Raw genomic sequence first — 72,089 nt, 5'->3', positions numbered from 1 at the left:
CACCTAGAATTTTTGAAACACATCAAGTAAAGTTTCTAAGTGAAAAAGTTCACAATACAAACCTTGAGGATTTATCCTCAGATTTTGAGGAAATTGTGTCGGATGAGAATATAAGTGTAGCATTGCCTTTAGAACAAGAAGTAACTGATCAAGTCACTGGTCGAGTAACTGACCAAGTAACTGATCACGTACCTATAACTAGTCAAGCAACTGACCATGTCATTGACCAAGTAACTGTCCCTGATCAAGTAACTGGTCATGTAATTGGTCATGTCACTAACCATGTAACTGACCAAGTAACTGTACCTGGTCATGTAACTGACCATGTAACTGGTCAAGTACCTGTCACTGGTCAAGTCACTGACCAAGTAACTGTCGCTGGTCAAGTAACTGACCCAGTAACTGATCAAGTCCCTGTCAACCCTCAGCCTAGAAGATCACAGAGAGCAAGAAAACCAACTTATGGGGGGGAAGATAGTGACTACATTGTTTATCTGCAAGAAGCAGAAATTGAAATGGACTGTGCAGAGGACAATGATCCGACTACTTTTAACCAGGCCATTGAAAGTAATGAATCTCATCAATGGCAGCTAGCAATGGAAGCAGAAATTAATTCCATGAGTCAAAATGCGGTTTGGGAATTAGTTGAACTTGACCCAAATCAGAAACCTATAGGTTGTAATTGGGTTTTCAAAACCAAAAGATATGCAAATGGCAATGTAGAGAGACATAAAGCAAGATTAGTTGCCAAGGGTTTTACACAGAAGGAGGGCATTGACTTTACTGAGAATTTTTCTCCAGTTTCTACAAAAGACTCGTTTAGAATAATCATGGCTTTAGTTGCTCACTTTGATATGGAGCTACACCAAATGGATGTTAAGACAGCCTTTTTGAATGGTGAACTAGATGAAGTGATTTATATGAAGCAGCCAGAAGGTTTTGTGCAAGCTGGAAGTGAAAACTTAGTATGCAGGTTAAGAAAATCAATTTATGGCCTTAAACAAGCTTCTAGACAGTGGTACAAGAAATTTGATTCTGTGATTTCTACTTTTGGATTTACAGAGAATCTTGTTGATGAGTGTGTTTACTTGAAGACAGTTGGGAACAATTTTATTTTCCTAGTACTCTATGTCGATAATATACTTTTGGCTAGCAGTAACATTAAACTGCTTAAAGACACCAAGAGTTTTCTGTCAAAGAATTTTGACATGAAAGACTTAGGAGAAGCATCCTATGTACTAGGCATTGAGATTAAAAGAGATAGAGCACAGAGACTACTTGGTTTGTCTCAACAGAATTATATTACCAAAGTTTTGAAGAGATTTGGTATGGAGAAGTGTGCAGCTGGAGAAGTCCCCATGTCCAAAGGAGATAAACTAACCAAGAAGCAAAGTTCCAAAAGTGATGTTGAGAAAGAAAATATAGAGTCAAAGCCTTATGCTAGACTTGTAGGAAGTCTCATGTATGCACAAGTCTGCACTAGGCCAGACTTGTCTTTTGCAGTTGGGATTTTATCAAGATTTCAATCTAATCCAGGCCATGAACATTGGGTAGCTGGGAAGAAAGTGTTGAGGTACCTGCAGAAAACAAAGAACTACTACATGCTAGTTTATAGGCAAGTGGAGGATCTGAAACTTGTTGGATTCTCAGACTCGGATTTTGCAGGGAATTATCCAGACTCCAAGAAGTCGACTTGTGGATATGTGTTCATGCTTGCAGGAGGTGCTATTGCTTGGAAAACCATGAAGCAAACTCTTGTTTCAACTTCTACTATGCAAGCTGAATTTATTGCAGTATATGAAACTGTGTGTGAAGGACTTTGGGTTAGGAATTTTCTCATGCAGACCAAAGTATTGAGTCACATTGTGGCTGGCACACTTGTGATTTATTATGACAATGAGGCTGCAGTTTTCTTTAGCAAGAACAGTAAAAGATCAAATAATTCTAAACGCATTGATTTAAAGTATTACAGTGTTAGAGAAAGGGTTAAGCATGGTGAAATAGCTGTTTTGAGTATTGACACAAATTCACAGCTAGCAGACCCCTTCACCAAGGCATTGTCAGTAGCAGCATTCCAGAAGCATACAGCCAGCATTGGAGTTTTAACTAATCTAGATGCTTAGGTTCAGTAGAGAGTTAATCCAGTTGGAGCAATTTAAAATTCTAAGGTTTTTTGAGTTCTTGTATTTTCAGTTGTGATCTTTTGACTTTATTTATCACAACTTTTGTAATGGCAGTTTATTATTATCAATAAGGATTAAATACTTGTTACTCCTCGTACTTTTCCCTGAAAAACAGTTTGGTCCCTCGCCTTTTAAATTAAACTGAATAGTCCTTATTCTATCAAATTCTCATATAACAAGTCCAAAATGATCCGAAATGACTATTATGCCCCTCATTTCCTATTTTTATTATTATTTTAATTTTTTTCTCTATTTTTTTAATTTTTCTCCCTTTTTTTTTTATTTTCTCTCTCCCTCCTTCTCTCTCTCCCCTGACCTCTCGCTCCCTCTCTCTTCTTCCCTCTCCAACCACCGGAGAACACCTGCAACCTGATGGCCACCTCCCCCTGATTCAACCCCTCCATCCCTAGCTCCAACGCCTTCATGGCCTCGCCGCGCAACTTGTCGCCGGTCTCTCTGACCCAGCCGAGCTCCTCCTCGATGACTTCGATGCCGGAGAGATCGAGCGACATAAGAGACAGTAATTCATGGATTAAGCTAATATAGAGACTAACTCAAGAAAACCGAGAAATTCTTGTGATGCTACAATTCTGCATTTACTTACACTATTCATGATAAGAACAAAAATCAGAGTCACTACCAGAAATCATGATTATTCTCATACAATTCTAACTGGGTGTCAAAAGTTTCATAATGCACATACCCAGAAGCCCTTATCTAGAACTGAACAAGATCACAACAAGAAGCAGCCTTCTTTTCACAACTTGGTTCAGAAAAACCAGAAATTGGCAACAATCACTAGGAAAGATTACATAGTCATCAAGCAATAAAGCTAACTAATTTCAGAGCCTTATGATTACATCAAAATGGGGCATCCCCAATTCCACAATTTAACAATTACCTTAATTAGATGGAATCGAATTGAAAACAGGAAAATGGAGACGATGCCATTACCTGGATGATAGCTGTGGATACAGCGAATGCAGCTGGGCGGCCTTGGCAAGATCGATCTTCTCGGGGTCGGCGGCGAGGTCACGGAGCTTCTTGGAGAGGCGGAGGGCGCGGAGGGTGTGGTGGAGGAGCTCGGAGGTGGCGTGGAGGTTGGAGAGCTGGAGAGTGAAGGCGGTGATGGAGCGGAGGGGGTCGGAGAGCTCAGATCGGGTGTGGACGGAGGATCGGACGGTGGAGAGGGCGTGGTCGGCGTGCTGGAGGGAGGAGAGCTGGGAGAGGAGGTTGGAGTGGCGGGAGAGGACCTCGGAGCGGAGCTGGGACTCGAGGAGGCGGATGGCGTTCTGGAGCTTCTCGGCGGTGAAGGCGGGGGAGCCCGAGGAAAGGGTGGCGCTGGTGTTCTCCGGTGGTTGCAGAGGAAGAGAAGAAGAAGAGAGGTCGAAGGAGAGAGAGAGAGACCGTGCAGCCAGGATAGAGGGAGGGAGAGAGAAAATATAAAAAAAGGGGAGAAAAATCAAAAAAATAGAGAAAAAAATAAAAATAATAATAAAAATACGAAATGAGGGGCATAATAGTCATTTCAGATCATTTTGGACTTGTTATATGAGAATTTGAGAGAATAATGACTATTCAGTTTAATTTAAAAGGCGAGGGACCAAACTGTTTTTCAGGGAAAAGTATGAGGAGTAACATGTATTTAATCCTATCAATAAATTCTCTTGAGGTATTTTCATATTTTGGTTATTGCTGCAGCTTTTATTAAATGTTCTGAAAATTGTCGATTTTGTATTTAAAGTTATACTTGCTATCAGGTGGCTTAAATCATGTGAAGCATGATGTTAAGGTTCAAGCAATATTTTTAAGCCATCAGTGTTCAGTGAATTTGCTTGAGTTTCTGGTTTTAGAAACATACAGTAGGACCTAATATATGTTTACTTGTTGATGATACACATTAACATATATTGTATCACTTCTGGTTGAACATATGTGGATTGCAGAAGCTTGTGTTAGTGGTTTTGAAACTCTGCATTTTTGTTAAAATGTATACTGTTTCTTGCTCTACATAAGTAACTGTGATCTGACCATGTTGGAATGGATTTTCGATTTGAGTTTGTTATCTGGCGCGCACTTCAGTAAGTTAAGTAGGTTTTGATGTTCTCTGGTGCAAATCATTGAGCATGATATGTGTGAGTCCAAGGGAGAGATTGTAAGATCAAATATGGACATAACACATATCATCATAAAGTAATTGATGATTAGCTTAATATCAATCCTAGTTTAACATGGATACAAACTGTGAATCAATACTAGTGACTTAATGAAACAGTGTATCAATTCATTAAGGATAGTAATCCATTACTTAGTCTATAAGAAAGGCTACAAGATTGTGATACATTAAGAATCTAACTAGGAAACCTAATCCTATAATGAATGCTTTAATGGGAAGCTTCTTGAGGGTTAAGTCACCTATATATATATGGATGAATTGGTCCCTGATTACTACCACGACTATTGCATAAGTTCTGTCCATTGAGAAGCAAGTTGGTAAGTAACAGAAGACCACATTCAGTGATCGAGTTAAGCAGTTGCACAAGATGGAATCCATGACAGTAATTGCAGAAGGTAAGCCTTAATCCTTTTATGATTGTTGTGCATATGTTGTGAGCATGTAATTATGGTTTTACATAAGTGGAATGGCTCTTGCAAATCATGTAAGCAACTCTTCAAATTTTATTCATAAGAGTTGTTACTGTGAATTTCATTGGAATATATCAGCAGTTCCTCTTTTACAAAACATGAAAAACTCATCTTTGACTCTCTGGCTAGAGCTGAAACGTGAGGAACAGAGAAAATGAATACAAAGGAAAGAAAAGAAGAAGAAATAGAACAATTGAGGGAGGCATTGAAAAGAAACAGAGAAGAAAGAGATCATTGAAGAAATGGAGTTCAAATTGTTAGCTTGATTCAATTATTATAAATGGGAGTTACAAATGATTTTGGTCCTAAAATTATTTGTTATTGAGTCCAAGGTTTTAGCATAATAAAATTATATAAACTTTTGATCAAGTCTTATATATGGGTTAGGTTTGTCAAGTACGAAACAACCTGAGTTTGATTCAAGTTGGTCTTCAACATAGAAATGGAAAAAAAAAAAAAAAAAGAGCACCTAAAGCTTTTGGGTATCACAATCTCTTCATAAGTACAAAGGGAGGGGGTGGACTGAAGCTTTTGCCTTTTTTCCCTTTGGAGAAGAGCATGACAGGGGAGAGCCTGAAGATGTAAAATGGGTATTTTTCAGCCTTTCGCCTCCTTTCATATGAAAATAGTCACATTAGCCTTTTGCTTCTTTTATGCTTAAATTACTCATGCTCCACTTTTCTTTTTCTTCTTTTTTAACTCAGTACTTCTTGCTCCTTCCGAACACATAACACGAGGTTGAAGGCCAGTTACTTTTTTAATTGCTTAGTTAGCATCAAATCAACTGTAGGGGCTCAGCGCCGCCCTGACATCACTTATGCTTGATGACATCATGTGTATAACTCCCCAACCAAGAAGCTCCTCTTACTTGGGGACTTCGGGGACATGTACATACCTCCACTATTATGGAGGATTTGCTATGTCACCAAGCATATGTAACACCCTCTTTGGAGGACCCACAAGCTATGGTGGGACCCAACCACGACATGGATCCCGTAGCTCGATGTTCAAGCTACGCAACGGTAGTCGGAAGCGACCAATACCTCGCCGGGAAGCCACCTTCCCGGCCTTGCCAAGTTGCCTCACAATTAACCTTTGTAGACTAGAAGAGGGGACTTTGAGTCCCACATTGGAAAACAAGTGCAAGAGGGGAGGCTCCCTTACTTATAAAAGGGACCTCCACCCACTTAGATAATGATCCCATTACAACATCTCTCTTGTAATCATGTTGGGCCGCAAGGCCCAAATACATATAGTCAAACATTTAAAGTGGACGTAGTCTCCCGCTAAGGCGGGAGGTGAACCACTATACTTCTCGTGTCTCATTCTCTTTCTTTCTTTTCTAACGTTTATTAGAGCCTTCGGTTTCTAACATTAACATCAACAATTTAGAGTTGTGATTTGTTGGAAGGATGGAGTAGCATAGGGCCAGAGTCTGTTGAAGTTAAAAAAGAACTTTAATCTCTTTTGGTGTAATCACACAGCAATAGTAATCTACACTTTGGTGAAGTGCGTAGGCCTAGATTAGGGACAATTTCTTGACATTTCTGTGTGAGGAAATAAATTTTGATCAGCTACCATCTCTAGCTGGTGAAGTGCTTTGGCCTAGATTAGGGACAATATCTTGACATTTATGTGTGAGGAAATAAATTTTGATCAGCTACCATCTCTAGCTGGTGAAGTGCTTAGGCCTAGATTAGGGACAATATCTTGACATTTCTGTGTGAGGAAATAAATTTTGATCAGCTACCATCTCTAACTGGTGAAGTGCTTAGGCCTAGATTAGGGACAATATCTTGACATTTCTGTGTGAGGAAATAAATTTTGATCAGCTACCATCTCTAGTTGGTGAAGTGCTTAGGCTAGATTAGGGACAATATCTTGACATTTCTGTGTGAAGAAATAAATTTTGATCAGCTACATCTATAGCTTGCAGAGAAATTGAAATGTATACAAAGCATAGAACTATCATTATAGGAGTCTTGATATTTTTTCTTCCTATAAGCAAGAACGGAGATATAGCAAAAGCAAAGATATGACGTTGTCGGATACTCGAAGTGGGCAGATTGCCTCCACCTCAGGCAATCTTTTGTACTAAAATCACATCTACTATTTTGTGATGAGATAATGGTTACATATATTTCATATAGATAGAAGCTCCTAGAATTGAGTAGACACAATGTAACCTAACTCATAAATAATTTTGCTTCATTTATACACTTATCTTTCATTTCGTTTCAACATAGCTAATTTGTTTTTATTATTCAAACCACACTCAACATCGCATATAGCATGTAGCTCCTAGAATTGAATAGACATAATGTAACCTAACTCATAAATAATTTTGCTTCATTTTATTACACCTATCTTTGATTTCTTTTCAGCTTAGCTAATTTGTTTTTATTATTCAAACCACACTCGACTACAAAATTCCGTGCGGCAACATAGTGGGAAAGCTGTGCTATTCGCAATTATGCTTATTCGTGATAGAGTTATCTTTCCGGTATGTCACCGCTATGTCAAAGCAAATGGAGTAGCCATCCGTGCACTCTTTGCTAATTGGTGCTTGTTAGAATACATAGATTTTGTGGGGAATCCTGATATTATTTCAGGATTTTCTCTCTATGCTTATTGTAATTTGGGGTTCAGACTCTACGTCCCCCCCCCTTGTATTCTGCAATTTCATTAATCAAGGCTTGAGGGCAGCCGCACCAGCCCCACTTTAAAAAAAAAAAACAAAATTCTTTTAAAAAAAAAAAAGTACTACAACTTTCTGCCCCCGCAGCATCGCACAGGTTCTTTTTCTAGTCATATCACTAATTGATGAGAAACATATCTAACCAAATATTGCGTGATACATCACTCGTTGAAAATTTGATCCCTATCTCACTCCATCACATTTGAAAATCTTAAATTAATGTTTCTACTTCCCCCCTAATCAAAAATGTTAAACCCGCGGTTAACAAAAACAGGAAACAAGAAACAGGTGGTTAACAAATTTGTTTCTCCCCTTGTCCGGCGGCACCTCTACGCCAACGTTGGCTTCTTGCCTCGTCGATGTGGCTACAGTGCGGCCGGACGGGCTGTTTTGTATCCTCCAGTAGTTATGTAATTTGGTTGAAAGTCGTGATCTTCTTTTTCTTCTTCTCGGATGGCGTTTGATAGTGGCGGTGGTTCTCCCATGCAACTCCAATGGTTCTTGGTTTGCTTGGCTTCTCCGACGGAATCCAGACGATTAGGGTTGCTCGAGTCTTCGACGGAATTCCTCAAAATCTTGTTGCTCGAGTGTGTCGGATTTCCGTTCTTTGAGATCGAACTATCCGGTTCTTCGTCGTGTTGCTCGGAGGCCGGGCTTGGGGCTTCCAAGTGACATGGGTTCTCTGATTTTGACGAGCGGCAGTCTGGGGCTGTGGTTCAGAGCGGTTGATTGGGTGGGTTTTTTGAGTGGTCACTATGATGCTCCTGTGGTAGTGTAATAGGGGCTGATTTGTGGTCTCAGTGGGTTTGGCGGAATGGCAAGAACAAAATTGAATTACTGTTGTTGATTTGGATCTGGCTCAAATCTCAGGTGCTCGCTATTCATGGTCTAGTGTTGACTCTTTTGGGAAGAGAGGTGGTTTGCGGCGGCTTCTTATTTTAGGGTTTATTTTTGGTTTTTAGGTTTTGTTTAGGGGTCATAAGTCTCTACTCTTTGGAGCTAGGGTTGTTTGTTTAGGTCTAATGGTTGTGCCATTGTTATGGTGTCATCCCCAGGGACTAGCTGTTTTTCTAATTTCGATGTTTTCTTGTTGTCAATATAATGGGGAGACGCCCCTATACTGGCTGTTTTGGTATATGGTGTCAGCAGGGGCTGTTCTCTTCTTGACATTGGCTGTAAGGATGTATCAACGCTTCTAGGGTAGGTTGTTTGTCTGTAGGTTACAATTGAAACCCTATCAGCTCATGGTGTGTATGTAATCGCTGGTTCTATATTAAGGGTATGAGTGAGTCCTCTTCTCTACTTGGAGTAGATGGGATTTACGATGTCATCCCCGTTTTTGTAATTTGTTGGATTAATAGCAGTGGCGAAGGCAGGAATATATATAAACGGGGGCAAAAAATTATCTTTCCTTTTTTGCCTCTCCTCTACCCATGAACTCAAAGAGATCTCTCTCTCATGGTCTTTATTCCGTTCTATCCATTCTTCTTCAATTTAGAATCCACATCAATCTTTCTTTCCCAAACATCTAATTCTTAGTCTCTTCGAGCTCTGATTTGGATAAAATCCATCTATATCTTCAATTTGTAAACTTAATCTTAACAAAAGAATAAAATCTCAGGAAAAAAAAATGTGTGTTATCATCAGAATCTCCATTACACCACTCCAAAACCAATTTCATAAATTAAATCTCAAATTTTTTTGGTCCTTATTCACATCCAACCGACAATATCTTGATCTCACTAAAGATGAGCAGATCGTACAACATCACCTCTCACAACCGATATCAACAACGGAGTCTCTGTCCATCCTCTACACTCTGTTTCTCTTCCTATAAATTTTCTTTAGAAAAGAATGCAAAATTAAGAGTATACTCTAGATGAGAAGGAAGAAAGATTATGAGAAAACAACCTCTGACGAAGTATGGAAAAGTTATGGAACTGAAATGATCATATGAGGCAAAAATAGAAAGAAAGTGTATTGAAAACAAAATAAGTACATTTAGTCTTATTTAATTTAATGTTAGGAAAATAGGCCCAGTTGGAGGAGTTTGACTCACACAGAGCAAGTCTAGCATGCCCATACTATTAATATATGCCTAATCTATAGCTATGGGGGCCAAAAGAAGCTAAGTTAAGAGAAATTTTATTCACACACCTCTAAATACTAAATACACATTCCTTTTTTCATACATCCAACATCACATTTTATGGGTAAGTTAAATTACCAAAAGAGATATTTATATTAACAATAAAGAAACATAGTTGGAATTAAGAAACATATGCAGTTTTTTTTTTTTTTTTTGTTTCCAGGTCTGGATATCATGAATTTGATTCTCAATAATTTAGCATGCATGGGATCGAGCATTCTTATCAATCTAGTTTCAAAAATGTATTAACTGTCCAAATGATATGGACAAACAAGAGCAAGTGAAAACCATTGAAAAATTCCTCAAGAACTCTTGTGATGTAATGTTTTGTTTCGCTCCAATTTCATCATCAGTAGTTCACAAATCTTAACAATTGGCATCTGAATATTGTCTTGGTCAAGTCCTCAATGACAAACAATTCCCCATTGGCATCTAAGTATGTTCAACCCAACAAGTGAAAAGCAATTAAAACTTTCTTTGGGTGCCGTTGTATTAACTTTAGTGATGACCACGTGATTTATCGAAACTCTCACATTGAGCCATTGAGGAATTGATGCTGAGTCTTCTAGTGTAATATGCCATTCTTTGGGTCTTGTTTTTTTTTTTTTAACTGCAGCAATGCAATAGGTAGTCGGGAAATTTTATTCGCACATCCCTAAATACTTTATACACGCCTCTTACTTAATACAACACCCATTTGATTTCTTATTCTATCATTTTATTAAATACACCACTCAAACTACCTAAATTATCCTCAAATCTCAAAATTCTAAATAAAATCACTATATATAAATCAATATTAAAATCATCATGCTAAACTTTATCATAATCACAACATTCTATATATATCATAATGAATTTAAATGCATTTAATTATCAGAATCATCATAATAATTTTAATTTTCTTTCAATTATTATCATGAGACCTGTACAATCTTAACAATTTTGTTGTTCAAAATTGCTGGTAGTCAAAATTGTTGAAAAATAATCAAGAACACATGAAGAGGATCCCAACTAGATTTATAACTACATTGTTATTATTTTCTCTCCATTAGTTATCATGAAACAACATATACAATCATAAGGATTTTGTAATGCAAAATTGCTAATAGTCAAGCTTGTAGAAGAAGATTCCAATTAGGGCCGGGTTTATATATATCATACTAGGTTTTATTTTCTTTCTATTAATTACCAAGATAAATAATAGGGCTAAATATTGTTTAGTACCCTGTGGCATGGGTCAAACATCGATTCAGTCCCTCGACTTTCAATTTCATCAAAAACACCTCCACAATATCATTTTCTCGTCCAATAGGTCCCTCCGACTCAATTCCGTTAATTTCAGACGTTAAGTGCTGACATGGCATTTCCAACTCATCAAAAGTGGGGCCCACACGGAAGTGAAATTCCCAAACTAACCCTGGGCAACAGAATATGGAAAAATCCAAAATTAATTCCAGCTTTAAGGTTGAGGAGACTCGAACCCCTCCCAAAGCATGATATGCAAATGAATGGCCTAACCACCGGACCACTTGCATGATTTTGGTATATTGCAAACAAAAATAATATATATATGTATAATAGTGTTTCTTTTTTAAAAAAAAAAAAAAACCACTTTGTCAACTCCACCCACCTCTCTCCTCCTCTCCTCTTCTTCTTCCGCAACCCATGCGCTCCCAAAGCCTCCTGCTCCTGCTCCATGCCTCGCCCTCCCAATCAAAATCGCTGAAACCGCATACGAAACTCCAACAGCGCCACCACCACCACCACCTTCACCACCGTCCCCACCGCCAAGCCCTCCTTTTACACTTCTTCTGACCCTGAAAACTTCCAAGCCACCTTCAACCTCAACAGCCTCTACCACTCCTCCCACTCCTACCTCCGCCACTTCCTCGCCTCCGCCGCCGAAGTCACCGACGACCTCCAGACCCTCGTCTTCGTCGACGTTGACCGCAGGATCGTCATCTCCTGTCGCCCCTCCACACTGCGATTCGTCGACAATTTCCTTGTGTTGACATGCGCCGTCGTGCTGGGGTTTAGGGTTTTGGTTGGGTTGGTGAGGTTAGGGTTTGGGAGCAGGTCGGGTTACGGAAGGGAGAAGGTGGTGACGAGGAGGGATAGGAGTCTTGGCGGGAAAGAGGTTGTGGTAGCGAGGATAGAGAAGCCAAGAGCAGAGGAGGTTAGAGTCAAGAAGAACAGGGGTTTGGGGATTTTGGATAATCACCTATCGTCGGTGAGGAAGAGCTCAATGGTGGCTGGGATGGAGAGAGTGTTTAAGAATCGGGTTCGCTTCAGGGAGAAGCTTCCCCAATGGTGGCCAACTACAACTTCCCCAAGAGGAAGAAGAAGAGGAGAGGAGGAGAAAGGTGGGTGGAGATGACAAAGTGTTTAAAAAAAAAAAACACTATTATATATACTATTTTTGTTTGCAATATACCAAAACCATGCAAGTGGTTTCGTGGTTGGGCCATTCATTTGCATATGCTTTGGGAGGGGTTCAAGTCTCCTCAACCTCAAAGCTGGAATTAATTTTGGATTTTTCCATATTCTTGCCCAGGGTCAGTTTGGGAATTTCACTTCCGTGTGGGCCCCACTTTTGATGAGTTGGAAATGTCATGTCAGCACTTAAGATCTGAAATTAACGGAATTGAGTCGGACGGACCTATTGGACGAGAAAATGATATTGTGGGGGTGTTTTTGATGAAATTGAAAGTCGAGAGACTGAATCGATGTTTGACCCATACCACAGGGTACTAAACAGTATTTAGCCCGGCCCTAAATAATATGAACGATCATAAGAATTTTGTAATGCATAATTGCTAATAATCAAGCTTGTCATAATTGCTAATAATCAAGCTTGTCATAAACTCATGACAAAGATTTCAACTTGAATTTATAATAATATTAAAAGCTATTAAACATATTCCAATTATAATTATAGTTCATTTTCTAAAATAAAATTTCTGGGGCAGTGGCCCCACTCGTCCTTCATTGGCTCCTTCACTGATTAATAGATTGTCTTTTTTATTCAAAAAAAATGTTAAACCCGCCACCATCGCTCCACGTGGAAAGCAAATTCCGCCTCTCTCTTAAAAACAAAAAAGAAAATTTGAATTTTCAAATATGGCCGAACTCCCTCCCTTCTCCTATTTTTGTTCCTTATATAAACTCCCTGCAGCCACCTGCATGTTTCGTTCCTCCCTCTTTCTAACAATGGCCACTGTCTGCCCTCCCCACACAATCTCACCCCCTGCCATTGTTTCTTCTTCTCCAGTCCGATGCTCTCACTCCCAATCGCAGCTCCTATTCCGTTCAAATCTCCCGAACCGCCGCCACCACAGCCCGAGCCTCCCGATTTCGGCTCCCAATCTCCGCGCCGCTACCAAAGGACGAGTTCTCTGCTCGCAAAACCCTAACCCTGCCCCCACGCGCCGCCCCGACTACGTCCCCAACCGCATCTCCGACCCGAACTATGTCCGCATCCTCGACACCACGCTCCGCGACGGCGAGCAGTCCCCCGGCGCCTCGCTCACCTCCAAGGAGAAGCTCGACATTGCGCGCCAGCTGGCCAAGCTCGGCGTCGACATAATCGACGCCGGGTTCCCGGCGGCATCGAAGGACGACTTCGTAGCCGTGAAGATGATCGCGAAAGAGGTCGGGAATTTTGTGGATAAAGACGGTTATGTCCCTGTGATCTGTGGGCTGTCCAGGTGCAATGAGAAGGATATTAAGACGGCATGGGAGGCGGTCAAGTATGCAAAGAGGCCGAGGATTCAGACTTTCATTGCTACCAGTCCGATTCATATGGAGCATAAGCTGAGGAAGACGAAGGAGCAGGTGATCGAAATGGCGAGGAGTATGGTGAGCTATGCTAGGAGCTTGGGTTGCCAAGATGTCCAGTTTAGCCCGGAAGATGCCGGCAGGTAAAATTATTGATTCTGTAAAAAAAAAAAAAAATTTGATTTTGTCCTAGTAGAAGAAGCTAGGAACAAGAAGTCCTTGTGTGCTGATGGTATAGTGATGCCATCATTTCTGCAATTCGTTAATTTGTAAATTCGCACTTGTTCCACCTATAAATTTATCATTAGTACATCTTGACAATACTTGTATTACATGCTGTAATTAACCTGCAATTGAAGCCTGATTTGTGATGAATCGTAGACTTCTTTAGCCTCTTTAGTTATATATATATATATATATAGAGAGAAATTTTAAATACACACCCCTAATCATTTAATACACATCCCTATTATTTTATATTTCAAATTAGATTTTGTATGTAGGTTAAATGACCAAAACAGACATCTATGCATTAGAAGAAAAAAAAAATAGTCATATTTTCCTTATATTATTCTATTTAAGTATTTATGTATAAATAGTTAGATAAACACAAAAAATTTCTATACATGGCCTCCCAATTTAATACAAGAATAAAGTTAGAAACTATCTAATTTAATTTTTCCTTAAATAAATTGTAATTAAATGAGGTCAGAAACCATAAAATTTAGAATTTCAAAATCAATGGCATTAAATATTTTTAAAACATATCACTTTACTCCCATTTTTTAGTTAACTTCCTTTTTTGTTCTAAGAGTTATGATTAATCAATTTATTTTCTAATAGAAAATATCACAGGTGAAAAAACTTTGTAATTGTTAATTTGTTTAGTCTCTCTAATGACAACTTTTTTGTTCCACTACTGTGGAGAAACTACTGATGTAGTTTTGGTTGAATGTTCAACTCATAATTTTATACTTGATTAACATAGTGTTTGGTGGATGTGAGCTCAAATAACACAACCTATTTATATGCATCTATTTAAAGGGAACAACAATAAATCTTTATGGATTTCTCGATAACAAACACAATATGGTCATTTACAAAACATCAATGAAACCCTAATATAGTAAAAAAGTAGGATATTTCATGATTTTTGAGATTAAGGATATTTTAGGTACTTTGGGTTGTGTATTTAGTAAAATATTAGAATGAGAAATTAAATGAGTGGTGTATTAAGTATGGAGTGTGTATTAAGTAATTAGGGGTGTGTATTTAAAACTTCTCATATATATATATATAGAGGCCGGATCAAGAGCGGATGTCCGCACTTTCGCTAAAGTGCGGACGTCGATGCAGCAGGCGGCTTCCAGGCGGCGGCAACGGCGTGGGGCTGGCCGGAGGGAGGCCAGAGGCGTCCCAGACCTCTTCTGGGAGGCGTTCGAGGTCGGAGGAGGTCGGGCTTGCTGGTTTCTGGGCAGCCACCTCACCTGCAGTTGCAGGTTCTGTGCAGCACCGCAGAACCGTCGCCGGCGACTCCACCGGACTGCAGACCCCTCCGCACGACCCCCGGCGTCCTTCCGACAAGCCGCACCGCGCCGTCGCCGCTCCATCGAGGCCGGAGAAGCGACGTCCGCACTTTTTCTGGGTTGCGGACGTCCGCTCTCGAACGGCTCTCTCTCTCTCTCTCTCTCTCTCTATATATATATATATATATATATATATATATATATATATATATATATATATATATATATATATATATATATATATATATCCCTTCTATTCAGTAGATTTCATTTGCTTGTGTTTCTAATATTTCCTTCTTTTGTTTTCTTCGCCCAAACCCTACCAGATCTGAGAAGGAATTTCTATATCAGATTTTAGGTGAAGTTATAAAGGCCGGGGCAACAACTCTGAACATTCCTGACACTGTGGGTTATAATGTGCCAACTGAATTTGGTCAGTTGATTGCTGACATTAAATCTAATACCCCTGGAATTGATGACGTTATCATCTCGGCTCACTGCCACAATGATCTTGGACTTTCTACTGCCAACACTTTAGCGGTATTTTTTCTTTTGGTCTTATAATTGGGCATGTAATGTTTTGACAAAATGCACTTACACTTATCTTATCTATGTTCAGGGGGCAAGTAGAGGTGCTAGGCAACTGGAAGTAACAATCAATGGAATTGGTGAAAGGGCTGGTAATGCTTCATTAGAGGAGGTGAGAGTTATTTGCTGTTGCAACATGCAATCTTTGAAGTTTAGTTACAAGTAATGTTGAATTTGGAAAAGTTGAGTTCTCCCCTGATGGAACGCCTTCCCTCCCCCCTTCCCCCTCCCCCTCTCCTCCTCCTCCTCTCTCTTAAATTCTATGAACTTAGCTCTGTTTTGTTTATTGTTTCTTCTCATTTTCCTTTAAATAACATGGTTAACCGAATATATCGCAGGTTGTCATGACCTTAAACTGCCGTGGGGAGCATGTATTTGGGGGGCTTTATACCGGAATAAATCCTCGGCATATTTATATGACAAGCAAGATGGTATTTTTTTCTTCAACCAGTTTTTCCTTCATTACTGTAACTGCTTTAATTTGGATGGGGTTTCTTAACTAAATGGTTTGGTTTTATAGGTTTCAGAGTACACTGGAATGCATGTGCAGCAACACAAGGCTATTGTTGGAGCTAATGCTTTTGCACATGAAAGTGGTATCCATCAGGTTTGTCAATTTTAAGCAATTTTAGCCCATTTCCATAGTTTCAGTTGGTCAAAATTAAATTTATATATTAGTATATACATCTAATATGCTTTCTGATTTATAGGATGGAATGCTCAAGGACAAACGTACATATGAAATTATATCTCCTGAAGATATTGGGTATGACGGGTCCAGTGAAGCTGCCATTGTCCTAGGGAAACTTAGGTAAATTCTTTTGAAACAATCATTCTAATTGATGGGCTGAATACGTACTTTCCTTTTCTGTTCATAAAAATGGGAGAAAATTAAAGCTCAATCATCCTATTGAAATTAATAGCAATATATTTGATAAGCCACTTCGTAATTCCCACATGCTTCTTTTTTTACTTTGTCAAGGGGAACCCAAAGGCTTCCTAGGCCCAATATAAACCCCTTTAGCGCATGTGAAATGCTCCAGCTGTGCATTGCAGCACAGTGTCTGGCCACTTTGACAGCTTCGAGGTTCGAACCTAGGTTGGGGAGCACACTCAACTAGGCAAGAACCACTAGGCCACTTGCAGTGGTTTCCCACATGCTTCTTAATTAGTGCCTAACTGTTAACTTAATCTTGAGAAGTGTGTTTTCCTTCAATTGGTTTATGTAGTGAGTAGTGATACAGCTTAATTAGAGCAACTCCAACAGCTTCTCTATATTTTGATTTTTCTCAACTTTAGGGAAAAATGAGTCTTTTGCTCCAACAGATTCCCTATAACTATCTCTATTTTAGGGAGAGTGAGGAAAGAGAAAACTAAATTCTCTATATTTACAGCAATCTCTAAAATTTTAAGGAAAAATATGTAGATTTTAGAGATTGCTGTAAAATAGAGAATTTATTGGAGTTGGAGAAGAAAAATATGCTGAAGCTTTGACTTTTGCTTCCCTATTATATGAAAATTATAGGGAAGTTGTTGGAGTTGCTCTTATAAACAGGGAATAACGAGCACATTTGTGCATCCCTATTAGAGACTAGTTATTGAACTAAGATTCTATATATTTGTAGAACTAGGTGATTTGGGTTGATAGTGACTAGGGAATTGATATTAACATTCTCACAAAGTCAATCGACATGATTTGGGTACACCTCTTCACTTATTTTGTGAGCTTATAGAAATAATGAAGTATCATCTTGTAGTCTAGATTAGATTTCTTGGAGTGTTACAACAGTTTCCTAGTAACCATTAGATATTTGTTGGCACCATTTTAGTTTGCGACTTTGTATTGCTCTTCAGCTTTTGGCTTTATGCTAAGTTAATATGTTTCAATGCACTTTTCATTCCCCTGATTTTTTTTTCCCCCATCAGGCATGAATAGGATGATCTAATTCTCTTTCTTCATTTTTCTGGTTTGTGAGTAACTAATTATTTCATTCAAGTTGAATTTCAACATGTAATGGTTAGTTTGAAGATGTTTTCATCTTCTTTGGAAAAGAGATATGAGGACAGTATTAGGAAAATGAGGGAGGGAGATGAGAGAGGTGTGCAATAGATAAAGATGACTGCAGGAAACACAAAAAAGAAATTAGTTGAAACTGTTTTAGTGTATGTATAGCATTTCCTCACCCTATCATGTACTATGTCTTTCCCGCCATTTTTTAACTTTTTTTTTTTGTAGGTACTTTCTAAAATAAAAACAACATCCACAGATAAAATGTTACCGAATGGTCCTAATTTTTTTTTCTTTATATTTGTAAGTTTGAAGTGACTTAGGACCTCTAATTTCCAAACATTGAACTTCTATCTAACTGATTTTGTGTTCGGATACATTAACTTGGGTTTGGGGGAAGGATCTGGAGTATTGGTTAAAGAGGCACACATAGCCCATGCTAAACCTGTGTGAATAGTTGCTTATGAAGATTGTTATGATTGTGAATTATCAAATACAAGGTTTTAGATATAAACTACATTTGTTTTTAAATCTAAAAACCTTTGTAAGTTGTCCAATAAGATACATGTGCCATTTGATAGTTCACTTATTTCACTTGCATGCATGTTTTCCTTCTCGGAAATTTACTTATTTTGTGCACTAAACATTTCCTTCCTCCAAACCTAAATTGTCGGTTTTTCATTGTCTGGGCATGATTTTCTTATGCAGTGGACGCCATGCTTTGAAAAATCAGCTTCAACAGGTACCAAATGCTGCTCATTTCTTGCAATGTGGAACCAAAGTTGTTGGTTTGTTAACTACAGCTTCCTGATGCTCTCTTTGCTCTTGTTAGCTTGGTTATGAGCTGGATGATGTTCAACTTGAGACTGTATTCTGGCGCTTCAAAGGAGTAGCTGAACAGAAAAAGGTAAACTGTTCGAATCTTGTAATACGCTTCTGGAAGTTATTGTCTAATGGATAATGAAGTTATAATATGCATTATTGCCTTTCTGAAATTCTTGTGGTCGATTTATAGTGAATTATTTAAAGACCAGACCTTTTAAATATTGGATTGTACAATCTAACAGACCAATTGATTAAGATGTAAGTGAACAGAATGAACACTATATTTTATCAATATTTTAATGATTTATATTCTTGTTTTGGTGTTCTTCACGATATTCTTGTTTGCCCACTTATTTTATATTGATTGGTGTCACAGAGAGTCACTGATGCAGACCTCAGAGCATTGGTGTCAGATGAAGTTTTTCAGCCAGAAGTTGTCTGGAAGCTTCATGATCCACAGGTGAGTCGTGACAGTTTCCAACTTTGTTGCTCATCTTTTGATCCGCTGAAGTTTTAAGATCAACCCATCTCTACTTTACCTGGACCGGATTCTCAGGAGACGTTGGGTGCTAGCGCCCCGTACGAACACCAGGATTGCGAACCAAATTCGATCAGAGATACAGATGCACATGGCCGGTCCTGAGATTCTAACGGCCTAAGGCGAAGAATTAAAATGTGGCATTCGTGTGTGTGTATATATTTATATATATATATGCCAAATAATAGTATAAAATCATGTATTTTTGAAAAAGTAAATATAAAATTAATAGCAAAACCAAAGTATATGAATTTATTTCTCTGCATAAATTTCTGAATTACAAAACTAGTTAAATATAATTTTTTTTTTTTTATGGCTGGGTTGTTAGGAATTTGACCTAAAATTCCTCTTGCGGAAGCAGACAAGTGCAAAACAATATAGATAAACGATCGAGAAAACAAACACGAACTTGTTAATGAGGTTCAGCAGAGAACTTTGCCTACGTCCCCGGGCTGCTTAGGTTTCACTATAGAAGAAGAAGAATACACGAACAAGAATACAAGAATTTCTCACAAGAAGGTCTCACCAACTCTCAAGACCTCACTTGCTCTCTCTGTTTAATGCTTCAAAGACTTGATCTACTACTACAACCTATGCCCCTATGTATAGATATCTAACTAGACCCTATAAGACATTGGAAACCTATTCCCAATAGACATAGAAACCATTACCAAATAGGATTATGTAAGCAGGTAGGAAACAATCAAAACTCCTATTTGATCAAGGATTAACAAATCCTTATCCTATGAGGAATCGGATCCACACACCCAACAATCTTTCACTTGGAGCCGATTACGCCAGTAGCTAACATTCTCCAATACTGTTCAATCATAGACAACACAAAACCCATTATCACAGCCAACATCTCATTCTTCAAACTTGGAGACCAACTGAAGCCAAGCACAGCTTCAGTTTACTTATTGACACAGACTTAGTCAACATATCAACAGGATTCTCACTTCCTTGAATCTTCAACAATTGCAGCACTTCATTCTCCACAAGTTCTCGTATGTAGTGATACTTCATAGGAATGTGTTTAGTCCTTGAATGAAAAGCAGGGTTCTTTGCCAAGTGAATTGCACTTTGACTATCACTATGCAATGCACAATTCTCTTGCTTTTTACCCAATTCCTCCAACAGACCCTTTAGCCACACCATCTCCTTACCAGCCTCTGAGACTGCTACATACTCGGACTCCGTTGTAGACAGGGCCACTTGCCCTTGCAAATTTGAGACCCAAGATACGGCAGCACCACCCACAGTATACACATAACCAGTAGTGTTCCGACAAGTATCATGATCTCCTGCCAAGTCTGCATCAACATATCCTTGTAGTTCAGCACTACCTCTCTTGAAACAAAGAGACATATCAGTAGTACCCCGAAGATACCTCATGATCCACTTCACAGCCTCCCAATGTTGCTTTCCTGGATTACTCGTGTACCTACTCACAACTCCAACTGCATGAGCAATATCGGGTCTAGTACACACCATAACATACATTAAGCATCCAACTGCTGATGCATAAGGTACATTCTTCATATATTCTTTCTCTTTTTCGCTCTTGGGTACGTGATTGTTCCTTGGACAATTTAAAGTGAGCCGCCAACGGTGTTCCTACAGCCTTCGATTCATCCATATTGAATCGCTTAAGCACCTTCTCAACATACTCTGTTTGTGAAAGCTTCAGAGTACCAGCCACTTTATCACGTATAATCTTTATACCTAAGATTTTCTTCGCCTCACCCAAATCCTTCATTGCAAACTGGTTTGACATCTCTCTCTTCAACTTCTCAATCTCATTGAAGTCTTCCCCATCTATCAACATATCATCCACATACAGTAAAACAATGATATAAGATTTGTCAAACCTCTTGAAGTAACAACAGTGATCGGATTGACATCTTGTGTAGCCACTCCCACACATGAAAGCATCAAACTTCTTGTACCACTGTCTTGGGGCTTGTTTCAAGCCATAAAGGCTCTTTTGTATTTTGCATACCAAGTCCTCCTTACCAGGTGCTATAAAACCTTGTGGTTGCTTCATGTATATGACCTCCTTCAAATCACCATGAAGAAAAGCAGTCTTGACGTCTAGCTGCTCCAAATACAGACCTTCAGCTTCCACTAAACCAAGCACCACCAGGATTGTGGTATGTTTCACAACCGGCGAAAAAATCTCATCAAAATCAATTCCCTCCCTTTGCTGAAAACCTTTCACAACCAACCTTGCCTTGTAACGTTTGCTCCCATCAACTTCTTGCTTAATCTTGTAAATCCACTTGTTATGCAATGCTTTCTTACATGTTGGTAACTTAGCTAACTCCCAAGTATTGTTGGACATGAGAGAGTCCATCTCATCTTGCATGGCACCCTCCCACTTAGCAGAATATTTATGTTGCATTGTCTCATCATAACTCACGGGTTCACCACAGTCAGTTAACAGCAAATAGTTAGCACAAGGCGAGTATCTATCAGCTGGTATTCTTTTAGTACTTCTTGACGATACTCTTGGCACAAAAGGAGGTGTCACTGGCTCATCACTAGGAACTTGTTCTTCAGGTTGTGCGACCTCAGGAGCTTCTTGTTGTTGTCGTTCCTCCCCATGACTTCCCTTAGACACATCTTCATTGGACAATTCTTCCAACCTTACAAACTGCCGATCTTTTCTTACAGGACTTTTAGGCTCTGCTGCTTGCCTATTCTTGTACATCACCTCTTCATTAAAGATGACATTCCTGCTCCTTACAACTTTCTTATTATGCATATCCCAAAACCTATAGCCAAGCTCGTCACCGCCATAGCCTATGAATATGCACTTTTGAGACTTAGGATCCAACTTGCTTCTCGCACCGGACTCAATGTGAACATATGCCACGCAACCAAACACTCTTAAATGCGATAGGCCTATCTCCTTTCAACTCCATTTTTCCTCAGGTAGGAGATGATTCAATGGTACTGATGGTCCACGGTTAATTAAATAAGCAACAGTATTAACCGCATCAGCCCAAAACATGTCTGGCAATCCTGCGTGTATCCTCATACTCCTTGCGCGCTCATTCAGAGTCCTATTCATGCGTTCAGCCACTTCATTCTGCTGTGGAGTTCCGGGAATTGTCTTCTCCATCCTAATCCCATTCTCTGCACAATACTCTTTGAAATCATTACCACAGTATTCACCTCCATTATCCGACCTCAGACATTTGATCTTCAACCCGGTCTCATTCTCTACGATCGCCTTCCACTTCTTGAAAGTATCAAATACTTCCCATTTATTTTTCAAGAAATAAACCCATACTTTCCTTGTGGCGTCATCAATATAAGTCACATAGTACTTTGAGCCACCTAACGAAAGCTCCGGTGCAGGTCCCCACACGTCAGTATGAACCAACTCTAGTTTTGTATCTTTTGGTGCCTTGCCACCCTTTGAGAAACTAACAACCTTTTGCTTCCCAAATATGCAGTCTTCACAAAGCCCAATCTTCACTGAGTCCACACCATGTAGTTTACCCTTCGACTGAAGTACACCCATACATTTCTCACTGATGTGCCCAAGTCTACGATGCCATAAGTATGCATCTTCATTTTTCTCAACGATCGCAGTGCCTTCATTGTTCTCAACAATAGCAACAATATTCAAGGTCGTATAAAGTGTCCCTGTCTTGATTCCACGAGCTAACACCATAGCTCCTTTACACACCTTCCACGTACCTTTCTCAAAGGTAGTGCGACATCCTTCATCATCCAACTGACCCACAGAGATCAAATTCCTCTTCAACTGCGGTATGTGTCTAACATTGGTCAAGGTCCATGTTCCACCATTTGTCAGCGAAATCTTCACATCACCCCTTCCCACAATCTCCAAGGCTCCACCATCAGCAAGAACACTTTGCCAAAATTACCACGTCGATAATTCACCATGAGCTCTTGTTGTGAAGTTGAGTGAAATGATGCTCCAGAGTCTATGATCCATGACTCCAATGGTGCTTCAGTAAGCTTAGTACAAGTGCATCCGAATCAAACTCAGTTGTGTTTGCCATCTTCATTGTCTCCTTCCACTGGTTACAGTCTCTCTTGACATGTCCAGATTTCCCACAATGCCAACACCCATCGGACCACTTTCCTGACTTGGACACGCTTCGGCCTTTTTCAGGTGCCTTAGACTTGGACCTTCCACGATTGTTGTTTGAGTTCTTGTTGAACGTTCTACCTCTATTTTCTATAGAGAGCGCAGAACTTGAAGGATCTTCAAGGTTATTTTGTCTTCGCGTCTCTTCATTCAAAAGAATGTCACGCACATCATTAAACTTCAGCTTCTTCGTAGTCCCAGCTCCACTACAAATCGAGTTCACAATCACATCCCAATCCGAAGGCATGGAAGTCAACAGCACTGTTAACGTTAGTGATCCGTGGGATCTCTAGTTAGCTATAAATAAAGAGAGAGAGAGAGATTTGACACAAGATGTATAGTGGTTCGCCTCCGCATGAGCGGGAGACTACGTCCACTTGAAAGCTATACTAGTGTGTCGAGCCTTGCGGCCTAACAAGATTACAAGAGATGTAATGAATGTGGAATGGTGTTTAAGTGAGAGGAGGCATTCCTTTTATAGATGAAGGAATGCCCTTCCTCTACTTATTCTTCGATGTGGGACAAGTTTCCACATATTTCTAGTCTATTTAATCATGCAGAAAGCCATGTTTGTGGAGGCATCTTGGCAAGGGCGGGAAGGTGGCTTCCCGGTGGCGGATTTGCAACTTCCGGATACCGCCGCGTAGCCTGAACATAGGGCTACACGATGCATGTCTCGGTTGGGCCTTGCCATGTCTTGTGGATGTCCCAAAGTGGGTGTTACTTATGCTTGGTGACGTAGTAAATACTCCATATTATTGGAGGTATGTACAAGTCCCCGAAGTCCCCAAGTAAGAGGAGCTTCTTGGTTGGGGAGTTCAAATCATGAAGTCATCAAGCATAAGTAACCGGGCGGTACGGAGCCCACAAGTCCCCGAACTCCGTAAGCAAGAAGGGACTCGTTAACCTACACAACAAAAACAAAAAGCAGGCATACGTAGAATGCTCGTTGCATTGGGCAAAAAATGTGAGTTGCATTGATATGCGTTGGCATATAGAAACGTATGAGGTGTGTGAGACATGTTGATGTATACACGCGAACGGCGTCGAGTACGATTGAGTATGACGTACAAAACTCGAGAGCGCGTATGGCCGTGTGAGCATATGGATTGCATATGATAAACGTAAGTTGTGTGAGCGCTGCGAAGGTAAGCGTTTGTAGCGTGTAAATGATGAGTACGTGAACGCTTGTGTTGGTTTGGTTGTCGCTCGTATTAATGGAACGCGAAAAGAATTCAATTTGTCGGGAGCGACAAATGGTAGAAGAATTCCATGTTCCATTAACGTGTGGTGTGTGGAGTAGAATGCCGGGAAGGCGTGAGCGGGAAGCTCAAGGGGGATGAGCGGAAGCTCAATGGGATGCCGGGAAGGCATGAGCGGGAAGCTCGTGAGCGGAAGCTCAAGGGGTGCCGGGAAGGCATGAGCGGGAAGCTCGTGAGCGGAAGCTCAGGGGGTGCCGGGAAGGCATGAGCGGGAAGCTCGTGAGCGGAAGCTCAAGGGGTGCCGGGAAGGCATGAGCGGGAAGCTCGTGAGCGGAAGCTCAGGGGGTGCCGGGAAGGCATGAGCGGGAAGCTCGTGAGCGGAAGCTCAAGGGTTGCCGGGAAGGCATGAGCGGGAAGCTCGTGAGCGGAAGCTCAGGGGGTTGGGCCCCTGCTAGGCCGGCTAGAGAGTCCCCGACTCCCCAGCCATGTTTGTTGAGGGGGAGCTGCACGGAGCAGAGGGTGTTGGGAAGCGATCCCAATCTTTGGTACCCAAGCGTCGGGGTTAACTGCCGGATCAATGGCTGCCGTAGGCTGTGTTAACTAGTCCCTTGCTGCCGGATCAATGGCTATTATGAGGCGTTGCCTGACCGCTTGGCGGTTTTGGTCGTAGACCGTGGATGTATAAAGTATGTATTTGCATGAAAAAAAATGACAAACACATAGAGCAAGCATGTACAAGTAGTAAAGTGGCCAAGAACATGTCGTAGGCATGCTTAAGGGTCATGGAGACATGTATAGACATGGCAATAGCTCTAATTGAAAGAGCGGAAGAGATAAGTCATAGTTACTTATCTTGTGCCGATTTGGAGGCTAGCGGAGTTATCCGAGCATGACGGTCCGTTGCTTGTGGCGGATGAAGTATTCCGATAATGTTCGTCAACTCGTAGTTGCGGTTGAATGCTCAATAGAAAAAGTTGAATTTCGTGTGAGATGCAATGGGCCTGATTTGAACATTCGCCACGCTAACAACAAAAAGGCCACAAATATAAGTGCGTGCCTAGTATTGACGGGTGCACTAATGAAGCAAATGATAAAACCATGTAGTAGAATGACATTGATCATTTATGAATGTCAAATACGGACAAGTATTTTAACCAAACCATTTAAGCATGTGACCCAAGTATTCATGACAGTTTTGACTAATTCTTACTAGAAGAATGTGGTCACAAATAATGCCCTGTCAAATGCGTAGAAAGTAGGTGATCCAAGTCTTTCATATATTGACATATGTATGGTGACACATGCAGCGTGATTACTAATATACAATTAACATGAAAAGCATGTGGTCGATACATGCATGTGTGTTGCAGGTCTGCAGAGAAGCATACTTTATGGGTGGCATTGAATTATTAATCATGCTTCTGTTTACCAACTGCACTACACGTGAATAACCAGAGAAAGAGACAAGAAGACTTATCTCGATGGGTGGCCTTGCTGCATAGGACACCAGTGGAGAAGGCCGGCATCGAGACAACACCGGTGGTGTGTCAAGAGTGCCGGCGGCTGGTACGCAGCGGTGGACGGAGCTCCCTGCGGAGGTGAAGCTAGCAGTCCCCGAGCTGTCGTTCAGCAGAGTGCAGCGAAGAAGAGAAACTGCAATTTGGCGGAACTTCAAACTGAAGTCCGGCGGAGGATCGCAGTCCGGCGGAAGATTTCAGGCCGGCGGAGACGTCAGGCCGGTTGAGCTGAGGAGCTGAGGAGGCGAAGCCCCTGTGGGCAACTGTTGCGGTCCGAAAGTTGGGCGGAGCTCGTACCGGCAACCAACGCGGGGCGGTTCGGTAGTGCCGCTGACGGAGCTGGTTGGTCGGCGGTGATCGCTGCAGGAGGTTGGCACCTGGCGGTGTGAGAGTTGGCCGGCGCAACCTGCATTCTGGCGGAACTGCAGAAGTCCGACGGAACTCCAAAGTGTGGTGGTGGAAGTTGGGCGGAAGATTTCGGTGGCGGAAGATGCCTCTGCTGGCGGAACTGTGTGCAGCGGACCGAGTTCGAAGTCCGGCGGAGCTAGTTCAGCGGGGGCGCAAAGTGCCGCTGATGAAGATGGACGGCAGAGCTCTTGACCGGCGGAGCGGAGCTCGTCCAGCTGAGAAGTCCGGCAGAGCCCTGGAGTGCAGCGGTGGTTTGATGGCCAGTGTAGAGGGTTGCTGCAGTGTCGCTGGGCGGAGGAAGCGCCGGAGTTGCAGCTGGCGGAGCTACAAGTTGGGCGGAGCTGCAAGTTGGGTGGCGAAGTTGCAGGGGAGGCAGGAGGCAACGCAGTGACGAAGAAGAAGTTGCCAGGGTGTCCAGAAAAAATGTCTGGGTGCCCAGAGAAATTTTTGCTGCCCGAAATTTTTTTTTTTTTTTTTTGTTGGTGGTGCCAGTGTTGACCAAGCTTTGATGGGCGTTGACTGACCCCGCCGGGCGTTGACCAGCTCATACGTTGGTGTTTTGAGCAGTTTCTGCAAGTTTTGACCACTTCATGGGCGTTGACCAACTCCGCTGGGCGTTGACCACGTGTTGACCAGCCCGCAAGGTGCAAATTTCTGCACACTCTGCTCTAGTTGCCGCCAAGAAACATTAATTCAAACATAAACTCAAAGAAGGAAGGAATTTCTTCAAGCTCCGCTAAGCAAACTTAGCTCACGGTAGGTGACGAAGCCATTGTGTCGGCTTCCCACAGACAGCGCCAATGTTAACGTTAGTGATCCGTGGGATCTCTAGTTAGCTATAAATAAAGAGAGAGAGAGAGAGATTTGACACAAGATGTATAGTGGTTCGCCTCCGCATGAGCGGGAGACTACGTCCACTTGAAAGCTATACTAGTGTGTCGAGCCTTGCGGCCTAACAAGATTACAAGAGATGTAATGAATGTGGAATGGTGTTTAAGTGAGAGGAGGCATTCCTTTTATAGATGAAGGAATGCCCTTCCTCTACTTATTCTTCGATGTGGGACAAGTTTCCACATATTTCTAGTCTATTTAATCATGCAGAAAGCCATGTTTGTGGAGGCATCTTGGCAAGGGCGGGAAGGTGGCTTCCCGGTGGCGGATTTGCAACTTCCGGATACCGCCGCGTAGCCTGAACATAGGGCTACACGATGCATGTCTCGGTTGGGCCTTGCCATGTCTTGTGGATGTCCCAAAGTGGGTGTTACTTATGCTTGGTGACGTAGTAAATACTCCATATTATTGGAGGTATGTACAAACACCAAAGCTTTGATGTGTTCGTCGAATTTAACATCCACCGATGCTAGTTGCTCGATAATATCACCAACTATCCCAACTTGCTAGCGAATAGATATACCCTTACCCCCTTACCTATCTTCAAAGTAAACAGCCGCCTCATCAAGTACAACTGTTGAACGGCATTTGGCTTCTCATACATGTTGGACAAACTATCCATCATCCCCTTCAACGTAGTCTCCTTGATAACAAATCGTCGTACATCATTCGAAAGCAATAGTCGAACGGCTCCAAGGGTCATCCTATCCATCTCGACAAATTCTTCGTCCTTCATATCTTTTGGGAGCTTGCCCACTAAAGTCTTAGCAAGCTTCTTCATATTCAAGTAGTCCTCGATCTGTGACCTCCATAGGCTAAAGTCATTATCGTCGAACTTATAGACCCTCTTCTCAACGTCTTCTATGCTCATTGTTTCCACTCTAGAGCCTAAGCTCAGATACCACTTTGTTAGGAATTTGACCTAAAATTCCTCTTGCGGAAGCAGACAAGTGCAAAACAATATAGATAAACGATCGAGAAAACAAACACGAACTTGTTAATGAGGTTCAGCAGAGAACTTTGCCTACGTCCCCGGGCTGCTTAGGTTTCACTATAGAAGAAGAAGAATACACGAACAAGAATACAAGAATCTCTCACAAGAAGTTCTCACCAACTCTCAAGACCTCACTTGCTCTCTTTGTTTAATGCTTCAAAGACTTGATCTACTACTACAACCTATGCCCCTATTTATAGATATCTAACTAGACCCTATAAGACATTGGAAACCTATTCCCAATAGACATAGAAACCATTACCAAATAGGATTATGTAAGCAGGTAGGAAACAATCAAAACTCCTCTTTGATCAAGGATTAACAAATCCTTATCCTATGAGGAATCGGATCCACACACCAACATGGGTCACGGGGTCCAACAAAAAATAGCTCAAGTGATTGGGGACAAAAAAACAACAACAAGAAACCTGAAAAGGTGCAGCGATTCCATTTGGGCCCTTCTTAATTAAGTCAAAACTGATTGTAAAAATTAAAAAATAGAAGTGAAACAAGAGAGAGATTCGAACCTTTGTGGGGAAGACACGGACTGACTACACTACCGCTGGAGCAACACGCAATTTGCTGCTGATAGGAGGAAACTTTTGATATATATATATACTATCTATAACATATGTACAGAAACTCCGGAGGCCCCCGGGAGGCAGTGGCCTGAGGCGGCTGCCTCAGGTGGCAGCCCTCAGGGCCAGCCTTGCAGATGCAGACAATCAAGCCCTGGAGGCAGAGAGAGAGCGAGAGAGAGAGAGAGAGAGCGTCGAGAACATTAATAAAAGAATTAATTCGTGAATTTTATAAAGCAATTGTACATTAATGAATACATGTAAAAAAAACAATATAAAAGAGAAATCACTAGTCGATGTTTTCTTTGAACTTCATTTCATTAGAGGTGAACCATGATGTTTAGAAAAATAATAATTATTATTATTTTTTATTTCTTTCTATATAGAAGTTGAAAAGATTAGATCAACAACTAAAAAATCAGAGAAATGAATTTAGTTAATCCTCTCTCTCTCTCTAAAAAAAGAAGAGGGCGGCTAGGGTTTCTTTGGGTAAGCTTGGAGGCTCTCGTCCGGTGGCTCCCGTGCTGTGCCAGGCTTTTAGCCTTGTTGGTGAGCGGTGAGTGCAGCCGGGTGGGGACGTTTTTTGATGGCCATTTCTCAGCATGTTGCTGCGACAGCGTGGCTCGAACCTTGACGAGCTTGCAAGCCTTGTGGTGGTCCTGCGTCTTCTGATCGCTTAGAGGCTCTGGCGCGCAGGAGCAGTCTGGTGGTACCGGCATTCTGTCCCTTGATCGACGGCGGCTGGCAGGATAGTGTGAGTTGGGGTTCTGACGGGCTCTTTTGGATCGAAGTTCTCCTATCTGATATCGGTACAAGTTCTCCTATCTGATATCGGTACTTCAGCACCATGCGGGGAGAAGGTGTTTTGGGGGAGGTGGTGCTTCTTGTCGGTGTGCTGGCGATAATGGAGGAGTGGATGGTGGCCGACGACTACTCGTGGCGGTGGCTAGAGTCTTGTAACTGGGGTGGAGGCGTGGTGGCTGCTGCAGCTTGGAGTTGGCTAGGGTTTGAGTGCTTTTGGGTCTGGGCTTTGCTTTGGGCCCAACTTCATTTTTTTGTTATCTCTTTTTGTCTAATAAGGCTCCCTCTTTTACGGGTGGGTGCAGTGGGCCTTGGCCTTGTATACCTTGTTTCTCTAGGACGTTACAATGTGGCCAAGGATCAGTACTGATGTACACTATGAGGGTCTTAGGCGGATGTACTGATTTTTTTGGTGTTGTAGCTTCTTAGTATTCAAGGCGCAGTAGTCTAGGCTAGTAGTCATTTTTTATGTGCAGTCAGTGCACTACTTGAGCAATGATTGTAATATGAGGGGTGTTTGTACCCTTCATGCTTGATCGAGTGAGGTCGTATGATTTTATATCAATGGATCAGTCTTCCGTTCCCCTAAAAAAAAAACAACTAAAAAATCAGAGTCTGCAAACACTTAAAAAAAATGGTGGGATAACAACCAAATTCCTATCTAAGCAGTGAATACTCACTACAAGTCTATTTGAGCTCGCCTTTTAAAGTGAACCTATGAAAAGAACTAACTTTGTGTCTTATAGGGAAAAACAATCAACGAGCTCTCCATCCGCCTACACAGAATTGTGGTACGAAACAAAATGCTACTTTCCAACAAAGAAATAGGAGTCGAGTCCTCATCCATAAGCGGCTTGAGATACACCAGTCTAATCCGAGATAATTACTAATTCCATTGGAACCATGATATGAAATTAAATTGACTGAGACCATAAAAAGCCCAAACCGCCCAAGTAGGTTAAATTCTCGAGCCAGCCCAGCCCAAAGCATTAAATAATCAATAATGGATGAGGGTGCCATGTTGACCCAATTCTAAATAGAATCAGACCTACTCAAATGGGCCTAAAGTAGGGTGAGCCCATATGAATCAGGCCTAGATCGAGGCCCAAACCCAGGTAAAGAGGTTGGCCAGAGACATATACCCCTGCTATCAACCCTTTCGGTGACCGATCACGATCAGTGTCGAGCCTAATCAAGGTGAACCCAAGCATGTCCTTCACAAATTACAATCAACACAAGCCAAAAACTGAAACTTCGGCAGCCCAAGAATCGCCGCCAATCACCAGCACAAAAACACCAATTCTAATTCACCTGCCTGCCACTCTTCCGCCCTTAACACACAGCTTTAACACAATGCTCGACCAGTCGGAAATAGGGAGATGGAAGACTTGACCCGATTCCTTCCTACAAACCTCCAAGATCCGACCCAGAGAGTATGATGACATAAAGAATCAAGCCTCTTCATAAATTAAATTTACAATAGTTCAGTCCAATGCAATATTTTTTCAATTATAGAAATAAAATTACAAAGAAAATCCTCGTGGCACCTTATACAACATATTGTCAAACAAAATTTTGATCATATATTCAATTCCAAACTGTATTGGAAAGCATTTTATATTCAACACTATTTCTTTTAGAAAAAGTTTTTTTTTTAAGGTCCACCTAATATGAAATTTTGACTTCGCCACTGAACAAATGACACCCAATTGACCTAGTGGTGCTTTGATATACAGAATGAAAATGCATTTTGAAAGATTGTTTGTTTGTCTTACTAATTATCTTTGGAACAAGTAAATCAACAACTCTATGAATCTCATGGTTTTTTAAATACAAAAAAAAAACCTCATAAATTCCGGGTATAGGCACCATATACGCCATGTGTTTTGCAATTTCATTAATCAAGGTTTAATGATAGCTGCACCAGCCCTTACTTAAAAAAAAAGTAATAAATAATAATAAAAAAAACTAACAAACATACGCATGCTTCCCTACGTACGTATTCTTTGAACCATATTAATGCGGAGATAGGGTTTCCGGGAGCCACGGATAACTGGTGTTTTACGGGAATATACGGTGTTGCAGCGAGAGATGGGAGGAACAGAACATGGGCCTTGATTGAATCATTGGCTGCAGAAGGCTGTGACTTACCGTGGATGATGGCGGGTGATTTAAATGAAGTCATGTGTCGTGCTGACAAAACGGGTGGAGTTCCAAGAGCTGCAGCGACCATGGAGCTTTTTCAGAGAACAATGGTAGACTGTGACCTGCTTGATATGGGATTTGTTGGTAGCAGGTTTACCTGGTCAAACAAGTATACCAAAGAGAGATTAGATAGAGGCTTTCAAACGATATAGTGGAGAACAAGATTTCCATTTAGTAGGGTTTTAACACTTAACCCCTCTGAATCGGATCACTGTCCACTCCTAATTGAGGTATGTAAAGAAAAGCTGCAATATAGAAGGGTACAGAAGCGCTTCCGCTTTGAAGAGATGTGGCATGGGCATGAACAGTGCGCATACATCATTAAGAAAGAGTGGGCGTTGCCATCAATTGGTAATGCAATGTGTCAGGTAGGGCAAAAGATTAATTTTACGGGCCAGAGGCTTATGGAGTGGTATCACACTGAGTTTAATAAGCAGAAGGTTGAAATCCGGATAATACAAGAGAAGATGAATGATTTAATGAGACAACCATTCTCTCCAGAGCAATATGAAGAGCAGAGATTACTCCATGTTAAACATAGTTGGTTGCTTGCACAACAAGAGAAATATTGGAGACAAAGATCAAGGGCTGTTTGGTTAAAAGATGGTGATAGAAACTCGGCTTTTTTTCATCGTAGAGCTAGCAACAGGAAAAGTAAAAATATGATCAAAGGGATACAGGATGAGGCCGGAGTTTGGCATGTTGAACCAGCTAAAGTTAAAGATTTGTTAATGCAACACTTTACGTCCATCTTTACTACAGAAGGGACGGACCCGGAGGCTATGTTAGAGGTCTTGAGTGCAGTTCCGACTAGGGTTACAACAAATATGAATGATGAGTTGCTCAAACCTTACACTGATGAGGAAATAAAGGAGGCGTTGTTTCAAATGCATCCCTCAAAAAGCCCGGGGCCAGATGGGATGTCGCCGTTATTTTTCCAGAAGTACTGGCATGTGGTAAGTTTTGATGTGTGTATTGCTATCAGGAGTGTGCTAGATGGTGGAGAAATTTGGGAAGATTCTAATTTTACGCATCTATGCCTCATTCTCAAATTAAAGGATCCTAAATATGCTACTCACTTTAGGCCTATAGCGCTCTGCAATGTGATGTATAGAATCAGCTCCAAGGTAGTAGCCAACAGATTGAAAAAGTGGTTGCCTGAAATCATTTCTCCACTACAGAGTGCATATGTTCTGGGACGGCTCATTTCGGACAATACTTTGGTTGCAACTGAAGCAGCACATTTCATGCATAAGTTAAGAAATCAAGAAACAGGTTTTTTCTCTCTTAAACTTGATATTAGTAAAGCCTATGATAGGCTTGAATGGAGTTTCTTACAAGCAATGCTAACAAAGTTGGGTTTCAGTTTTCAATGGATTTCCATGGTTATGAATTGTTTGGCATCAGTCAGATATGCATTACTTGTCAATGGGGAGCAAACTGCTAAAATCTTTCCCTCTAGAGGCATTAGAGAAGGAGATCCTTTGTCTCCTTATTTGTTCATACTTTGTGCTGAGGGATTCTTTGCTTTAATTTCAAGAGCTGTAGAGAATAATGTCATTGGTGGCCTCAAGATGTGCCCTCAAGCACCTACCCTGCATCATCTGTTCTTTGCAGATGACAGTCTCTTGTTTGGAACTGCTACTGAAGAGGAGTGCTCCAAATTTAGAGACAGTTTGAACTTGTATGAAAGGGCTTCTGGACAACATATTAACTATCAGAAAAGCAGTGTAGTTTTTAGTAGAAATGTCAAACCTGATGTGCAAGTAAAATTGGCCTCTATTCTGGCAGTGAAATGTGTTACAGAACATGACCGGTATCTTGGCTTGCCGCTGCGGGTTGGAAGGTCAAAGACTGCTATTTTTTATTACATAAAAGAGAGGCTAACCAAGAAGTTGGTGGGATGGAAATCAAAAATTCTGAGTTCTGCAGGTAAAGAAATACTTATCAAAGCTGTAGCTCAAACTATTCCGTTATATACGATGAATTGTTATTTATTAACTAAGCGTTTATGTGATGACATTCATCAATTATGTGCCTCTTTCTTTTGGGGAGATACGGATGAGAAAAAAAGAATCCATTGGAGAAGTTGGGAGCGTCTATGTCTTACCAAGAAGGAAGGGGGAGTGGGGTTCAAGAATATCTATGCTTACAATCTTGCTATGCTTGCCAAGCAAGGGTGGAGGATAGTATCCAACCCTAATTCTCTTATTGCTAAATTATACAAAGCCAGGTATTTTCCTCATTGTTCCTTTTGGGAAGAAGAGTTGGGGGATTCTCCATCTTTCTCTTGGATATTTTGAGTGGTAGGCCGGTTTTGAGGGCAGGTGTGAGATGGAGAATTGGAGATGGTACACAAGTTAATATTTGGCAAGACAATTGGATCCCAAATTGTCCACAATACTTGATTCAAAGGCCGCAAAGGACTATTTTTGAAACTGTGGCTGATCTCATTCATTCTAGAGATCGGACTTGGATGTCTGCTGCTATTCATACTCACCGGAAGTTGCTGAAAAGATTTTATGCATTCCTTTGAGTCAAAGAGCTATGCCTGACAAATTGTTATGGAGTCCAGAGAAGAGGGGTTTCTACATTGTGAAAACGGTCTATTGGATTGCTAGAGAGAAGGTGCTTGAAAATGTTCTTACTTCTACTTCCAGAGGGAATCCTTTTGGAGAACTTTGGAAGAGGATTTGGAAAGCTAAAGTACCAGGAAAGGTTCAGATTTGTGTATGGAGGGCATGCAATAATCTTTTGCCCTCAAGAGAAAGACTGCTTACAAAGGGGTACAATGGTGATACAAGCTGTCTCTTGTGCTCAAACAGAATGGAGGATGTTGCTCATATATTTTGTAAGTGCCCTACAACTTTAAATATATTGTCGGCACCTCCTTTTAATCTTCAAGATAGTCTGTTACCATCCATTAATTTTAAGGAATGGATGTTAGATCATACAATGCATCTTAAGCCTGAAACTTTTGAGAAGTTGTTGATGATTATTTGGGCATTATGGAAAAATCGCAATAACATGTTGTGGAAGCAAACCTCTCAATCTGCTCAAGATATCTTGCTAAGCTCTTTGGCTTGGCTAAAAGAGTTCCATGCAGCCCGGAAACCAGTTAGACAACCAAAGGTGATGATTGAGGCAAAAAAGATGGAAGTCGGCAAGCAAAGGGAGGTGGAAATTAAATGTGGATGGAGCTTTTTTACCACAGATGACCAAGGGAGGAGTTGGTGGGGTACTTAGAGATGCAAATGGGCAGTTCATTGCTGCCTTTGCACACCCTGTACAACATATTTCATCCTCCAAGCATGTGGAATTACAAGCTTTAAAGGAAGGTTTGGATTTGCTTACTTCCATGGGCCTCCAAAATGTGACAATTGAAAGTGATTGCTTAGAAGCTACAGAAGAGGTAATGAGCGATAATTATGAGTTTTCTATTCATGCTGGGTTGATTGATGATATTAAGATGGCTATGCAAAGAGTTAGAGGGGTTAAGCTTCAGCATGAGGCACGAACTTGTAATATTGTTGCTCATAGACTAGCACATATAGCTTTTGAAACAGAACATAGAACTATCTGGTATAGTGTTGCACCAGATATTATTCTTGATGTATTGCAATCTGATTGTAACCATCTTGTTTAAGCAAGTATCAATGAAAATTTGATCTTTTTCAAAATGGATGCATACAATTTCAATCTCTCAAAGCGTAACTTCATGAATTCTAGAAAATTTTCTAAGAGAATTTAATAAATGAAACATGAGTTTTATACCTAAAGAAAACGATATACATATCTGTTAAAGTTTGATAAAGATAAAACGTTCTCGGCTTCCCGTTCCTTTGTCCTACTAGGGTGAGTACCATAAGTTTGGACAACAATTTCCTTCAAAATTTTGACCGCGAATTGAGGTATTCCCCTCATTTTCCATGTGGTTTGGGTGGATCCAGCACCTAGAGCTCATCTCTCCCCTTTTTCAATTGTTTTTGTCAAGGGGTTTGTGTTCCTTAGGTACTAAGGTTTTGCCTTGGGGTTTTCTAGCCCTTGTGGTTTTTCTTACTATAGCGTTGCACCGTTATGTTATGGTTGAGGTGCTTGTCCAATCAAGTGTGTTTAGTGGAAAAAGTGGTTGTGTTTACTGGAGCCGTTTTTAGGTGATTCGAAGGTCTCGATGGTCTAGATTGAGAATTGACTATCTTTGGTGGCTATTGTGGTGGCAGCTCTACTTTGATGGTTTCACTGCTCTAATTCTTACAATTCTATTGTACGTGTAGTTCTGTTTGAATTAGATATTTGGAAGCAGTAGTATATTCATTCATTAAACAACCTGGACATGGTGTTTCAATGACAGATTCAATAATGCCATAATGGTGATTTTTTTGTTCTGATCCCAGCACCATCAGTTTTTTACAGCGACGAAGGTTTAGAGAGAGATGAATTCGCTAGTGTAAGGCACACATTTTGTCCATTTAATCCATGCCACGTTAGGCCCACATTCTTATTTGGACTAATCACACCAAATCTAATTAGTTTCCTGCCCCATATATTCTGTAGTTTCATTAATGATCAAGGCTTAAGGGCAGCCATACTGGCCCTCTTTCAACATTTCTTAATATACTGTGGTTTTCCTAAAAAAAATGAAAACAATCAGTTAAACTATGATCCTAAAACTCAATGACCAAAACGATATGTATGCTTTCCGGCAAATGTCGACAATTAAGAAAAGAGAGAAAGACTGACCTCGCTGACGTTAAAGCACAGTCTTGAATTCCAACATGCACTAAACTATATATAAATCTTATGAGTGAGACCCAAAATGTATTACATATGAAAGAGTTAGTTCAGACATTGATCTATCTTGCTTTTCATTCAGTTGGATTTGCACTTTAACCATTCACATACTTCTAGCTTAGTCCTATAATTCCAGATTTTATATAGGGAATTCAATTATACAAAAAGCCTAAACTAACATGTAGATACTAAAAAAATCTGATAGTGTAAAGAAAGGAAAAAAAGAAAAAAAATTGAACAAAGGAATGGGATCTCAACATAGTAATAACATAATTGATTAAACCTTTAAGATTAGTGTGGTAATAATGATTAGCCCTTACAATCGAGTGGAGTGAACCCTAAACGTATGAAACGGGCCATGTACAATATGAGAAGTGTAAAACGAAGACCGTGGAGGTGATATGAAGGATTGGAGCCTCATCCCGCCCACACCCGCCATCATCAATCTCTATGTGCGTAGCAATTTCTTACGCATGTATTGTTTGAAATCGACCCATCACATCAAAGTTCGTTTCAGTCTTTTTTATATGGTGATGCAATATTCTTAGTAAGTTTATATGCACCTCGATCGATCCTCTAGTTGTAGTTTGGTCAAATCTTCACCTCTTCCATACATATCAATGTACTGCTTTAGTCGGTAACAATTATTTAGTCATCAATCTTGGAATGGATAAGTTGCTTGCAAGCACCAAGTACACCCATTTGTCCTGCATGCATGCAACACTTAAAAAATATGCAACAAAAGAAAACTAGCCAACATCCATATTTAAAAAAAAAAAACACCTTCACTGAATCATTAGTAGTTCCTGGAAATCCTCAGAATCTTCCAAAGTTTCCCTTAACCTCGTGAATTGTCATGGTTGGGAGTCCCTGTTTGGGTTTCTCATTTCTCATTTCTGGGCTTGTTGGTCTTCCATGTGGACCTTGTGTTTTCTTTGGGCTTGACTGGTTTGGGCTCACAAAATTTCTAAGTTTTTATTTTTCATTTTAGTTTCGGGCCTTCATTCTTTTTCATGAAAGAATGATGAGTCTATGTTTTTCTTTTTTTGAGTAGGGAAGATCGACGGGAAACAAATAGCCTCGTATGTAGTTTTATTTAATTTCGGGTTATTTAGTTTCTTGTTTTTGCGCTTAATCACAAAATGTGAGTGTGCTAGGAGCCTAGGAGTATGCTAAGTAGTATACTCGTGTGAGGGGTGTGCTAGGGTTGTGTGCTCTATGTAATGGCTTCTACTGATGGCCCTCTGGGCAAGTCATTATTGTACTTCTTGCTGAAATGTATAACGAGGTTGATCTTTTCAACAAAAAAAAAAAAGGATATTAGTCAGATTACAACTATGCACAAAGACTAACTATGTGCACTCTAGAGAAAAATCATCAAGTAGCCCTCCATCCGTCTACACACAATTGTGGTATCAAACAGAAAGCTACATCCCAACAATAGGAGTCTAATCCTCATCCATAAGTTGTTTTCTCCAGTCTAACTCAAGATAATTATCAATTTCAAGTGGGTCATCTGAATTATGACTGACACTTTAGAGACCATAAAAAGGCCCAAAACAGAGGTCCAAACTCTCGGGAGGGTATTAAGGCACCTCCAACTTGGCCTAATTCTGAAGAGAATCATACCACTCAACTGGATCCAGAAGAGGCTAAACGCACATGGCCTAGGGCCAGACCTAGAGGCCCTAGCCCAAATAAGAAGGCTAGTAGGAGCACACTCCTACTGCCAACCTACCACCGCCACCATCAGAATCTCTGGTGGCCTTCTTGTCCATATGCTGATATGCCTATGGTGCATTGAGCAAACTTCAATAAACTAGAAACCTAGATCTTGAATGCCGATCTATCCCGACGCTCTTGACCTCGACAAAACCACCTCTGATTCACGTCCAACGACTGATGCCGACTAAACCTATTCGATGATGCCCCACTAACTGTTCTTTGCAAGAATCCAAACCTCCATAGATCTAAGAAAACCTCGACCACATCTGCTTCCGGCCTCGATTGGAACTCGTAACCACCCTCTCACGCACCATGTGTTGCCTCGAGTCATGACAAAAAGCTCTGCTGTCGCTAGATCAGACAGTAATCAAAGGATGTCCGTCGCCGCACCCTGCTAAACCCTAGGACTCTATCTCTGTAGAGGAAAAAGAAGTTGCAATAACATTATCAAACTATTCGATCCCTCAAACAAAACAAAAATCATTCATATAATAAATCCACTGCCCCATAACCATCCTTCTTACCTAGAACTCAAACACATCTTCTTTTGATCACATACTCCAACCCTAATTCCAACCAAATAACTCATTAAGCTCATGCTTGTTTATCATTTTTTTTTGAAAGCTTATGCATAAATCATACAGATACTCATTTTTCTCATCACTAATGACCCGACACATATCTAAACAAAATATTGCGTGACACAATCGCTCGTTGAAAATTTGATCCCTATCTCATTCCATCACATTTGAAAATCTTAAATTAATGTTTCTACTTCCCCCTTAATCAAAAAATGTTAAACCCGCCGCCATCGCTCCACGTGGAAAGCGAGGCCCGCCTCAAGACCAAAACAACAAAGAAATTCCACAATCCTGATGATAAATACCAAACGGGGCCACACTCCCTCCCTTCTTCTTCTTTTGTCCCTGCGGGGTACTATAGTCTTTTCCTTTTCCTTATATAAACTCCCTGCAGCCTCCTCCACCTGTTTCGTACCTCCCTCATTCTAACAATGGCCACTGTGTGCACTCCCCACACAATCTCACCCGCCGCCATTGTTTCTTCTTCTCCAGTCCGATGCTCTCACTCCCAATCGCAGCTCCTATTCGGTTCAAATTTCCCGAACCGCCGCCACCACAACCCGAGCCTCCCGATTTCGGCTCCCAATCTCCGCGCCGCTACCAAAGGACGAGTTCTTTGCTCGCAAAACCCTAACCCTACCCCCACGCGCCGCCCCGACTACGTCCCCAACCGCATCTCCGACCCGAACTATGTCCGCATCTTCGACACCACGCTCCGCGACGGCGAGCAGTCCCCCGGCGCCTCGCTCACCTCCAAGGAGAAGCTCGACATTGCGCGCCAGCTGGCCAAGCTCGGCGTCGACATAATCGAGGCCGGGTTCCCGGCGGCGTCGAAGGACGACTTTGAAGCCGTGAAGATGATCGCGAAAGAGGTCGGGAATTTTGTGGATAAAGACGGTTATGTCCCTGTGATCTGTGGGCTGTCCAGGTGCAATGAGAAGGATATTAAGACGGCGTGGGAGGCGGTGAAGTACGCAAAGAGACCGAGGATTCATACTTTCATTGCTACCAGTCCGATTCATATGGAGCATAAGCTGAGGAAGACGAAGGAGCAGGTGATTGAAATTGCGAGGAGTATGGTGAGCTATGCTAGGAGCTTGGGTTGCCAAGATGTCGAGTTTAGCCCTGAAGATGCTGGCAGGTAAAATTATTGATTCTGTAAAAAATTGTAGTTAAATAAAAAAAAAAAACTTTATTTTGTCCTTCTTCTAGGAATAACAAGTCCTTGTGATGCCACCATTTCTGCAATTCATTAATTTGTTAGTTTTTGTGTTGATTATCGAATTCATGCGTGATGATTTTGGACATACTGTCGGTGTGAGCAATCACGTTAGGTAAGTATGTCGAAATGATGATATAGCTGTATGAACTTGCACTTAATGGTTCAGGAGGTTGGCTTAGACAGAAAATGCTAGGAAATGTTTTGCTTTATTTTTGGAAACTTAGGTATTGGATTACATACTGTAATGTGCAATTGAAACCCGATTTGTGGTGAATCATAGACTTCTTTAGCCACTTTACTTATATATATATATATCCACATCTGAAATTAAAGTGCGAGGTTGGAGTTTAGGGTCACTTTTCGGTCGCATATCCACATCTCGACCGTTCAGTTTTTAGATACTGATATATAGATCATCTATGCAAAATTTCAGTCAAATTGATGATATTTAAGTTATCTAACTCGCTTAAACCAATGGATGAACTGAATCTGTCAAACCTGAACCGTACTAGCTTTAAGGCAGTTATCAATGCCTTAACGACTATCAATTTAGCTGAAATTTTGCAGAGATGATCTATATATTAGTACCTAAAAACTGAACGGTCGAGATGTGGATATGCGACCAAAAAGTGACCCTAAACTCCAACCTCGCACTTTAATTTCAGAGCGAGGCCTCGCTCTGGATAGGATCTATATATATATATATATATATATATATATATATATTTTCCTCCTATTCATTTGGTTGTGTTTCTAATATTTTTTTTCTTTTGTTTTCTTGGCCCAAATCTTACCAGATCTGAGAAGGAATTTCTATATCAGATTTTAGGTGAAGTTATAAAGGCCGGGGCAACAACTCTGAACATTCCTGACACTGTGGGTTATACCGTGCCAACTGAATTTGGTCAGTTGATTGCTGACATTAAATCTAATACCCCTGGAATTGATAACGTTATCATCTCGACTCACTGCCAAAATGATCTTGGACTTTCTACTGCCAACACTTTAGCGGTATACTTTTTCTTTTGGTCTTATAATTGGGCATATGTAATGTTTTGACAAAATGCACTTAGACTTATCTTATCTATGTTCAGGGGGCAAGTAGAGGTGCTAGGCAATTGGAAGTAACAATCAATGGAATCGGTGAAAGGGCTGGTAATGCTTCATTAGAGGAGGTGAGAGTTATTTGCTGTTGCAACATGCAATCTTTGAAGTTTAGTTATAAGTAATGTTGAATTTGGAAAAGGGACTTATTATCCAAGCCATGTGTGGTGCCTTACCGTGATTGTTCGGTTGTTAACTGAGCTAAACTTTTGAAAGCAAAAAGATTTTTTTCCCCAGTGATTTGATTCATCAATAGGCTTATTAGTTGATGTATGTGAATTGCATCAAAACTATCTATTATACAATTGCTTTCTTCTTTAGGATATGTAACTAAAACTTTTTTTTTTCCTTTGGTTGTTATTTTTTTTATTTTTTTTTAAATTATTTAAATTATTTTTTTTCAAGAATATTATTTTTATCATGTCTCTGGGCAAATATTGATCTTTTTAAATTCTATGAACTTGGCTCTGTTTTGTTTATTGTTTCTTCTCGTTTTCCTTTAAATAACATGGTTAACTGAATATATTGCAGGTTGTCATGACCTTAAACTGCCGTGGGGAGCATGTACTTGGGGGGCTTTATACCGGAATCAATCCTCGGCATATTTATATGACAAGCAAGATGGTATTTTTTCTTCAACCAGTTTTTCCTTCTTTACCGTAACTGATTTGGATGGGGTTTCTCAACTAAATGGTTTGGTTTTATAGGTTTCAGAGTACACTGGAATGCATGTGCAGCCACACAAGGCTATTGTTGGAGCTAATGCTTTTGCACATGAAAGTGGTATCCATCAGGTTCGTCAATTTGAAATAATTTTTGCCCATTTCCATAGTTTCAGTTGGTCATAATGAAATTTATTAGTATGTACATCTAATATGCTTTCTGATCTATAGGATGGAATGCTCAAGGACAAACGTACATATGAAATTATATCTCCTGAAGATATTGGGTATGACCGGTCCAATGAAGCTGGCATTGTTCTAGGGAAACTTAGGTAAATTCTTTTGAAACAATCATTCTAATTTATGGGCTGAACATGTACTTTCCTTTTCTGTTCATAAAAATGGGAGAAAGTTAAAGCTCAATCATCCTATTGAAATTAATAGCAATATTTTTGATAAGCCACTTCGTAATTCCCACATGCTTCTTAGTGCCTAATTGTTAACTGAATCTTGAGAAGTGTGTTTTCCTTCAATTGGTTTATGTAGTGAGTAGTGATACAGCTTATAAACAGGGAATAACGAGCACATTTGTGCATCCCTATTAGAGACTAGTTATTGAACTAAGATTCTATATGTTTGTTGAACTTGGTGATTTGGGTTGATGGTGACTAGGGAATTGATATTAGCATTCTCACAAAGTCAGTCAACACCTCCACTTATTTTGTGAGCTTATAGAAATAATTAAGTATCATCTCGGAGTCTAGATTCGATTTCTTGGAGTGTTATAACAGTTTCCTAGTAACCATTGGATATTTGTTGGCACCATTTTATTTTGCGACTTTGTACTGCTCTTCAGCTTTTGGCTTTATGTTCAGTTAATATGTTTCAATGCACTTTTCAGTTTTCATTCCCCCCTGATTTTTTTCCCCATCAGGCATGAATAGGATGATCTAATTCTCTTTCTTCATTTTTCTGGTTTGCGAGCAACTAATTATTTCATTCAAGTTGAATTTCAACATGTAATGGTCAGTTTGAAAATGTTTTCATCTTCTTTGGAAAAGAGATATGAGGACAGTAGTAGGAAAATGAGGGAGGGAGATGAGTGAGGTGTGCAATAGATAAAGATGACTGCAGGAAACACAAAAAAGAAATTATTGAAACTGTTTTTAGTGTATGTATAACATTTCCTCACCCTCATGCACTATCTCTTTCCCGCCATTTTTTAACTTTTTTTTTTTGTAGGTACTTTCTAAAATAAAAACAATATCCACAGATAAAATGTTACCGAATGATCCTAATTTTTTCTTTATATTTGTAATTTGAAGGGACTTAGGACCTCTAATTTACAAACCTTGGACTTCTAACTGATTTTGTGTTCAGATACATTAACTTGGGTTTGGGGGAAGGATCTGGAATATTGGTTAAAAAGGCACACATAGTCCATGCTAAACCTGTGTGAATAGTTGCTTAGGAAGATTGTTATGATCGTGAATGATCAAATACAAGGTTTTAGATATAAACTATATTTGTTTTTAAATCTGAAAACCTTTGTAAGTTGTCCAATAAGATACATGTGCCATTTCACTTATTTCACTTGCATGTTTGTTTTCCTTCTCGGAAATTTACTTATTTTGTGCACTAAACATGTCCTTCCTCCAAACACTAAATTGTCGGTTTTTCTTTGTCTGGGCATGATTTTCTTTTGCAGTGGACGCCATGCTGTGAAAAAGCAACTTGAACAGGTACACAACGCTGCTCATTTCTTGCAATGTGGAACCAAATTTGTTGGTTTGTTAGCTACAGTTCCTGATGCTCTCTTTGCTCTTATTAGCTTGGTTATGAGCTTGATGATGTTCAACTTGAGACCGTATTCTGGCGTTTCAAAGGAGTAGCTGAACAGAAAAAGGTAAACTGAATCTTGTAATACACTTCTGGAAGTCATTGTCTAACATGCACGAAGTTATAACATGCATTATTGCTTTTCTGAAATTCTTGTGTCGATTTATAGTAAATTATTTAAAGACCAGACCTTTTAAATATTGGATTGTACAACCTAACAGACCAATTGATTAAGATGTAAGTGATCAGAATGAACACTATATCTTATCAATATTTTAATGATTTATATTTTTGTTTTGGTGTTCTTCAAGATATTCTTGTTTGCCCACTTATTTTAATTGATTGGTGTCATAGAGAGTCACTGATGCAGACCTCAGAGCATTGGTGTCAGATGAAGTTTTTCAGCCAGAAGTTGTCTGGAAGCTTCATGATCTACAGGTGAGTCATGACATTTTTCAACTTTGTTGCTCATCTTTTAATCCACTGAAGTTTTAAGATCAACTCATCTCTACTTTACCTGGACTGGATTCTCAGGTTACCTGTGGAACTCTTGGTCTTTCTACAGCAACTGTTAAACTAATTGATGCTGATGGGAGAGAGCATATTGCATGTTCAGTTGGAACGGGTCCAGTGGATTCAGCTTACAAGGCTGTTGATCTCATTGTGAAGGTTTGATAAGATTATACCGTGACTTTCTATCTTGCAGTCACATTTGATTCTTGAAAGTTGTTATTGCGCCAATTGTACAGCCGTTACCTCATGTTTCAAGCTTATGCACATGTTTGATTGTTGGTAAAGGTTATTAATAAAAATGCAACCACAAGTATTTAGAGTGTACTTTAGAGATTCGTTTCAAGGTTGACAACCTTTGTACTTGGTTTTTTAGAAGAATTTTGAAGAGTTCTTAGTTGTGAAACTCTAGCTGGTTCCCAGTTGTGCTACAAACTTTATTAGCATGTGTTTTCTAAAGAAGTTTGCTGCTCTGCTGTCTGGCAGGAACCAGTAACACTTGTTGAGTACTCTATGAATGCGGTCACAGAAGGAATAGATGCAATAGCCACTACTCGTGTTGCAATTCGAGTTGAAAACAGTGATATGGTCACTGGTGAGATATCTCAACGGACATTCAGGTATGGTGTGATGTTGCATTTTGTCCATTTACCCCATTTTTAGGGATTTTTTTCTCACTTACCCCATTAACTTTTTTTAATTCCCCCTTACCCAAAACACAAGTCTTCCCTAATACCCCATTAAGTTTTTTTTTTAGTTTTTTTTTTTAGACTATTTTACCCTCACCTCTTTGTTACTTAGAGAGAGAGAAAATGGAAGAGAGAGAAACCATAGAAGACTTTGCTGGAGCCCGATCACCGGCCGCCGGATTCCCTTTACCGTCGCCGGATTCTGGCCATCTTTTGCCGGAATCCGGTCACCGGCCGCCGCGCACCAGACTTTTTTGAAAACCTCGCCGGAGGTCTCCAAAGAGGTCGTCAGAGATCTCATAGGTCGCCGGAAATGTTTATTGCCCTCAAATGGACGTCTATTAGCCCCCAATAGAGGGGTCTATTGCCCCCCAATAGAACTTTCAGCCTCTAAAATGGGAACTAATTTCTCTAAATTTGGACAAATAAACTTTGATAGAAAAAAAAAACGAGGAGATTACATTAATTCAAAACATCTATTGCCCCCCAATAGAACTTTCAATCGTCGAAATGGGAACTAATCTCCTTAAATTTAGACAAATAAAACTTTGATTAAAGAAAAAAAACGAGGAAATTACATCAATCCAAAACGTTTATTGCCCCAATAGAACTTTTTTTTTTTTTTTTTTTTCATTTTTCTTTCATTCTGGGCTTCTGCCCCCATTTTACCAAAAAAAAGTGAGACAACAGTGAACAGTTCACTTGCTATGTTAGGTGTTTAATCGCACTTGCCTTGTGATTTGCGTTAGCGGGACCACTATATGCTTACATGGCACGAATTGATTGGCCCTACGATCAACCCCTTCTCGTCAATCATTCCCGCCTCATAATACAAGATCCTATCTAAACCTCTTGACTCATTCACCAGTGAGCTCGAGATCAGCCATGGCCGCCACTGTTGTGAATATGAACCTACTCCACTTCCACTCCCCACGTGCCAATCCCCACCCGCCATCATTCTCTCCATTTCTCACCAACACCAACACCACCAGCCATGCCTTAAGAAGGTCCAGCCCGACCTCGCCAAGCTTCTCAACGACGAGGAGTCCAACTCCTTCAGAAGGTCTAGCCTGGCCGCGGAGAGTCCGAGCTTCTCGGCGAAGAGGATTGTCAGCTTGGCGTTGAGCCTGGCCGCGTAGAGAGAGAGAGAGACCTCGTGGGCGTCCTGCTGGGGGGGAGGGAGGGCGTCGAGGCTGGCCGCGGAGAGCACGACGACGGCGATGGTGGCAAAGCCAGGTGGCGATGGGGAGAGAGAGTGAGAGAGCCGGCCTTGTGGGCATCCTGCTGGAGGGAGGGAGGGGGGGAGAGAGAGATTGATGTTGATGGCAGTCATTGTAATTCTTTAATTGGTTTGAGGGCAAAATGGTGATTTTTTGTTAAATTGTGTATGTGAGATCTGTTGCTGGGTAAGTGGGATAATTTTTTTTTTTAATTTTGGTGCTTTGGGTCAAGAACCCTTTTTTTTTTTTTTAAGTCTACTTGAACGTTAGTAATTGATCTCTGTTTTGTCTTCTGGTGCCAGTGGGATTGGGGCAGGAATGGACATTGTTGTTTCTAGTGTCAAGGCCTACACTGGGGCATTGAACAAGATGCTAGGTTTCAAGGAAAGGTTTCCATTGGAGATTGCAGCAGAATCAGCAGAACGAACCCCAGTGTCTGCATAAAAAGGTTTTGGTAAAAATTACATGTGATGCGCAAGCTCTGATATCCTGGCTCCATTTAGTTTATTGTTTTCTGTACAGTGTTGTCTAGAAACTTACGTAAAATTTTTGGAATCATCAAGTTAAGACCCTGCAATTAAACATGTACTTTTTTGAATTTAATGATACTATTGTTTGCTAAAGAGGTGCTTGGCGAGAACGAGCCAACGCCAGAGAGTTGTAGTTTGACAGTATACTGACTTTACTAGACTATAATGTTTCAACTTTCAACTTCACAAGAAAATGATCGTCACTCTAATTTGAAGATAAAAAATCAGACAACTTACAAATAATCATGGATATGGGAAACTTCTTATAACTGCTGTCATAACTTGGAGTTAACAAGGATACAGCGATTATTTGGAATTAGTTTCTTGCAATAATTCCAACTATTTGAAAAAAAAAATGAAAAAAACACTAGTTTTGACACTATTAAATCTGAACCATCATGAACATGACTAAGGGATAGTTTGTGATTGCTGTGACTTTTAAGAAAAACTGTTGTTGCTGTGTTGTGAGAATAATCAACTGTGAATTAAAACAGTTTTATGTTTGGTAAATAATATTTTTAAAAGTGCTGTCAGTACATAAAACAACTGCAGAGTGTGTTTTGATTTACAGCAGCTTCTAAAAGCAACGTCTAGGCTGCTTCTAAAATCTGTTGCTAGTGACCTATAACTTCCAATTAAAACTGCTTTTTAATTATTTACCAAACACAATAAAATCTAAAATTTTGAACAAAAGCTGATTTTTTTAAAAGCGATGCAATCCCAAACGGGGCCTAAGGGACTCTCCAACATTAATTTCATGTCTTATTTGGGATTAGTCTCTTTTAATATCTCAATAGTAGTTCAAAAATTTGTTAAAGTTGAAGTTAAATTCATTAGCGAAGTGCGAAAGAACAGGTACTAGTGGTCATCTTTCCAATGTTTTTCCCATCGTACAGGGTTCTCTAAAGCAAAGGAAAAAAAAAAAAAAAAAACATCAACTTGCATTCACAACTTTCATGCATATACACGATTGGAATCAATCTTTTCATTTTAGACTACCATGTCATCTCCAAATTTCTTCAGATCAGCTGTCCACTCCATTGATGTCTTCACCAGCTTCTTGAATGCGACTCATGTTTTAAACCCAACAAAGAATCTTCCTCCATTATCATTGCACTGAATTAAAACTTTTGCTGTCAAAGTCAAGATTAATACACCAGCTTAAATACCCAAACTAAAAGAAGCCCCATATTTTGCATGAGTCACAAGCTTCACTTCACAGTTCAGAAAGACGCACCTGTAAATTCTCAATTCATAGTTGTTCAGGAGCTCATGATGTTGCAGCTTCACTTAGCATGATTGCTCAATCATGTATGTGTTGTAATGTCACGCACATAAAAAGCCCTTGGATCTGCAGAATCAGATTGATTGATAGAGAAAAATTAGACCAGTTTCGCAATGACAAATATCTGTTTTGCAGCAAATCGGCTTTGTCAACCACTCTTTCCCTCCTTCAAAACAATTCTCCTCACCTTGAGTACTGAGCTTCATTCTTCATTATTCACTTAGAACCAACTACGTCCGGTTTCTTTCACTACACCATTATAGTCCATTTTTTTCCTCACCCTCTTGACATCATCCCACATACCTTCGGATGCATACATATTTGAAAGTAAGATATACGATCCACTATCCATTGGATCACTCAAAATTGCCATCTCTGCTGCGTAGATCCCCAATTCAACATTACCTGCAGCTGTACATGAACTGAGTAAACTCCTCCATATAATTGCTGGTGGTTTCATTGGCATTTTCTCAATAAATTCCTTAGCTTCAGATAATTTACCGGCGCGGCCCAATAGAGAAACAATGCAAGAATAATGTTCTATCCCTGGTTCGATTCCAAACCAAGGCATTGATTCAAAGTGACCAAGTCCATCTTCCACAAGGCCTGCATGGCTACAAGCTGATAGCACCCCCACAAAGGTGATATAGTTGGGTTTTATCCCCTCATTCATCATTTTTTCAAACATCAGAAGAGCTTTTTCTGCTTCTCCATGATGAGCATACGTTGAGATAATGGAATTCCAACAGGCAACATCTTTCAAAGTTTTGGAATCAAATATTTTGCGAGCCTCTTTAATGCTTCCACACTTGGAATACATATCCACAAGGGCATTTGTGACAAAAGGATCATTCTCAAGACCAATTTTAAAGATCTGGCTATGGAACTGTTGACCATGTTGGATACTTGCTAGGTTGCTGGCTGCTGAGATTAGGGAAGCAAAAGTAAACTCATTAGGATTTTGTCTTGATAATTGTAGTTCTGAGTACAACTTAAGAGCCTCTTCACTTTCCAGCTGTTGGGCGTATCCGCAGAACATTGAATTCCACACTACTATGTCTTTTTCATTCATCTCCTCGAATACAAGTTTAGCTTCGCGAATACATGAACACTTGGAATAAACATCAATGAGAGCACTGCCAGCAAAAATATCCAAAGATAACCCGTACTTGGTGGTCAGCCCATGGATTTGCTTGCTTAATTCCAAGGTCAATAAAGCAGCTGAGACACCAAGAAGACTGACAAATGTCAAGATACTAGGCTGGACCATTTTAAGCCTCATAAGATTGAAAAGATCTAGAGCTTCAGCCACCTTATCCTGCCTTGAGTATCCTTCAATCATTGCATTGTAAGAGACCACATTATGATCAGTCATGGAATCAAAAACTCTTCTTGCATCAGTCAGGGAATCACATTTTGCATACATATCAATCAAACTATTCTTCACATAATATTCATAGACAAGATCAACCCTGATAGTATAAGCGTGCACTTCTCTCCCATGTTTCAGAGCCTCAAGTGAACCACATGAAGTAAGAATGCTACTACACCCATATCCGTCTGGCTTCCAACCCAATCTGGTCATTTCAGAAAATAGCTTAACAGCCTCCATGTGCATCGAGTTTTGCATGTACCCTGCTATCATTGTGGTCCATGAAATAAGGTCCTTATCTACCATCTTATCAAATAGTTTATGTCCTGCCTGGACTTGACCGCACTTTGTGTAGAAATCTATTAGTACATTAACCACCGAAACATCCATTTCTGTTCCCCTTCTCAGCACATGAGCATGAATTTGCTTGCCGCCTCCAATGAACTTGATGCCAGAACATGCGGTCAGAAGAGCAGAGAGCACATATTTATCAGGAAGAACACCAGTGTCTTTCATATGATAAAACAACTTCAAAGCAGCTTCACTTCTTCCACTTTTCGCATACCCTGCTATAACTATAGTCCAAGTAACCGCACTTTTAACTTTTAAACCATCAAAAATCAATCTCGCCTCTTCTATATCCCCCATTTTTCCATAAAAATCAATCAATGAAGTACCCACAAAGACTTCCAGATCAAAACCAGTCTTAACAACAAAACAATGCACTTGGGCACCTTGATCAACCCCTCCAAATTGCGTACAAGCCCGAATAACACTAGGCAAGGTATACTCATTCGGCCTCCCATCAGAACTCCTATGGAACTCCGAAAACACCTTCAGCGCTTCTTCGCTCTTCCCATGCTTGGTATACATAGAAACCATCGAAGACCAAGTAACGGAGTTCCTCTCAGGCATTCTATCAAACAGCTTCCGTGCATAAACAATAGACCCAGATTTCTTGTACGAGTCCAGTAGAAGATTGGCAAGGAAAACATCTTCTTGAAAGCCCGATGCGAGAATCTGAGCATGGATTCTCTTGAAGAACAAAATGGGTTTGTCTGAAACGCCTAGTTGCAAGAGATGGACTAATGCAAGCCTGTGGGTTTGGAGGGTTTGGATTCGAAGACATGGGTTTTGTGATTCGAGAACAGGGGATGGTAATGACGAGAAGTTGAGGAATTGCTGCTTGGAACTGATGGACTTGTGATAATGTCTTAGGTGAAGTGCAGAGTTTCTCATGCTATAGAAGATGCGATTCAAATGATATGATTCGCGCCTTTAGTTTTATACTGAGTAGTCAAAAAGTTATTACCAAATAATATTTTGTATAAATCAGTTTTAGCAACTATCGAGAGAATCTTACGTATGTCAGCCGTACCATGTGGTGATGTAGCTGATCAATCAGTGCCCAGCAGGAGGGTGTTTTAGATATTTCATTTTTGAAAAAGCAGGGACAGTTTCAGAAAAGAGAGAAATTTTTTTTTCTTCTGATTGGCTTGCCCTAAAGCCACGTGGTAGGCAAACCCCTACCTAAGAATTTCTCCTATAATTTAGAGCAGTTCTTTTATTATATTATAGATAAACATAATTTCATTTCAAAAAAAAAAAAAAAAGATAAACATAATTTTGGAAGAAAATAAAAGTTTGAGATTTCAAATATTTGGACCAAATTAATTTGAAAACCAATTGACATGACATGTCGTTTGTCAAGTCATATGTCATGTCCTCACTTTTAACAAATAATTTCTGAGATCATAACGTGTCTTCTACCTCATTAGATATTTATCTCCTCACTTTAGATACGATTCTCGACGTGATGATGTATAATCTATCACATCATATGTCACGTCATTTGGCACTCAAATTTAGTATAAAAGTTAAGAATCCATAGCACTACGTGAAAAAGATGATGGACATGTACGATAAAAGTTTTGTATATTTTGAAGAAAATTGGTATAGTTAGTGTACAGATTGAGATTTAGGGTGTAGGATTTAAAAAGAACTGAAAACTTTGCCACTTACTATAGTACTCTGGTGTTTATTACATGGGATTGGACATCATTATCTAGTGTAACACAAGTCATCCCATGTTTGGCAACATCATGGACTCTTTTAAATGAGACTAAAGAGTCCCAAAATCTCCAAAACACCTTCTACCACAATGACACCAAAAACCATGGGATTGTGGAAGCCACTCTCACTTGTTCAACTCTTCCCTTCAGTTTGTCATTCTCTCAACATTCTCACCTAAACCTGCAATTCAACTCCACCCCCTCTATGGAAGAACAGAGCTCAAGGAAGAATGGGAAGCAACGATGAGCTGAAGTCGGAGGTGCTGGAGCAGATGTAACAGTAGCTCCCCACCGACGCCGGTAAAATCATCGCCAAGAAGATTGATCTCGTTTATCATATCAAAATCGCACCCAAGAAAATTGGGTTCAATGAGGTGGCTTACACCATTGATATGAGGAAAGGAGAGGTCACGAAAGGGGCATACGAAGGAAGAAACGCAGATGCGATATTTTCGTTCAAGGACGAGAATTTCGTGAAGATTGCGCTGGGGAAGATGAATCCCCAAATTGCTTTCAATCCTTTCATCGAGGGCTTAATTACTTGGCTCCAATCAATTTCTTCAAATACCAGTTACTTCAATTTTATCTTGAATTTTAGTCTCATCTTGAATTCTAGCCTCGTTTTGTGTTGCTTATTTCTATCAAATGTGAATGGAATCGACTTTGTTGGTGGTTAGATAAAGATGAGCAGTAGGTCTGGAATTGAAATCTCAATTAAAGGGTGTGATTGCAGAAAGTTTATAGATGGATTTAGGTGTGATTGCATTGTTTGATTATTATAGCTCCAGTGGCACCACAAGAAGGCGGTGCAAGGATGATGGATTTCGATTGCAAGCTTTAGTCCTAGGCAACACCAAACATGGGTCAGGTTTTAGTATAACATAACCCAGGCTATAGGAGTCCAGGACAATTATAGAAATTAGGATTAATTACATATAAGTGCATTTTTGAATGTTTTTTTAGTCATAAGGCCACCAACTAGTTTTTTCCCTCATCAGGCCACTAGATTAAAAAATGTGTTATATTTTGGATATTAAAAACCAACATATTTACATAAATGCCACTAGAGTACAAAGTCAACAATCATTCTCTCTCTCTTCTCCAGCGAGGTCTCTGGTCAACTCCGGCGAGTCTCCGGCTGACCTCCGGCCAACTTCCGGCGACCACAAAAGCTACAGTCACTAACACCAAAAGCTACTGTAGCTAGCAACAAAAGTTATTTTGATGAGATTTCCGGCAACCTCCGGCGAGGTCACAAAAGCTACTCTTGTATCAAAAACTACTCTTACCATCAACAATTAAAAGCTACTCTCACCAACCCAAAACGCTACAATCACCACCGCAAAAAACTACTTTCACCACCTATAAAAACTACTCTCACCAACGTCAAAAACTACTATTACCACCACAAAAAGCTACAATCATCACCACCAAAAGTTACTCTCACCAACAACAAAATATACTCTCATCAACATCAAAAACTCTTCTCACCAACAACAAAACGCTACTTTCACCAAAACCGATAGCTATTGCCACCAGCACTAAAATCTACTCTCACCAGCAACAAAAGCTACAAAAGCTACTGACTCAGGCAAGGTCTCGGGCAAAATTTCAAGTACGGTATTCAGTGAGGTTACAAAATCTACTGTCACCACTAAAAGCTACTCTCACCAGCAACAAAAGTTACTCTTACTAGAAACAGAAAGCTACTCTCACTAGTAACAAAAAGCTACAGTCACCAACATCAAAAGCTATTGCCACTAGCAACAGAAAGCTGCTCTCACTAGCAAAACAAGCTACTTTCACCAACAAAAGTTACTCTCACCAGCATCAAAAGTTACTTTCACCAATAATAGCTATTGTCACCAATACCAGAAAGCTACTATCATCGTCAACTAAAGTTACTCACACCAACACTAAAAGCTACTCTCATCAACACTAAAAGTTAATTTGGCCAACCCCAAAAGCTACTCTAACAAACAACAAAAGCTACTCTCACAAACACCAAAAACTACTATCAAACAGAATAAAACCTACTTACAGAACTAAGAAAGTTATTTACATAGACTGAGATAGTTATTACCAGCTATCAAAGTTACTCCCAACATCTGAGATAGCTATTACTAACTGATACAAAAGCCACTCTAAAACATCAAAACGAAGTATACATTTACAATGTCAAAATTCTGATTTCAACCAAATACAATTGCAATTAGGCACAAATTCAACCAAATCGTCTGAAACCAAGAACAACCAGTCTATTAGGGAAAAGAAAATCTTCGCAATCAAAACAAATCAAATCAAAGACTTGTTAGTCCCAATTATTCTCAAAAAAAAAAAATTAAGCTTGTTGCTCGCCGGAGAAAAGCAAGGAGGCTCGGGTCGACCATAAGATCAAGAAACTGTTCGTGTTGTCGCCGCCGCCACTGGAGGATAATATGAGAGGTCGGGCTAAGGCTCCTCCCTCTGGCCTCCGGTGCTCAGCAGCCTTTGACCACTAGAATTCCGGATTTTAGCCGGATCTGCAAAGCAGTTAAAGAAGAAAAGCTCCGGCTCCGGCATGCTTCAATTTTCTCATCATATAATCGCATACCAGTTCAGTTCCATTTGAAGAGAGCCGAATCAAATGCACATAGTCAATTCCAATTCCATCATATCCAGATCCAAATTATCTCTAAATTCATTTAAAACCCTATGCAAGAAGCCAAGAAGACGAACCTCATTTTCTTCTCTAAGACTGAGAGTGTTGGCGTAGGTGAGCGATTGTTATGGTGGTCTCCTCCCCGGAGGCATAATAGATAGAGAATTTCGAATTCTGACCTGCAGTGGTGCATTTTGGCTAGCGACAAATATTGATTGAACGACGAAGTTCCGTCAGATCTGCTTTAGATCAGCGTCGAGATCAGAGAAAACGCGAGAGAAAGAGGAGGAGGTGGTGAAACGATGCCGTCTCGTTTCGCTCCGATCCTCAACAAGGCTTCTCTCCGTCGAGATCGTCCTACCAGCACTGAACTTCGCTGCGCAACCGTCGGTTGCCGCCGAGGGAGAGCTTCTGACGTCGGAGATGTTCTTCGTCAGCGACGCCATGGATGACAGCCATGGCGAGAAGCGAACGAGCTCATCGGAGAGAGAGAACATTGGATTGCCGGCGAGAGAGAGAAAAGAGAGAACGATGGATTTTTTTTTTTTTTTTGAAGAGAATGGATCTGATATCTTTGGTTTTGACGTTTTGTTAAGTGGAAGGGTAAAATTGTCAGAGACAAAATAATTTGAAGGTGAAAGTGGCCTTATGACGACAAAAAGAGTTGTGTGGCCTTATAACTAATTAAAGTTTCAAAATGACACTTGTGTGTAATTTTCTATAGAAATTAAGGAGGGGCATCACAGTCCTGTGAAACAAACATCCCCCATATTGCATATACGCATAGGACTTAGAATTACTGTATATGTGCACGACCCAGAAATATTAATGACCATCTTATCACTATATATGACCATCTTTCTTTAAGTCAAAGCTACAAAGCTGCACGTTGGCTCATAATACTCAAATTGACATATAGGTCAAGCATAACCCCTAGCATGATCACACCAATCTCGTCTCTTCTATGCCCATGCTGCTTCACTCTTTATCATTGATATCAAATATCATAATTACCAAAGTCTGCATATCATAAAGCATTGCTAGCATCCACGAGAACTCTTTGTCATTGATAGTTTGGTACAATGTCATCAAGTGGCCTGATCCGCTAGCTGCCAGTTTTTTAAGGCACATTATTTCCATACAAACACATTCTGTATATGCAAGTTATTTGTCATCAACCACTACATTGCTTGTACACTTTGCTTACAATTTTATCAAAGTACATATGCAAATTATTGATGTTGATTTTACAAATACACATATTAATCATCTATTTTGTTTCAAGGAAATTCAACTATTTCTACCGAGCATCCAACTACTTGCAAATGATACCTCAACTACGGGTTGATGTACATTATCGGAACACTTTATCCGCCAAAGCAATGGACCGCCATGCTCGGATAACTCCGCTAGCCTCCAAATCGGCACAAGATAAGTCACTATATCTTATCTTTTCCTCTCTTGCGATTAGAGCTATTGCCATGTCTATACATGTCTCTATGACCCTTAAGCATGCCTACAAAATGTTATTAGCAACTTTACTACAAGACATGCTACACACATACATGCTTAAATGCACTTTCATGTGACATGCATCTAGAAGCTTGTGACACTTACGACTTAATTAAACATGCTCGGATAAACGACTTGCTCGGGTTACGACTCGCTTGGGTATCGAGTATGGCCACGACTTGCGCTTGGGCCACGCCTCGCATGCTCGCACATCGCCTACACACTCAACTACACCCAACTTGCTCGATCATGTCCAACATGTTTTACTTAAGCCCCAAGTTCACAAACGCTTCATACGATGTCACCAGGACTACTCCCACAATTTTATATGGACACCCATTACACTTGCCACTATCTATTGTGCGTGTTATATGGCCATAAGATCCACATATACAAATACCAATATTTTACATGTTCATACACATTAATGGAATATTGAATTCTTCTACCATTTGTCGCTTGCAACAAATCGAATTCTTTTCGCATTCCATTAATACAAACGGTAACCAATACAACAAGCATTCTACATATGCGCGTTTCTTTTTGTCTCATTGTGCAGGATTAAACGAGTCCCTTCTTGCTTACGGAGTTCGGGGACTTGTAGGGGCTCCGTGCCGCCCTGTCACTTATGCTTGATGACTTCATGCTTATAACTCCCCAACCAAGAAGCTCCTCTTACTCGGGGACTTGTAGATACCTCTACTAGCAAGCAACTTTGTTACATCACCAAGCATAAGTAACACCCTCTTTGGGACACCCACAAGCCATGGTGAGGCCCAACCGCTACTTGCATCTTGTAGCCCTATGTTCAAGCTATGCTATGGTATCCGGAAGTCGCAAATCCGTCGCCGGGAAGCCACCTTTCCGGCCTTGCCAAGTTGTCTTCACAAACATGCTTTCTAGACTAGAATAGTGATTTTAGTCATCCCACATCTAAGAAAATGTAAAGGAGAAGCATTCCTTCACCTATAAAAGGAATGCCTCCTCCCACTTAAACATCCACTCCGTTACATCTTTTGTAATCCCCTTGGGCCGCAAGGCTCAACACACTAGTGTAACATTCAAGTGGACGTAGTTTCCAGCTAAGGCGGGAGACGAACCACTATACATCTCGTGTCACTCTCTCTAAAGCTAACTAGAGATCCCACAGATCACTAACGTTAACAGTCAGAGACAAAATAATTTGAAGGTGAAAGTGGCCTTATGACGACAAAAAGAGCTGTGTGGCCTTATAACTAATTAAAGTTTCAAAATGACACTTGTGTGTAATTTTCTATAGAAATTAAGGAGGGGCATCACAGTCCTGTGAAACAAACATCCCCCATATTGCATATACGCATAGGACTTAGAATTACTGTATATGTGCACGACCCAGAAATATTAATGACATCTTCCTCGATCGTCAAATGTTTTTCAGGACCTGTAATTTTTTCGAGTTGCAAACTTGGGTCAAGTCTGGCTATCCCTCGTAATTGTTTAGTTCCCTTTGATTAAAAAAAAAAAAAAAAGCACCAAAGGTCCAAAGATAAGGGAAAAACTGGTCATTCACTACCGGTTTTCCCTGCTCCAGTAAAACGCTGCAACTTTCACCTCTCATTGCACAGTTGTTATGGTGTCACATCTGGTGTTATTGTGGATTATATACAGTACTACGTATTCAGTGAAATTTGGAAAATGCAGCAGCGGCAGTGTTTGCTCAAGTTTCATATTGCTAAACCATTGTATCTACATGAAACTAGAGATGTGCTCACTAAACAATTGTGTTGTGCATCATTAGCTAAGTTTGCTTTGAAATATAACTTTAGGACTCAATGGATGGTGTTGGTTCCAATCTCATTCACATATATCTATAGTCCATCATAAATGAAATTCTTGCTTAAACGACAAAAAGAAAATAGAAGAAGTACAAAACGAAAGCTTAGAGGTGTTACTTGGAAAAAAGTTCTCTGAATTCTGAACACGTGGGATATATCAGACATTACTCAGAAGTCAGAACACGAAATAACAGATTCCCTGAGAAAAGTAAAGGCAGGAAGGAGGTAAAAGTGGTAAACAAAGCTCCCCACGAGTAATACTGATAGCAACTTCGACCTTTACACTGCAGGTTCACAAAAGCCAATCCAAAAAATTCAGGTTTGAAGAGTGAGATAAGTTTTGAGAAATACTTCAATTCAGGGTTAATTCAATAATTCTATTCATCCCACAATGAGGGTATATATACAAGTACAAATGAGTAGTCTAACTCTAGTAGGAAACAAACTTTCCATAATTACAGGATATCCTAATTAAATAAAATCCTAATTACATACAGATTTACAGCGATTCTACACTCCCCATCAAGTTGGTGCATAGATGTCTATCATGTCCAACTTGTCAACTGAGCTGTCAAATACCTTCCTGGACACTCCTTTAGTAAGAACATCAGCTAATTTCTCCTCTGAGTTTACAAATGGAAAGCGAATAACCTTTCTGTCAAGATTTTCTTTAATAAAATGACGGTCAACTTCCACATGCTTTGTTCTATCATGCTGAACTGGATTATGTGCAATCTCAATGGCAGCTGTATTATCACAATGTAAATCCATAGGCTTTTTAAGCTTGTAACCCAGGTCTTTCAAGACATTACGAATCCACAACATTTCACAGACTCCGTGTGCCATACCTCGGAACTCAGCTTCTGCACTTGATCCGGCAACAACTTTCTGCTTTTTGCTACGCCAAGTGACAAGGTTCCCCCCAACAAAAGTGAAGTACCCAGATGTAGAACGTCTGTCAGTTTTATCACCAGCCCAATCTGCATCTGTGTACCCAACAACTTCCAATTCATCTTTTTTCTGAAACAGTAACCCTTTACCGGCCTGGCGCCATCTTTAAGTACCTCAAAATACGAAAGACTGCATACATATGCTCTTCACTAGGACAATGCATAAATTGACTAACAACACTCACAACATAAGCAATATAAGGTCTAGTATGTGAAAGATAAATCAACCTTCCTACAAGACGTTGATACCTCCCTTTATCAGTTGGAACTTGATCAGGATAAATAGCAAGTTTGTGATTCATCTCAATGGGTGTCTCCATTGGTCTACAGTCCAACATCCCCGTTTCAGCAAGTAAATCAAGGACATACTTCCTTTGTGAAAGCAAAATCCCTTTCTTAGACCTTGCAACTTCAATACCCAGAAAATACTTCAGTTGTCCCAGATCCTTCATTTCAAACTCCTTTGACAAATACTTTTGCAATTCATTCATCTCTTTCGGATCATCCCCTGTAATAATCATGTCATCAACATACACAATAAGAGCTGTAATCTTACCATTCTTGCGTTTGATAAACAAGGTATGGTCAGAATTGCTCTGTCTATACCCAAAGGCTTTCATGGACTTTGAAAATCTTCCAAACCAAGCTCTTGGAGATTGCTTCAGGCCATACAAAGACTTCTTCAATTTACACACCTTGCCAACGTCACTTGGGTAATTCTTAACACCTGGGGGCACATCCATGTACACTTCTTCCTCCAAATTCCCATTAAGAAACGCATTCTTCACATCAAACTGGTGCAAGGGCCAACCTTTGTTTGCTGCAAGTGAGATTAGAATCCGGACAGTATTAATCTTTGCCACAGGTGCAAAAGTCTCCTCATAATCAAATCCATAGCGTTGTGTATAACCTTTGGCAACCAACCTCGCCTTGTATCTATTAATAGTTCCATTTGCATTAAGCTTCACAGTAAATACCCAACGACATCCTACAGTCTTCTTTCCAACCTGCATAGGTACTAGCTCCCATGTTGCATTCTTTTGAAGAGCTTCCAATTCTTCATTCATCGCCTTTGTCCATTTTGGATCCGTCAATGCATCCTGCACGTTACTAGGAATAGATACAGTAGATAATTGATCAACAACAAGTGCATGTGACCCTGAAATCCTATGGTTAGACATCAAATTAGCTATAGGGTATTTAGCTTTGGCTTTGATATCTGGTTCATATTGTTTCTTAGGAATTCCCTTGGTAACCATTTGTGATTTCCTAGGTTCGACACTTTCTAACCCAGAAAATTCATTAAAGTTTAAGGGTACCTGAGGAGGATCATTCTGACGGGGATCTTCAGTTGGTGATGCAAAAGGGGGAATATCTTGTGTGTGAGCTTCATATACGTCTTGATTTTGATTCAAACTATCCAGAAAAGTCGGCTCTTCTGTCTCGAAATTCACAACACTCTGTTCGGCAGTTACATTTTCTGTTTCGGAATTCACAACACTCTGTTCAGCAGTCGCATTTTTTGTTTCGGAATTCGCAACACTTCGTTCGGTAGTCGCATTGTTTGTTTCGGAATTCACAATGCTCTGTTCGGCAACTGCATTTTCTGTTTCCGAATTTCTACCCTCAAATCTATCCTCCAAATTTTCCAAGTCTTCAAAGACATCAAAATCAATAATAGAACGAGGATTCCCTTCGCAACCTCTCTCCCCCTGAAGGGAAGACTGAGAAGCTCCCCCTGAGTAATAAGGCTCGGATTCACGAAAAGCAACATCAAGAGAGACATGTATAGTGCCAGTAAGAGGATCATAACATCGATAACCCTTCTAGAAGTCAGCATAACCAACAAAGATACACTTACGGGCACGGGGATCAAGCTTGATGCGTTGAGGCTTGGGAATATGAACATAGGTTGTGCACCCAAACACCCGGGGCTCCAAATTAGGCATAGAAGGGATTGTCAAAAGTGTATGAAGCTTCTGATGAGGATTTTGAAACTCAATCACCCGTGAAGGAGTACGGTTGATAAGATATGCTGCTGATTTCACTGCTTCTCCCCAATAGGATCGAGGTACATTCATGCCAAACAAGGAAGCACGAACAACTTCTATCAACTGCCTGTTCTTCCGTTCTGCTAAACCATTCTGTTGAGGAGTATAAGAATTGGAGGTTTGATGACGAATTCCATGTGACCGGCAAAACTCAATCATAGGGCCATTCACAAACTCTCCACCATTGTCAGACTGAAACACTCTGATGGATTGTTGATACTGAGTTGCCACCATTTTGTGAAATTCGGTAAACATTCCAAATACATCACTCTTATTCTTCAGTAATGACACCCATGTCATGCGAGTGCAATCATCAATAAACGTTACAAAATACCGAGCTCCAGAAAGAGAAGGAATTTTCGCAGGACCCCAGACATCAGAGTGAATCTTCATAAAAGGAACATGACTTTTATTAAGACTTGGTGAATATGAAATACGGTGACTCTTGGCCAATTCACAAATGTCACAGTGGAAATCCAACTCACTAACAACTGAAAACAAATGAGGTTGCAGCTTCTTAAGATAACGAAAGGATAGATGACCTAACCGGCGATGCCATAACCATACAGCTTCCTTCGCATTCTCTACCCCGTTGATCTGATTAGCTTGTCCCAAAAGATGCTTCTGCTTCTTTCCAGTCTCTGTCAAATCCAGATAGTATAATTCCCCCTTCTAACACCATAACCAAGAATCCGTCTAGTCAGAATGTCCTGAAACACACAGAAAGACGGATAGAAGGTCACAATACATGCAAGAGCTAAAATAATTTGACCAACAGACAGAAGATTATAAGCCAGTGATGGAACAACTAAGACAGATTCAAGGGTTAAGGTATCAGATAAAGCAATAGAACCTTCTCCGGTGACCAGAGTTGGAGTACCATCAGCAATAGAGACAACGTCTTGAGGGGAAAGTCTAAGGTTTTTCACAAGACTTGGGTCATTGGTCATATGGTCAGATGCACCTGTATCAATTATCCATGTACTATTAAAAGTAACATTACCCTTCATACCTGACTGCGCTACATTAGCGGAAGCATTGTCTAGGGAAACTTCCTCTGTAGTAGCAATAGTGGCCTTGCCCAGATTCTTTCGCGGTTTCTTGGTGAAGTCCCACCAATCAGGGTAACCAATCACTTCATAGCACCGCTCCTTGCTATGACCTAATTCCCCACAGATAATGCACCTTTTGTTTGCATATGGATTTGGTTTACCCAGAGGACGGCGTGGAGAAGGTCCTGAGAAGCCTGGAGGAGGACCCTGTTTGCGTTGAGCCATAACAGAAAATTCGGTAGTTACCGAATGCCCCATAGCCTGTTTCTCTGATTGCATCATTGAGGAATTCATGATTTTGGCAAGATTGGATATTCAAGGGTTTCAAGATGGATATGAATGTTTTGGTTTCTTTTTCTGAAAAAAGGTAGGGTGATGGTGGTTTGAAATTCAGGATGGTTTGATTTCAACGGTGGTGGTACGCAGCGGTTTGTGGTGTTCTTCTGGATTCAAGATTCAAAGGATGCAGCGCAAGTTCAAAGGATTGAACCTGCTCTGATACCAAGTAGAAAAGAATACTTCAATTCAGGGTTAATTCAATAATTCTATTCATCCCACAATGAGGGTATATATACAAGTACAAAAGAGTAGTCTAACTCTAATAGGAAACAAACTTTCCATAATTACAGGATATCCTAATTAAATAAAATCCTAATTACATACAGATTTACAGCGATTCTACAGTCTGGAGGGGATACCAAATCCATAGATGTAGGACACCTTCTGCACATATGATCCCATGCATGTTGCTTAGTGCCGTCTTACTCACTTCAGAAAATGAGGGCGAGGTTCCTTATAAAAAGGAAAGGCACTTCCACTAGGTCCTCCTCCTCCATGAGACTGAGGAAGGCCTCGCTTGGAAATGGAATGTGATACAACTGCTGCTTTTCCAGAATCACAACGAGGAATTTCCAAAGCCTCATCAGAAATGTTAACGTTGCTCTGGTTAAACTCTTCCACATCTTGTTCATATACTAAACGGACCCAACATTTCTTCACAACGTACAAGCCTTGGCCACAGACTTGAAATGAAAATTCAATTTGTTTCAACTCTGTTGTCTGTACATGACAAAAGTATGAAGAGAGAGAATTGTCATGGAGAAACCAAAGGTGATCTGACACAGCTCGTCCCAGCGTATGTTCAAATCTAAACGCTACAAGCGCAGGGTTTAACTCTTGTCCATCTACTTTCACATTGCAAATAATGCGGTGATTATACGGAATGACCGGTGGCAACTGGCGGTGTCTATGTACTGCAAAAACAGCACAGGCCGCGAATCCCATGAACTCCTTATTAAACCAACCTGGATGCAGATCGATACTTACGGAAGGCGTCGCAGTTTGATGATCGAACCACTCTGGAATTTCATTTCCAGGAATAGTAAAGGTAAATATTGAGTCCCTAGCTTCTTCATGGCGGACCCGTCATTCGGCCTGGCGGGGTCCGGACGCCCCCCCCCCCCTCCTTCACTCTCTCTCTCTCTCTCCACTCCCACGTGAGTCGTGACAAGTAAGAAAGGAAAAATTCAATCAAGTAAAACTTCTATCTTTCTTTGCCAAAAAAAAAAAAAAAAAACTTCTATCTTTACTTAATTAATTAAATCAATAGGTAAACCTTTTATTTCTCAAAAAAAAAAAAAAAATTGTTTGGTTGATAATAAGTAATATTAAATTTAATTAAAAATGAACAAAAAATAACGTAATAATTTAACAAAAATCTTTAATGCGGTTAACTATTTTAACATCTAACAAGCCAGAAAAATATGTGATTTAAATATATAATTTCATTGTGATTTTATTGTTACAAGTATAAATTTTAATTTTTTTTCTTATTTGTACTTTTGTTCTTTTAATTGATAATCAATTTCTTTCTTGTATGTACTTTTGTTCATTTGATCAATGATCGATTGAATTTACTAGTTGTTTACCACAAATTTAGGATTTAGGGTTTGGAGTAGATTTTTTTTTTGGACCCCCCCCAGATCTAAATCCTGGTTCCACCACTGATTAATGATATTGACAAATTTCCTGCACCGTAAGAACCAAAATCTAAACAAACAATTACGAGAGAGAGAGAGAGAGAGAGACCTGAAGGTGTCGCTTCATTGATGTGAATGCCACACTCCTACACCCTTGCTTCATCAGTTTCAAACAATTAAAAAAATATGCCAGTGACAGATGTTCTGGCACAATCTCCAATGAAATGCAATTACTTGCTTTTACAATTACACGAGATGGAAGCTTTGGTAATTTTTGAAGGTTATGGCAATCTTGCAAATGCAGCTCTTCAAGACTGTAAAGTTGACCGAGGCTCTCAGGATGGCTAACAAATTGGTTATTCTCTAGATATAATTCTCTTAAAGATGATAGGCAGCCGAGATCATTGGGGATGGCTCCTTCCAAAAGATTGCAGTGCGAGAGATCCAACCTTACAAACCAGCAAAGGAAGGCAGCAACATAGATATCGGTGGTCCTGTACACCCAAAAAACAGTAATTTTTTGAGATTTTGAAGACCAATGCATGAAGGCAGTTCTCTCAAGGCAGTTTCATTCACAGAGTTTCCAGACTCTCTAAATGGCCCAAGTCTTCCGGTAATTTCTCAAGCTTCGAGCAATACGAAAGATCAAGGGTTTTCAGCGATTTCAAGACAGATACACTGTTTGGAAGAGCCTAAGGTTTTTGCAACCACTCAAGAACATCTCAGTAAGTCTTTCAAGGAATCCAACGGATGAGTCAACCTCCTACAGCTGTATACAACCTTCAAGATTCAAGTGTGTTCAAGATATGGACTACCGCTAAAGTCGGGGGGTCTTGAGAAGATTCAAAGAGTGGCTGAGGTCGATGCGTTTCAAACTGTATAAAGGCTGAAAAAAACACATATAGCAAAATTAGCTTCCATTATTCAAAAATTTGTGGGTAATAAAACATTAATACGTAGTGACATAATACCTGTTTACTCTCCCACAGATATTCAATTTGGCTATGGCACATTTCAAGTTCTTGTAAGTTCTCCAGGTTGATAAGTGATGCCAATGATTGTAGAGGACGCTTCCACGGTTCCACCATACGAGTAACCGTAACTCACTTGAAAGATACAGAAAGTCGTCAGAGAGGTGCATATAAACACCATAAAGTATCAGTATTCTCAAATTTTTCATCATCGAAAAGGATTTTGCATGCAAGTGCAAATCCAATATGTCTGCAACATCATTCCCGCGCAGGACTATGCCTTCCACTGCTTCTGTTCCCTAATAAACATGAATAAAGAATAATCAAGCTCCAGATCTTGTCATAAATTACAAAGCAACAAAAATCATTCTTGTACTAATTTTCTCACCGTATTTTTTCTCATGACATGAATAAAGTCTTCTTTAAGGCACAACCTGCTGCGCTTGCCTGGCTCGTCTGGAGATTCTTGGCGAACAATTTCTAGGCCCATTTCTTGGAGCAAATCATGCATTTGTAGAGTGCCAGCATCTGAAATAGTTAAGAGAGATCTCTCCACAAGTACATCAATTGCAATAGTTGCAAAAAAGCCACACATGTCAAGTCTTTCTATTGCTTTTTTTTTTCTCGTACCCTCTGTAGAAACATGCAATGTCTGGGAAGATTTTCTTCTCATTGTCATCTAGACCATCATAACTTATTTTAAGTTTCTCGAAAATTTCTGCATTACAAACTTTTCTCAATTTTGCCAACGCACTTTCCCACGCACTTCGACCTCTTCCATGCAAAAAAGAACCCAAGACTTTAAGAGCCAGAGGAAGACCTTTGGCATAATTCACAACATAATTAGACAAATCCAGCTGGTAGCTTCGTTCAGGGTAATCTTTTTTAAAGGCCTTCCGGCAAAAAAGCTGAAGAGCTTCATTAATATTTAGTCCCTGGGCCTCAAATCTTCTCATCGATCACTCCATGTTTAACTAACAAGTGATCATCTCTAGTTGTGATGATAACTATACTTCCAGAACCAAACCAATCTTCCTTTCCAGCCAAACTGTCCAACTGGTCCGAATGATTAACATCATCAAGAACGAGAAGAACCTTTTTGTGACGTAAAAATATCTTTATCTTTTGTGGCTCCTTCATGAACATCACATACGTCAATCTCTTTCCCCAGCATCCTAGAAATAAGTTTCTTTTGTAACTGAACCAGACCACTTGTTTCTTCATTGCTTCTAACATTAGACATAAAGCTGCTGAACTCAAATTGATGAGAGACTCGATCAAAAAGTACTTTGGCAATAGTTGTCTTACCAATTCCACCCATTCCCGATATCCCTATAAAGTTAGCATCATTCACCCCTACACCTAAAAGCAAATTAACTGCTTCTACTCTTGAATCTATCCCAACCAAGTTCTCCATCGAACTAAACAATGTCGGGCGCGATTTCGTCCTTACTGCAGCAACAATGTTCTTGATGAGCTCTAATTCGTACCTGGAATAGATAAGAAACAATTTTATACGTCACTTCATCAGTCACATTCACACACAAAGTGTACACATGCACACACACACAGAGTTATACACACATATTATTTACATGTAAATTGGCCAAATAATTTTGTTTACTTTATGACCACTATTCAGTGGAGAGGAAAAAGAAAAGGAACTGAATTATACCCCCAGTCCTTTGAATTCCAGCCAGAGAAATTTGACACTTTTGTTAAAGCAGCTCTCCAAATTCTCTGTGTCGTCCATAAGTCTTTGTTCATGTTTGGTGAAGGCTTCTGCAAAACTCCCGGTTTGTCTTCTCACATCGGAGGGATCGACATCATAGAAAATTGGCAAAATTGTTTTCCTTGCTTCCAAGCACTCAAGAATCTTCAAAAGTTCATCCAAGCACCATGGTGAAGATGCATTATTTGGTGAGAGGACAATGAGAATGAGTGCAATTTTTTATTCTTCAGTTGCAGTTAAAAGTTCTGGAGAAATGGATTTCCCTTTTTGGAGTTCACGGTCATCCATGAAAGTTTTTATTCCCTGATCTACCAATGAATGGTATAAGTTGTTTGTATTTTGTAAAGCCCATCCGGGTGTCTTTACCTCTAAAACTTAGAAAGACATCATATTTCCATTCAGAAGTTGATGAATGAAAAGATGGAGAGGCTCTTTCTGAACTCATTGTGACTGGAAACTGCTTTCTTATCTGTCACTATTTACTGGAGATTGTCCCAAGGACCATGAGCTATATACCAACGAGCACAAAGAACAAGCAATTTGTTTGTTTCCTCCTCCATAGAAATAGATAAAAAGTGAATTATTTCCTTGTGAACCAGCCCTATATAAATTCTGAAAAGAGTGGTATAATATTATCTTGTTCTGGAATCTATTAACCACACAAACTCACTGGTTTGCTAGATATTTAATGTCCACCGTCATCCTAGAATATGTAGTACATAGTTTGATCAAAGACATGATATAGTGCAGTACAATATTTAGTAGCAGCTTAAAATGCAGGTATTATTCCATCTATATATGATAGAAATTGGAAATGAAATATATATTCAGAAGTATTTCAGATTCAATAAGAAGTTCTGAAGAGACATCCGTGATCATGCTAGGCATCAGTATCTTTTTTACAAGGCAAGACTATCTTCACTTGTACAGTAGCTAGGGATGTCAAGATTTCAAGGAATGCTTCCTTTCTAAGACGAAAATCTGTTCTCAGCAGACTAATCTTCATATGTTAAACTTACATGCACGTTTGGTGAATTAAAACATTCTTGTTATTTGAATGAAATCACTAAAAGATGGGAATCATTACTTTGAACTACAAGATACAAGATATTCCTGTTAATGTCACATGTACTAATATAGACAATTGCGAATAACCCGAATACTGTTGACTATTGGAAACTGCTATAGCCTGCCTTCACTTTGATTTTTCCTCTATCCCCAATGTCCAATTCTCCTCAAAGTTTGAACTTTTTTTTTTATTCATCCAACAGCTAAGTGAGCTAACTATACTGTAAGTAGTCCAAACTCAAAATTGGTAAGATCACATTTAAGCTAATTGCGCCCACAAAATTGAACTAAGTTTCTCAGTTTTCAATCACTTTCTTTTCAATCATGAAGGTTCAAATGGATATTAATGTTTAGACTTGCAACTGCATCATATTTCATGACTACAATTATCTCGAATCGTATGTATTAGACATGATGAGAAAAATATTAATCACAAACTCTAACGCTAACTGTCCCAAATCGGAAAAGAACAAACTAGAGAAACATGTAGAACATGAAAAACAGATTAAGCATTAACCAGTATAGAAATTAGTAGGAGACTAACCTGGGCTTCCTATGCAATTGGCAATTGCAAAACTGGGCAAGTTTCAAATTTGAATATGTAGGAAATTGAGGAATTGCAGAGGCAAAAGTAAAATATAAGGAAGAGAGTGTGGAAATATTCAGAAAAGGCCTGATTGGTACTGCCGGAGGATTTTGGCCCCCAAAATTTAGGAAACCTATCCACACGCTAATTAAGACCATCTCCAACGGAGATGTCAATTGCCATGTGGAAGCCCAACGTTAATATTTGACAGCCCAAACTCTTCTCCAACCCGTCTGTTTTTTACACGTGGATTAGACCAAACTCTCTCGTCTGTCAAATTTGACAGCCTCTTCTCTTTCTGTCATTTAATTTTTTATTGTTTCTTACTTTCTCTCGGTGCGTCGACTCTCTCTCCCCTTTCACCGTTTTTCTTCCTTCATCTCACCCAGAACTTCAAACACTTTGCATGTCTGCAAATTTCTTCTCTCTTCTTGAATTACCGGAACATGGATCAAAGATGCTCAGATTCATCTTCAGATGCTGCGAATGAAGAATTTTGGAATCTTGCCAATTCATCATCAGACGAGGAATTGATGAATTTGCAGATTATTGCTATACAAGAGAATGGAAGAAGAAGGCGTCGGGGCTCAGTTCCTGGTCGCAGATTATTGATGAATTTGCAGATTATTGCTAGTTTGATCAATACTGTATCTGATGCAGTTATTTCTTTGCTGAGGTCTTTGATTTTTTCAGAAATTTTTTCCTGATTGTATTCCATATGAATATTCTCCTTATGATATTCCCATTGGCCATATATTTTTACGGCTGCACCACCGCCCCTGCTTTCTTTCTTTTGTCTACATTACAATCTCTTCAATGCTCAAGTCTTATTTGTGGCTGTAAGTTCTCATCGTCTGCAGAATCGTGTACCTCAACCAATGTTGATACTTAAGTTGTGATTGTATATTGGCTTCCTGAATACGTTTTGCAGGGTCTGTGTTATGTTTTCCCTCTTGTGTTTATAATTGTCGAGATGGTATAAATGATTTAGTGCCTAGATAGAATATGGAATATTTATCCTTGCAAGTGTTGCTACAAAGCTTAACATATGAATTAGGAACGGGAAATCATTTTGCTTGTTTCTTTTGCTGATTGAGTAGTAGAGTTGGTTGATTCAAGTAATGAAGGAAAGTGCATATAGTGAGAAAAGATATGTTATTTAAAGTTTGCTCGCAAGTATTGCTTTTGATAGGCTTTAGGGGATAAGAAGATTGTTTGCTTTATTCTGTAAAATTTTGAATACTCCTATCAAAGAGGCCTTCAAATAATAATTTGAGAATGATACTGTTTTACCAACAACACTTGACTTCCAGGCGCATTAAATTTCATGTTCAAATGTATCCAGAAAGCCTACTGTTATGGCATCTCTTCTATTGAAATCTGACCTGCATTTGTCTTTGTTGTAATTTTTCTTATATTGGCCAGATTTTTGTGATTGATCCAAGTTGTGTTTCAGGTCATCTATGATAGAGGTAGCGACATCATAATTGTGAGGCACATTTGTGTTATTTTAAGAACTTACTTTTGTAAAAGCAGTTTTAAGAGATTTGTTCTTATATTTTTTGGTTCCATCTGGGCGATTAGAAGGAAGCACCCATTTAGTCAAATGGCAAATGACCAAAAGGAAAGAAGATTACTACCCTGAAATCTTGAGTGTTGTGTTTACTGAAGCTGCAGGTTAATTTACTAGGTTTGTTATTATTGTCACTTTCTACTTTCTCATGGGTTCTTTCAAATGATTTAGTTTGGTAGTCAGTAGCTTATGATGCATAGTTTTTGTTTGCGGAAGCATCAAAAATTCATAATATCTACTTTCTGCCACACATTGTCATGTATCCTTACCTGAAGTCATGTACGTTTGGTTGAACTTGGTAATTGATAGCCTATCATTGTTCTTGTTTTTGTCTAGGAGTTGTTCAAGGTAACTTCATGACACAGTCTGTTTGCAATTGTCAATGGAAGGTGTGTCGAAGACCCTAGATCAAAGGCATCGGATTTAACAAGCAATTCACTGTCAGGCAAAAAATGTCTGTGCATCCTCATTTTGCTTCAGCAGTGAGAAACCAGATATGATTGCATTCCATGAGACCATCGTGTGTTCTGTTCTGTGATGTATTTTTTCAGCCTCTTCCATCATTCCACACTTGGAGTACATATCAACAAGGGCACCTCCAATAAACAAGTTCATGCCCATTCCAGATTTAATTATTCTGCTATGGATTTCCATACCATGGTTTAAAGAATGATGACCTGCATAAGCTCTTATGTATTTTCATGAGCTATAATTGTCTTCACTTGCCTTTAACTTTTAATTAACAAATAAATATCAAATATTGCAGAGGCTTCACTGGAAACTTGCTTCAAGATCAACTCATGGACTGATGCTGACTTCTCCACTCAGGCATGTTCACAAGATTTTTTTGAGTTTCTGCAAATTTTCAGTTTAGGATGCAGTCACCAAATTTGTTTGGGGGGTCAAGAAAGCCTTCAATCCATTTTAGTTTGTATTGAAATCTGGCAGCTTTCTTAGTACGTATTGAAATCTTCTTCTATGGGGGGTCAAGAAAGCCTTCAATCCATTTTAGTTTGTTGCTATATATCAGTATATATCAGTTTGTATCAGTTTGTTGCTGGGATCTCGAGTTTGTATCAGTTTGTTGCTATATATCAGTTTGTATCAGTTTGTTGCTGGGAAGACGAGTTTGTATCAGTTTATATCAGTTTGTTGCTATCAAATTCAAGCTGTTTCTGTTTGTTGCTAGTTGACTGCTAGTTTTTTTGCTGTTTCAGTTTCTGTTTTCTACTATGTATTCCCATCTTGATGTATTCTCAGAATCTCAATTGCATATCTTTTCTCATAATCTCTTCATGCATCTCTTAAATGGAACCATTCATTGTATGATCTTAGATTACAAGTAAAAAAAAAGAGGAAAAACAACATAAATAGAATTTTATATGTTAAAGTAATATTCAAATTTGACATCTCCATTGGAGCTAGAAATTGTCAAAAGGTTGCTATATCAAATTTGCCATGTCATATGTCAAATTCAAATTTGACCAAAACCAAATAACAAAGCCATTGGAGATGCTCTAAGTCGGCTAAGACTAGAAAGACCAAGACCTTCCAGGCGGGAAAAAACAAAATTGTGGTGTTCAATTTTTAAGCAGGTCTTCTAGTAGTTTTTGTGTCTAATGGAGGTTATCACACCCCCATAGTTCAAATTCAATTCTCCACATTCCTCCTCAATTATAGAATTGGGTTAGAATTACTCTACGGCGTTTGAGAAATAAGAAGAAAAAAAAAACTTGAAAAATTTTACTGATAAATTGAACACAAACATAAATATTCATATTCATGAGTAAATTATAGCTTTTAGATATTGTATCGGACTTAAAAGTGAAAAACTACACAGCTCCTCATAGTGTGGGTGACTACAAATTATTTGCGAAATCTTGTTTTGAAATTCTTGGATTAAAGGCATTTTGTAGCTTCACATGCCGAATTGTACTGTTTCTCATAGTAACTTGTGCTCGAGTGCCAATTTTAGATTGAGAAATTGTATCATGTCAAAAATAACGCGTTTTGATAATTTCTTCGATACTTGCATGTTTTTAAGTCTATGACTGAATGGGAAGATATGATTGAATGGAAAGGAAGTTGGAAGGATGGTTGGGCTTCGTGGGTCTTGTATACTGTCAAACTCTTAGGCACCTTCCTGGTAAATGATTCAGACAAACTCCACCAAAAATACATATTCAAGATTTCAAGGTATTTGCCTAATTAAGTTGGGTTCAATGTCTATTGTCTATGTGGTAGTTGAACAAAGTAAGTGGCTCCTAAACAATCATGGTGAGTGCGACCAAAGTATAATCAAGTCAATATCTCATTAGACTTGATAGCGACACAAAGCTACCACCCAAACCTACCATTACAAGGAAATAAAAGAACACTTCTTTTTTGTCGTTAAGCAAATAAGAAGTCAGGAATTTGTACTGTTCTACTTATGGTCTTTATTATACGTATTCTGTTTTTTTAAGATCCCCTTGGTGCATTCTTAGATTGTCGCACTAAATGTGACTAGAATCCTAGTGCAGTCCTAGGTCGTAAGTCGTAACTAAGCGCTCTAAACAAAGAAATAGTAGCCAGAGGCATCAATTAGCAGTGATCAAGTATACTATATAAAGGGATTAGCGGAGAGACTTTTGTTGGTGTCACCGGGAGTGGTGTTCTCCGATCATATTTAGCTCTTATAAACTCTCATCGGTAGTTAACTCATCACTCATAAGAAAACTACTATTTATGTCATAGATTGCTCGGTCGTACCCAGTGATATATAAAGCCTACGTATGAAAACGTTACCCACACGGCCCCCCCCCCCCCCCCCCCCCCCCGTCCTAACGTGTGCCCATCATCTTCAATTTTTTGTTTCTCACGGTCTTTTATCTAGCTTTCAGAGATGGTTTG

General features: G+C 39.9%; 3 protein-coding genes, 1 long non-coding RNA gene and 1 pseudogene across 7 annotated transcripts; 3 read left to right on the top strand and 2 right to left on the bottom strand.

Moving 5' to 3' along the window:
• Window positions 1–12,853: 12,853 nt before the first annotated feature.
• On the top strand, window positions 12,854–19,083 carry LOC133715107 (2-isopropylmalate synthase 2, chloroplastic-like). The gene is made up of 10 exons (XM_062141507.1): window positions 12,854–13,599; window positions 15,309–15,522; window positions 15,602–15,682; window positions 15,909–16,001; window positions 16,091–16,177; window positions 16,281–16,381; window positions 18,287–18,320; window positions 18,411–18,485; window positions 18,780–18,863; window positions 18,960–19,083. Exons 1-10 carry the CDS (start codon window positions 12,863–12,865, stop codon window positions 19,044–19,046), a joined length of 1,593 nt encoding a protein of 530 aa, XP_061997491.1. The 5' UTR covers window positions 12,854–12,862; the 3' UTR covers window positions 19,047–19,083.
• A 20,079-nt stretch (window positions 19,084–39,162) lies between these two features.
• Window positions 39,163–46,632, top strand: LOC133724414 (2-isopropylmalate synthase 2, chloroplastic-like). Its single transcript, XM_062151134.1, has 12 exons — window positions 39,163–39,904; window positions 40,783–40,996; window positions 41,080–41,160; window positions 41,621–41,713; window positions 41,797–41,883; window positions 41,983–42,083; window positions 43,460–43,493; window positions 43,583–43,657; window positions 43,945–44,028; window positions 44,125–44,259; window positions 44,587–44,720; window positions 46,312–46,632. The coding sequence occupies exons 1-12, from the start codon at window positions 39,195–39,197 to the stop codon at window positions 46,451–46,453; spliced, it is 1,890 nt and encodes a 629-aa protein (XP_062007118.1). The 5' UTR covers window positions 39,163–39,194; the 3' UTR covers window positions 46,454–46,632.
• Window positions 46,633–47,404: 772 nt separating this feature from the next.
• Window positions 47,405–50,494, bottom strand: LOC133713998 (pentatricopeptide repeat-containing protein At4g39530). 4 transcript variants are annotated; one of them, XM_062140247.1, is made up of 3 exons: window positions 48,012–50,494; window positions 47,777–47,890; window positions 47,405–47,655 (listed from the first exon to the last, which is right to left on the bottom strand). In XM_062140247.1, exon 1 carries the CDS (start codon window positions 50,433–50,435, stop codon window positions 48,045–48,047), a length of 2,391 nt encoding a protein of 796 aa, XP_061996231.1. In that variant the 5' UTR covers window positions 50,436–50,494; the 3' UTR covers window positions 47,405–47,655; window positions 47,777–47,890; window positions 48,012–48,044. The 4 variants fall into 4 exon arrangements, with proteins under 4 accessions (XP_061996231.1, XP_061996170.1, XP_061996098.1 ...); XM_062140186.1 differs by having other exon boundaries at window positions 47,406–47,672; XM_062140114.1 differs by having other exon boundaries at window positions 47,407–47,655; window positions 47,777–50,494.
• A 12,879-nt stretch (window positions 50,495–63,373) lies between these two features.
• LOC133724413 (disease resistance protein TAO1-like) lies at window positions 63,374–67,768 on the bottom strand (annotated as a pseudogene).
• Window positions 67,769–67,900: 132 nt separating this feature from the next.
• On the top strand, window positions 67,901–70,378 carry LOC133724412 (uncharacterized). The gene is made up of 2 exons (XR_009853671.1): window positions 67,901–69,314; window positions 69,534–70,378. It is a non-coding gene; the product is annotated as an uncharacterized LOC133724412 (long non-coding RNA).
• Window positions 70,379–72,089: the final 1,711 nt, after the last annotated feature.

This window comes from Rosa rugosa, chromosome 1 (genome assembly GCF_958449725.1).
Source record: "Rosa rugosa chromosome 1, drRosRugo1.1, whole genome shotgun sequence".
Classification (NCBI taxonomy): Eukaryota; Viridiplantae; Streptophyta; class Magnoliopsida; order Rosales; family Rosaceae; genus Rosa; species Rosa rugosa.
This window is presented reverse-complemented; position numbering and strand designations above follow the sequence as displayed.

Bases quoted from the DNA above. Each gene is read 5' to 3' on its own strand.
- LOC133715107 (XM_062141507.1), top strand. From the start codon at position 12,863: ATGTTTCGTTCCTCCCTCTTTCTAACAATGGCCACTGTCTGCCCTCCC. The intron at 15,523-15,601 runs GTATTTTTTCTT...ATCTATGTTCAG, and splicing joins CTACTGCCAACACTTTAGCG to GGGGCAAGTAGAGGTGCTAG. The intron at 16,178-16,280 runs GTTTGTCAATTT...TCTGATTTATAG, and splicing joins ATGAAAGTGGTATCCATCAG to GATGGAATGCTCAAGGACAA.
- LOC133724414 (XM_062151134.1), top strand. From the start codon at position 39,195: ATGGCCACTGTGTGCACTCCCCACACAATCTCACCCGCCGCCATTGTT. The intron at 42,084-43,459 runs GTAAATTCTTTT...TTTCTTTTGCAG, and splicing joins ATTGTTCTAGGGAAACTTAG to TGGACGCCATGCTGTGAAAA. The intron at 43,658-43,944 runs GTAAACTGAATC...TTGGTGTCATAG, and splicing joins GAGTAGCTGAACAGAAAAAG to AGAGTCACTGATGCAGACCT.
- LOC133713998 (XM_062140247.1), bottom strand. From the start codon at position 50,435: ATGAGAAACTCTGCACTTCACCTAAGACATTATCACAAGTCCATCAGT.